The following is a 72,089-nucleotide window of genomic DNA, read 5'->3' on the forward strand; positions in this document are numbered from 1 at the left end:
ATACACAGAAATGAACACGCATAAGTAATTTAAAAATTTTCAAAAACGGTTTTAATGCTTTCCAAAATCTAACCCTAAGAACACATACAATACTACAACATATGTTGATGAAACATAAACTAAAGAATATCATGACTCACTACTTTCACTCATCTATGCTGAAAACAATTGAAATTTGTTATATCTTAATTTATACCTCCTAAGACATATGTTAATTACATAATTCCCATTTTTCACTTATCAAAATATTTTTTACAAAATTTTTAAATTATGTTTAAGACTAACTGTCCAGACGACTTTCAGTTAAGTCGTCTGGACGACTTATTTTCAAGTCGTCTAAACAGACGACTTGCGAGGGGTAGAAACGTAAAAAAAATTCCGTTTTTTTGTTTGGTCACAAGGGGATAGTTGTAATTTCAATAGCCTTTTAGGTTACTTTTGCCTTTGACCCAAGTTGGGGTATTGTTTTGGGTTTGACTCCAAGTTTTGAGTCACACTTGGCAATTCTCCCGTTTTTTTAATGTACAGCACACGATTTTAGTTGCTCTTCATTTCGCCTATGCCTTTTCATATAGTTATTATAACCAAGTAATAGATGCTTATTAGTTAAAATTTAAAAATGCATATTGGTTGATTTTAACATTAAATATAGTTTTGAATTTTACGATAATTTAACCATAATTTATCAAAATTAAATAAAAAAAATAAGAGAAAAACTGAATTTTAACTGATACTCTCTCCGTTTTTTTTGTATGATGTTTTAAAAAATATTTTTGTTTCAATTTGTACGATGTTTTGAGACTTTCTATGAAAAACTGTTAAAGTAATTGATTAAATATTAAAAAAATAATGTATAGTCTTTGTCTTATTCGTTAAGAATAGCAATGATTAATAGTTATTTTGACCACTTTTTGTTGTAATTGAGTGTCCTTTACATAAGTATATTTTTGAAATTCGACTGTTTACTACATTACTTCCTGAAAGTGTGCCAATGGTAAGGATTGAACTCTAACTCAGAAAATTGGCAACCAAAGTCAAGCATACATATGAAAACTTTCATGCGTAAATAGCCGGGTTTCTTAATTTGTGTGTTTATACTAAAACATCATATAAAAAGAAACAGATGAAATACTATTTTAACCCAGTTTATATTGTTTTTCTGCTATTAAAAAGATTTTTTTTTTAATAATTTCAAAATTATAGTCACCAAAAATAATACAAAATTACAATTTTATAATAATTTACATATATATAAACTCAAATACAATCTTTTAAAAAGATCTCAAGTTAATTAAAATATATGGAAAGAAACCCGACCAAAATTTAAATAAACAAGGTAAGAGAATAACTGAATTTTAACTAGTACTATTTTTAACTTAATTACCAGTTTATATGGTTTTTTTCCTATTGAAAAGATTTTTTTTTTTTAATATTTTCAAAATTGTAGTCACCAAAAATAATACAAAATTACAATTTCTCTAATAATTTACATCATAAAAATATATAAACTCAAATACAATTTTTTTATCTTAATTTAATTAAAAAATATGGAAAGAAATCCGTGCTTAGCCCGGGAAAAAGTCTCTAGTACTATTAAAAGTGAAGGAGTTCTAAGAAATCTACTTAAAAAAGGTTCTTGCATATTTTCATTAGATTACTAATATTTTAGTCTTACTTTAAATTTATACTAACAATATGTTACCATATATTTCTCTAACAATAATTTACTCAATACTTCTTATTTATTAGGCCTACGTTTTCTGTACATATTAATATCGGATCTTAGCCACATGCACATTTTTTTTTTCCATTTATATGAACTAGAGTTTGTTAACCGGAACTCAATTAAAATTAGATTGTCTGAAGCCCATATATCATAATTTGTAAACGGAAGTCCAATTTAAACCTTAACATTTAAATACATAATATGTTGAATTCATATGTTTTATACGATAACTTTTTGATTCGATTAGATAACTCTTTTGTTAATATTAAATAATAACACTATCAATTAAACGACATACATATCATTTTCGCTTATAATTTCAAAAAAAAACACTTTTACAAAATAAAACATCAACAAACCTATAAACATAAAAAAATAATTATACGATTCAAAACCCAAATTTCATAATTATTAAAAATAAATCAAAAACAACTCACGCTTTTTAAGCGCAGATGAAAATCTAGCTACATCATTAAAAACTTGTATTTATGTGTAAAATAGGTTAAACAAGAAGAATGTTTTGTCGATCAGTCCTAGAAGGCTAAGATAGACTAAACTTCACATTATAAAAACGATATTTTGAATTTTCTCGTATTTTAACTTTCATATGGACAAATGTAATAGTCTAAATATTATTAATGACTTCTAACAATGTTTCAAAGTAGTATCTGAAAGATAAGCCATCTGAATGTTCCAAATTGAGCCGGCCCTGAATGGTATGTGAAACATTTGCAACAGGGCCGACCCTTAAGGATATGTGAAACATTTGCAACAACAGACCCTCGAAAATTTTGAAAAAAATTATATAGATATGAGCCCCCAAAAAAATAATTTTTAAGCCCTAAACTGGTAAAATTTTACATAAGACATTGTCACAGGTTCCCAAAATTTCAAGACCAGCCCTGGTCCCAAACATTCTCTTCAAACAACAAAATGATAACATAATTATGCAGTTATTTACATTTAATATCATATTTATAAATCACGCACCCATCTTACTTATTAAAACAGAAGTCATAATTTTTTTCATGTGTGATATTTCATTTTGGATTATTTCTTAGAAAAATCATCACATTTAATTATCCTATCATTTAGTTTATAATAAAATATAATTACAAATATATCTTACTAATATCGTAATAAAATCAACATATATTATCTTTAAGGAGAATCTCAAATTTTTTTACTGTTAATATATGATAAATTCAAAATTTGTATTCAAGACCAATAAATTAAATATAATTAAATATACCAACTGATCTATAAAAAAAAATATTATCTATTAAAACAGAAGTCATGATTTTTTCATGTGTGATATTTCATTTTTGACCATTTCTTAGAAAAATCATTACATTTAATTATCCTATCATTTAGTTTTATAATAAATATAATCATAAATATATCTTATTAATATCTTAATAAAATCGACAATATACGTACTATCTTACGGAGAATCTCAAATTTGTTTACTGTTAATATATGCTAAATTAAAAATATGTATTCAAGACCAATAAATTAAATATAATTAAATATACCAACTGATTTATAAAAAAAATTAACCTATCAATCTAATAATTATTTACAGCATATACAATTATTTTGTAGGCCATTAACTATTTTGTAGGTCACGGCATTAACAAAAAAATTCATATGTTATGCAATCATAATATATGATTATATATACATATGATCGTGTATATTATTTTTAATGTTATGTAATGCAACCACAACATATGATTAATGTTATTCTTTTGATGATGTCAAAAAGTATCACGACATGTGATTGTTCTTTAATATTATTAACAATTTTTATCAAATTAATACCATTCTAAAAAATATAATAAAATTTGTTTATAATCATATAACTAAATTTAAATATATTTAATAATATATATGTAATACCATTTTCTATAATTTTGTTCAAACGTTAAATCTAAATTGAAAAATAATTTGACATATAAAATAAATTGTAATCTATATAATAGAGAAAAATATAGCATATTTTTGTATGTGAAACAAATGTATTTACCAATAAGTCTTGTCAAAACAAGTTTTTGGCAATCAAAACGGACATGAACAAAGCGTATGATAGGGTGGAGTGGATCTTTCTTGAGGCTCTTCTCCACAGAATGGAGTTTGATCCTCATTGGATAAAATTGATGTTGGAGTGCATATCTTCGGTTCAATATAGGGTACTCCTCAATGGTCAACCACGGGGACTCATAATTACACATCGGGATTTACGTCAAGGGGATCATTTATCTTCTTATTTATTTATTATGTGCACGGAAGCATTGATTATAAATATTAAAAAGGCGGAGCAAGTGAAACAATTAACGGGTATGAAGGTAGCAAGGGCTTGTCCAGCAATCTCTCATCTGCTATTTGCAGATGATAGTCTTTTATTTTGTAAGAAACAAAAAGAAGAATGTCAAACAATTTTCAGGATCTTGAAGGAATATGAGGCTGTATCAGGTCAATAAATTAATTTTCAAAAATCCTCAATTTAATTTGGACATAAGATCGAGGAATTCAGTCAACTTGAATTGAGGGATATTCTGAGAATCCAAAATTTAGGAGGAATGAGATCTTATTTGGGGTTGCCAGAAAGCCTTGGAGGATCCAAGATACATGTGTTTAGTTTTGTACAAGATCGTTTGAACAATAGGGTTAATGGGTGGACCTTTAAGTTTTTTACTACAGGAGGAAAGGAGCTGATCATTAAATCGGTGGTTACAACTTTACAATATCATGTGATGTCTTGTTATCGGCTACCAAAGGCAATAGCAAAGAAGTTGACCAGTGCAGTAGCACAGTATTGGTGGAGTCCAGAAGGAAACACAAAAGGCATGCACTGGAAATCATGAGACAAATTATGAGTACATAAAGATGATGGAGGACTGGGTTTAAGGATCTTACTGATTTTAACACAGAAATGCTTGGAAAGCAGCTGTGGCGTCTGATAGAGAAGCCAAATACTCTATTTTCTAGAGTTTTCAAAGGACGGTACTACATGAATGCCTCAACCCTGGAACCGATCCGCTCATATTCCCCGTCATATGGCTGGAGGAGTATTGTATCTGCTAGATCTCTGGTTAGCAAGTGACTAATTAAAAGGGTGGTAACATGTTCATTTATCTCTGTGTGGGATGACCCTTGGCTCTTAACCACTCGCCCGAGACCAGCAAACAAAAACCTTCATACCACTTACCCGAACTTCATAGTGGATTCTCTCACTAATTTAGAATCCCGAACATGGAATTTGCAAGCAATTCGGGTTTTGGTGGATCTTCATGATGTTAAAATTATCGAAAGTATTTCACTGAGTAGAAATTAGTTGGCGGATAGGGAAGGATGACATTTCACTAACAACGAGAATTATAAGGTAAAATCAGGGTACCAAGTAGAACAAGTCTACCCTGATAAGGAAAAACTACCATAATTTTATGGGCCCATAGTGGATATACTGAAAGTGTTCTGCTGGAAGGTGCGGTGCCTTCCGGATATTAAGCATTTCTTATGGCAACTTGTATCAGGGTGTGTAGCTGTAATGAAAAATCTGAAAGCAAGAGTGGTACAAGGGGATATTTGTTGTGCAAGGTGCAAAGCTCCAGAGGAATAAATAAACCATGTGTTCTTTGAATGTCCTCCAGCATGTCAAGTGTGGGCACTTTCAAAGATACCATCGAATCCTTATATTTTTCCCATTAGTTCTTTTTCGCAAATATGGACCATCTTTTTTGGAGAGTTACCTCAAAGATGGATGACCACCAATTTGCATGGATATTATGGTATATTTGGAAAGGACGGAATAACAAAGTTTTTAGTAATTTGGATGTTGATCCCAGAGAACGCTCAAATTAGCAGAACTAGAATCAACATTTTGGGCTGAGACACATGTAATGAACATCCCGCGGGGTTGTACATCAAGTACATGATAGGTCCATACCAGCAATCCCAGGAAGATGGTGTTTCACATACGGTTCCTGGAAAGATAAGGAACTTTATTCAGGACAAGGTTGATACAACACTTTAGAGGGTTTTGATGGACTGCTAGGAGCAAGGAATGTGAGGGCAAGTCTTTCACCTCTCTACTCGGAAGTGGAAGCGATAATTTGAGCAATGAAATGTACGAGAAAATTAAGGCAGTTTAAGGTCACATTTGCGATGGATTGTTCTCAATTGCTAAAGATGGTTTCGGAAGCAGAAGAATGGTCATCGTTTGACATTTACGTGGAAGATATTAAGATTTTGAAAAGAAGCTTCCTCAACTCAGAAATCGTTCATGTACCTCAGACAGAGAATTTAAGAGCGGATAGCCTAACACACAGTGTTAGGAAACAACCGTCTTTCGTCATTCACATGGATACAGAGTTACCGGTCTGGTTTACAGAGTCAATATGAGTCAGTATATGTTGATGTCAAAAAAATGTATTTACAAATATAGATGTACTAATATATATAATCAACTAAATGACACTATTTCCATTTTTCTTACTTTGAAATTTAGTTTTGTTCACACAAATTAAAGAAAAATAATAATTTTCTATTTTATCTAACCAAAAATATCATTAACTATTCACTTATCATAATTCAACCAATAAAAATGCTAACTGGAGAATATAAAAAGTTATATAAAAATGAATAAATTTGCATTAAAAATTGAAAATATCATCTAATTTGAAGTGAAAAAAATTCTCTAAAATGTTCTATATTAAAACCAAAGTGAATATGTTCTAAAAAAAAGTGAATATGTTCTACAAACAAAAACACTAGAAAATTTTCTACTTTGTATAAAATTATCAAATTACAAATTACTTATCCAACATATCAATTTGATTGTTTCACCATGCAAAACTGAAATACGCAACCGACATAGCTTACAATTTACTCAATTCAATTTGAAAATACGTTGGTGAAAATCTAGTTAATCAATTAAATACCATATAGCAGTCTGTCCTAAATAAAATTCTGATGTTGCAATACATTCTGCCAAAAAGAGAAAAAAAATTGTGGATACATTAATATATCATGAATTTTTTTTATTTGTGGCAAATACTATATATCAAGAATCTTATTGTATTTATATGCGTGTATCATAACTGAAAGTTTCTGAGTATAATTCACATTTTCAATACATGTACCTCCAGCAATTATCAATTTAGGACGCGTGGAAAAATGCTTATCGTATATATGATATAGGTATCTAAGTATTTTCTGTAATTAGTAGTATATTATTAATTGTGATTCAGAAAAATGACTTAGTGGTGAAAATCTTGCACGTAAGCCGCTTGCACTATTGAATTAGTGATTTAGTGATTTAGTGGATTGTAGAATGTGCCATGGAGGTCCGTATGGACATATATATTTAAAGGAAATCTATTATATCATATCCATACTGGATTAAGATAAAGCTATAAAGTAGGAATTGAGAATAATACCGGAAAAAAGAGATCAAGAATAAAACATAAAGAATATAGGAACAAAACCAGTAGTTACAAAACTACAGATTAGATAAAATGGTCTTAGTTATAGAAAATTGATTGTACATTCTATCAAAAGCCCTCGACGATATAAACAAAAGCCATATAAAACTTTGACTGTCTCCGTCACTCTCCGCGACATATAAAAATGAAATTTATTCAAATTTTCTACAGTTTTTATCCAGTGATCCAATCGATGCCGACACCCAAATAGCACGTCATTAATTCTTTATCCAAAGTTTTCGTTAAAAGAGAAATCAATGTCATAAATTAATGAAAATCTGTTTCGTGCATTACATAAAGATATATTTTGGTGTGCAAACAGAATATAGCTCAAATTATACAGGCTAACCAAGTGGTCTTGGCTTAATGGCAAAAAATTTCCAGCTGGAGCTTCCGTCCTGGATTCGATTCCCTTTGACCATCCATAGACGTCTTAAATGACGAAAAAACCCAGATTTCTATGGGTCTCTCGGTGAATAGTCATTAGACCTATAATTTTATAAAGCTTATTAGATCAAGGGATCACACCAAGATTATAAAAAATAATATATATATATATATATATATATATATGCTGGCTATAATTTTATAAAGCTTATTAGATCAAGGGTTCGGAAATTTTCTATGTATATATTGATTTATATTAGATTAAAATTTACAGACACACATACAAAAACAAAATTAACTATGGGAATCGATAATCTGCATAAGTATGATTTGTATATTTAATTTAGATTACATTTTACGTTAAATCATTTTAAAATTATGCTTTGTAAACTGAAATTAAATATTTCTTTCAAAATTTGCTAATCGTCTTAATGAAATGTTTTACAATTATGTTAACTTACAATTTTGAAAAGTCAAATTTTATATAATGTATTATCCCCCTCTTGTTCTAGCAAAAATATGGTTTCCTCTTAGAACAATACTTATATCAAATTTCCTTTTGAGGCCGAAGTTTGATTGTTTATGGCCTATCATGGATACATGAAGGGCGTGTGGTACTGAAATAGGCTCGCTGCTTTCGCGTTAAAGTTGTAATTACTTTAGACGTGTGTTTTTGGAAAGTTACTTACACTAATACATAGAGGAAAAGAACATTTATTTCAGACATACTGAACTTCTTATGTAGTATTTCTTTTTCTTTCTCACAAACTATTTAACACTGTGTAGTTTATCATGAATTAAATATAAATTCAAAATTTATATACTTTTTTTTTTGAAACTTTATAAAAGATGTTTAAATATATGTTGACCACAGTCACTAGAGGCGTTTGATTCTCATCGACTCTTGTTTGTTTACTGTACGTTAATAGCATGCGTAGCTCTCGGCATTCAGATATTCGGTTCGGTTCCAGATATATCAGATAAATTATTTTTATATCCAATAGGTACTTATGAGATTTCGTTTTGGTTTCGGGTACACGTTTAAAATATGAATCAAATATATATACACAAAATATATTACAGTAATTCAACTATATTATCGCTAGTGCCAAAGTTTCCTGGAGCGTATCGGATTGTAGGTTACAGGCCTATCGCATGTCTCAAAACCATTTACAAGGTGATCTCTAGACTGTTGGTAGCTCGCCTCAAACCTATTTTACCCGATCTAATTCTACCAAAACAGACTGCTTTTGTTAAGAATAGGCTACTAATTGAAAATACTGTGCTAGCGAGTGAGTTGGTGAATGAGTATCATAAAGACAAGGGGAAGAAGAAGGTTACCCTAAAAGTGGACATTGCAAAAGTTTTCGATACGCTCTCATGGGACTTCCTTCTCGCTTGCTTGGATGGCTTAGATCTCCCTCCCCTCTTTGTTGGCTGGCTAAGGGCTTGTGTATGTACAACAAACTACACTTTAGGATACAATGGGACTGTCAATGGGTATTTCAAGGGAAGAAGAGGACTAAGGTAGGGGGACTCATTATCTCCTTACCTCTTTGTAATTGCTATGAACTGTCTCTCCTTAATGCTCAACAAAATGGCAACGGATGGGTATATGAAGTATCATCATAACTGTAGAAAGATCAAACTTACCCATCTCTCATTCGCTGATGATCTCCTCATTTTCATTGAAGGCTCCATTGAATCTGTCCAAGCGGTACTACAAACCCTCCATGAATTCGAGCTCAGATCCGGCCTAGCAGTTAGTTATCAAAAAACAAGTTTCTTTGCATCAGGCCTATCGGAAGCAGAAATGTCAGCTATTCAAGTCTCAACTGGAATGAAATGTGGTACTCTACCTATGAAGTATCTTGGTGTGCCGCTTTGTGCTAAGAAGTTTACTCTCGCCAATTGCGAGCCCATGATCCAGCAAGTAAAAGCGTGCTTCTCCTCTTGGTCGGCCAAAGCCTTGTCCTTTGCTGGGAGATTGCTCTTGATCAAAACTGTGATATCTGGAATCACAACCTTCTGGTGTTCCTCTTTCATCCTTCCAAAAGCATGTATTAACAAAATAAATTCCCTTTGTGGGTTATTCTTATGGAAGGGAAAAATTGAGGGGCATTACTCCGCAAGAGTAGCTTGGGACGGAGTCACGTTAACTAACGAGCAGGGTGGGTTGGGAGTTAAAAACTTACTTGTTTGGAACCTAGTTTGCTCCCTGAAGTTGGTGTGGCTGCTCTTCTTTCGCCCTTCTTCGGTATGGGTTTCCTATTTCAAAGAGATCATTTTAAAAGGAAATATTAGCAACTTCTGGACAATCAAAACCAGTTCATCATATTCATGGTTGGTGAATAAGCTTATCAAGACTAGAAACCTCTGTTATCCTCTGATCAAACGTCGGCTAGGTAACGGTTTCTCAACGAGCTTCTGGTTTGACAACTGGTCCCCGTATGGTTGCCTTAACGTGTACCTCAGTGGTGATGTCTCGCGATTGGAAATTCGGAAAACTGCTACTCTGGCCTCTCTATACTCTGATGGAAATTGGTCACTGTCTCCTGCCAGAACAGAAGAGCTTTTGGAAGTTCAGATTCATCTCACAACTGTCACCCTATCTTAAGCAAGATTCATATGAGTGGGTAATTAATGGAAAATCAAGGGACAAGTTCTCCACTAGATCGGTCTACGCTTACCTCAAGGGTGATGTAGCTACTGTGGCCTGGTCTTCACTGGTTTGGAACTCCTATGGGATTCCACGCCAAAATTTCCTCACTTGGTTAGTCATTCAAAATCGATGCCCAACAAAGGACAGACTTCTCAGTTAGGGACTTCAAGTCGATCCTCTCTGCCCATTGTGCAACGTGGGTCAGGAATCTCATAACCATCTCTTCTTTGACTGCTCGTTCAGTTTCCAAATCTGGTCCGTGATGGCTGCTCGTTGTGGCTTCCAAGCGAGACCTAACTGGGATGAAACGGTAATTGGTCTACAAAACTTCAGAGGGAACAAGAACTTGCGTAGACTGTTGCTCCTGGCATGGCAGTCGTCGATCTATTCTATTTGGAAAGAGAGTAGGAACATGCGAATCCATCAACAGGTGTTCCGATCAACTGATGCTATCATCACACTCTTGGACAGGCTGATTAGAAACCAAATTCAGAGCTTTAGGGAATCAAGGCCTCGCCAAGCTTCTCTTTTGATGCAACTATGGTTCTCAACAGAATGATCTCCTCCCTCTCTCGGTGTCTCTCCGACTTCGGTCGTTGCAAGGAAGACAAAAAATCTTCCTACTACGCAGGGCTTGGTTACTGGGCTATGATGGGCCTCCTTAGTTTTTTAATATGTGTTTTCCTCTCTTAATCTTACTGGGCCAAACTCGAACAAAACTAAAGTCTAGGGACTTGTATGATTTTATTTCTTTTTTGTTTTAATATGAAAGCCTTTTACAAATATATATATATATATTACAGTAGAATCTTTATAAATTAATAATGTTGGAACTTTGAAATTTTATTAATTTATAGAGATATTAATTTATAAAAAATTTGTTATTTAGATTTCTTATTTTTAAGATATGTTTATTCTAAGATAAGAAAAAGTGTATAGACATTAATTGTTATTTTTTTGAAATTTGATATTTATATTAGTTTTATTATACTATTTGGTGTATATAATATATATTACATAGAACTTAAATGTGGTTTTAGATATAAGATTATTGAATCTCATCGAAAATATATTAAGTGTTAAGAAAATATAAAGGTAATTCCATTGTTAATATAAAATAAACCATATAATAATAGGTTCTTACTTATATAAAATGTGAATACATATAAATTATTATTTATAATTTTAAGGGGACTCTATATTTATATAGAATTTTCTATAAAAATATTATCTTATTATTTTATCGACTTGTATCAAATTTTGAACTGGACCAAGTTAGGACCGGTGAAATTTATTGATTTATAAAGATTATTAATTTATCGAGTACTAATATATAAAAGTTCTATTATAGTTAACATGTTAATCTAAATGGTATATTGGTTACGCACTTGCATATTCGTCTAAAGTTCTAGTTTTTCAATATTTACTATATTTTAATATAGAAACTAGATCTCGATCCGCGCAACAGCGCGGATTTTTGTTTTCATTTATTTTTATATAAATATTTTGTTTTTAATTCTAAATTGGTATATATTATAATATATATGTGTCTATCAATTTTTAAAACATAATAAGTTTACTGTATATTTTTTCATTGAATAGAATGTTTCAAACTTTCACACGTATTTGTATCTTCTTCTCAGAGCCGGCTCTAACCCATGGCAACATGGGCAATTGCCATGGGTCCAAAAAATTTTTTATGTTATTTTACTAATTAAAAAGGTCTATTTTTGTTTGTTAAATATCAATTAGTTGGTGAAATTATAATAAAAAAGCATATGATTAACTAAATATAATTTAAATACAATAAGAACAAAAAATTAACTTACACCATTTTCAATTTTTCAATTAACAAAATCTAATTTATACACAAAAACTCATTTTCAATTTTTTTTCTTTGAATACCAAATTTTTTTATTTAGTTCATGGAAATGAAATAAATAAAAGTTGAGAAAAAACTTATAAAAGGTCTTTATTTTATATTTCACCTTAGGTCATTAAATTTTTTAAGACGGCACTGCTTCTTCTATATATATATATATATATATTTTTTTTTTTGAATTATTATTTCATTATTAAAATCGTAACTATATATAAGATTAGTAAAATATTGTTTTATTGTCATATTTAAAGATATTGTAACATTTCACAAATTTAGAAAGTTTTAAAAAATTAAACTTTTCGCTTCATAGATTTATATTATCGAATAAATAATTAAATATTTAGTGTTTGTATAGTTTTTAAAATAAACTATATAGTTTAAAATTTGTTTTCATTGGTTTAAAGTAGTAAAGATTAATCATTGTTAGATAATATGATTTTTGTTATTAAAAAAAAATCTTTATAATTTTAAAAGTTAACATCGACAAATATTTAAATATTTAGCATATAGAGGTATAGTATTACAACATTAAATTATATTTATTTAATTTATACTATCTATAAATCCAGTGGATCATCTATTGTTTAAATCCAATTATTGATAGACTAATAAAAATTTCTGGTAGGCCCAAATTTAAATGGTAAGATTAGATATTAAATGTAACATGAGTTTCTAGGAATAGGTCCATTAGGTCAATTTTTAAAAAAATCACACATGAATCAAGGTTGTGACTTCTGTTTTAATATATAAGATTTTTCAATTAACAAAATCTAATTTATACACAAAAACTCATTTTCAATTTTTTTTCTTTGAATACCACAATTTTTTATTTAGTTCATGGAAATGAAATAAATAAAAGTTGAGAAAAAACTTATAAAAGGTCTTTATTTTATATTTCACCTTAGGTCATTAAATTTTTTAAGACGGCACTGCTTCTTCTATATATATATATATATATATATATATATATATTGAATTATTATTTCATTATTAAAATCGTAACTATATATAAGATTAGTAAAATGTTTTTTTATTGTCATATTTAAAGATATTGTAACATTTCACAAATTTAGAAAGTTTTAAAAAATTAAACTTTTCGCTTTATAGATTTATATTATCGAGTAAATAATTAAATATTTAGTTTTTGTATAGTTTTTAAAATAAACTATATAGTTTAAAATTTGTTTTCATTGGTTTAAAGTAGTAAAGATTAATCATTGTTAGATAATATGATTTTTGTTATTAAAAAAAATCTTTATAATTTTAAAAGTTAACATCGACAAATATTTAAATATTTAGCATATAGAGGTATAGTATTACAACATTAAATTATATTTATTTAATTTATACTATCTATAAAACCAGTGGATTATCTATTGTTTAAATCCAATTATTGATAGACTAATAAAAATTTCTGGTAGGCTCAAATTTAAATGGTAAGATTAGATATTAAATGTAACATGAGTTTCTAGGAATAGGTCCATTAGGTCAATTTTTAAAAAAATCACACATGAATCAAGGTTGTGACTTCTATTTTAATATATAAGATACCAAATATATATGTATAATATAAGAGAGTATATAAAAGATAATGTGGTCAGGTGGTAACAATGTTCTCACATTTTCTATCCAACCCGGATTCGAGTGGGGTTGATGACAATTTATCTTATATCAAAAAGTTAAATCATGTTTTTTGGATATTCAGGTATCCGTTTGATTCTCGGTTCGGTTATTCGGATATATAAATATAGGAACCATTCGGGTATTTAAAGGTTTTGGTCCGGTTTCGGATACGGGTAATTCGGTTCCAGTTCGATTTTTTGGTTCCGGCTTTTTTTCCCAGCGCTACAGTATGCGTTATGGCATCGCATGTGGAAGTTATGGCATGGGCTCGTGAAGCCCACGTGACTGCATTCTTTGTTCAAATTTTTTTTTTTTTTGATAAAAAAAATATTACAAAACTTATTTTCTTTGTTCAAATATGACATGTTAAATTGTTAATGTGTTTCTTTCTTTTTTTTGAGAAAGATTTTTTTTTTTTTATCAAAGAAAGATAATGTGTGTTCTTTCTTACTTTCTAGGAAAATGAAGTATAATAAGGATCTGGACCCATACCAAACAACGGGGGATATAATCCCCTATTAGTGAAGCTACCATCCGTTGTAGCATTATATAAACAACCGACAAGGTTGCTAATTGTTATAGATATTGGTGATCTAAATCTTATCGAGATCAACTCATAAATCTCAAAATCTAATAATTTATTTCTTGAGTAAGAGCATATTGCATATATATGGTCGATGGTAAATACGACAAGTTCTGGCTGGGTCGTATGCAACTAAGAACACCATTGATTGCAAATTACAAATCTCTGAACACATGAATATCAACTAAAATTCTCAAAATCATTTGTATGTGTCGATTTTATTATTTTTACTTGGTGTATACCATATTTTATACAAGCCGACGACCAAAACATTGCTCCTCACATGTAAGGATTTCTCTGTCGCCACGGGCGGGTTTTCCGCGTTTCATACAAATAAGGGAACAAGATCGATATTATGTGTTGAACAAAAAAAGAAACAAAAGATGTGCTGTTAGATATATCTCTTATATATTAAAGAGAAACACTGTAATAAATACGTTTACACTAAACTGAACATATGTCACGTGTTGAACCATTGTAATAAATGCGTTCACATTAAACTGGACACATGTCACGTATAGAAGCATTGTAATAAATACGTTTACACTAAAATAGACATATGTCACATATATAGAACTTCTCAGCCAAACTCTACATAAATATGTTCACATTATGTACTTTACGTTTTTTTAAAATAAAACTCACATGAATAGTTCTTCTTTACGTTATTTTTACTGTCTACGAATAGAGCTGAACAAATTATTCATAAATTTTGATTCGATTCGTTATCCATTTTGATTCGAACCGAAAAATCCGGATATCAGTTATGCTACGAAGCAAATCCCCTATATATTAATCCTGGAGCATTACAACATATTTTCGTAGCCACGTGTCATCACGAGAATGATTCTTAGAATTGTTAGAATGATAAGTTGGTCCATATAAACATATACTATGCTTTTCATTAAACTAACTATCAAATTAATTAATAGTGTACAAAATAATATTTTTTCTTTCCTTAAATAAAAACTACAGAATTACCTAATATGGTTAACATATATATGACAATTAATGATTATGAATAATACATTTCTGATAAAAAAATCTAACCTCTCTATTTTTTGTTTAATTTTATACTATTAAATTAAATTAAACAATCACATTAAGCATATAATAAAAAAATAGTTTTTTTCTTATATGTTATATTTAAAAATTTTTAAAACGACTATAAATTACAAAAAATGGTAAAAATCCCGCATTGAAAATTTTGTGATCAATGATTTAACTTTTTTTTCAAGAAAGATATAAATGATAATATTGCATAGGGGTGGGCGTTCAGATTTGTATCGGATATTTCAATATAAATTTATAGAACCTGTTCGATATTTTATGTTCGGGTTCAGATATTTTGGGCCGGGTTCGGATATTTAAATTTCGAAGAAAAAGTAAATAAATTATTATTTTTGTTTAAGTTTTTTTATTTAAAATAGATTTTAACTTAACTGGTTTTCTAATTTTTAAAAGATTAAACTATTAAAATAGAAAGACACTAATTTAGTTGTTGTTTTGAAATTTTAGATGCAACTTTTGACAATGCAACAAACAAGAGCTTCATATGTATTTTAAGTGAGTAGCAAATAATTTTGTCCATAATTATATGTATATTATCTAATTTTGAAAAATAAGCATCATTAATATATATAAATATTTTGAATAAAATGAGAGAAATGAACTAGAAATATAGAGTTAAGTATACTTATGTTTGGTTATCTTCGGATATCCATTCGGATTCGGGTATTACCCGTTCGGATTCAAATATTACCCGAACTAGTGAAATAAGTAATTTGTTTTGTTGTTCTAATTAGATGATTTATACACCGAGTTGGTGAATATATACTAGACAGACATTTATATTTCGAGTCTGCACTTATATTCTATAACAGTTTGATATATTAGATTTGAACACTAACCTGTTAATATAGTTTGCCAGTGATTTTTTTTCAAAATTTTGATTCTTAGATATATATATGGAGTGAAGCTAATTTTTATAGATGTCCATTTTTTTTAATTGATACTTATGTAATTCATTGAATTCATAAAAGAAGTTAAAAAAAGAAACTTAATTTATATCAATGAAACAAAGACGAGAACGAAAGTAGAATTCTATAGAGGTAGAAAATGAAATCACTTATGGAGAGTCAATAGTAAGCAATTCGTCATTATACAATCGATGTTGCCTATTTGGTTTTGGTGAATTGTGTTAGCCGCAAAACTTAATTTCATTTTTTTGCATATAAAGAAGTCTTAAAAATAATTAAAATAAGATGTAATATGTTAACTCTTTAACAACTATGATATATTTAAGAGACCAACATTTGTATTCATCATTTTATAATCGATAAAGATTGTAGTGTTGCAAAATGTTAAAACCATTTAATAAACAAACATTATTATAACAACTCACCCCGCGCATGCGCGCGGATTATCATCTAGTCAAATACTAAACTGCAATATTCTTTAAAAAACAAATCACAAATATCAATATTTATAGGAACGGATATCCAATTTAATCTGTTATATGCATATATATATATACATATATTTAAAGAATAATATATAAGTTATGTATTATAGTTTATATAAATTTTACAATATTTTTGTTTTAAAATAATTTCATTTTAAGAATTTTATTTTTCATGTATTATTTTGAAAAAATGTAATTTAATATTAATTAACAGTATTTTTATATATTTATCAACCATCTTTATATACTTTTACATACACATACATGTGCACATTGACGTGACCACCTTATAACTAAGTATTTACCACAACTGAAATATCTAATTTTTTTGGAAGTTAAAATATTCTTTTTCTTAATGCTTCTTTCACTATCGACCAAAATGTAGTAAAATGATTTGTCTTAATAATTTTCTTTTCTTTTTTTAACTATTATCCGTTTAGAAACTATAATATGAAATCATTGGTTCGACATCACGACTATCTAAGATTCATAACATGAAAACAAACAAAGAATAGTAATTTTTGATTATCACAGGAAAAACAAAAACAAAAACATCAAATATTTTAACTGAACAAACCAAATAAATATTGATTTAAAATGATAGTTATATTTTAGATAAAAACAAAAAACAACCTAAAACCGAACATATATCCAGATAATAACTTTTCTATAGTTTCAATTATTTCGTTCGTATACTACCAACAAAGCACATGGCATTTTCAAATTATTATCTTGAGAATATTAGTTATATATATATACTAGGGGTATTCCGACGCTACGCGCCGGGTTCATATGCTTTGTTGTCTAATAAGTTGTTAAAAGATTTGTTGTCTAATAAGTTGTTAAAGGATTTGTTGATCCATTGAACCAATAATACCTTCCTATCTAGTGGTTGGTCCGCGCTTTGTGCGAAAAAATTATTTATTTTATAATACTTTGATTAATATATGTTTTATTTATATGATATCCCTTGTTTAAGTTGTATAACTATATACTTTTATTTTTATAGCAGTTGTGGATTTAGGTTTAAATTTTTTTTGGAAATCATGACATAATTTTAAAAAATAATTATCCGTTTATTTAGATAGAATATTCCAAAATCTCTTGTTTATATCATAAAAGTATATCTCTTGTTCCATTTTGTTTTTCTAACTATAATTTTTTAAAATCTTGTTTTGATTAACTATTAAATTTTCATTATGATTTTGTATCAATATCTTATTAATTTCACTTAACTTGAATTTCATGATTTAAAATAAAAATCGATCAGACTAACTGTTTTTTATTTTATTTTTGTTTGTCCTGGTTTTAATGGAACTTGTAAAAAGTACATTGCGAATGAATTATTATATTATCTTCTTTTATGAAATTAAACTTTATATTCTTGAAATTTATGTTTTGGATTATATTATCTATTTGTAGTTATTATTTTTTTTGGTTTATATGCTGTTTTTGTTTCCCTAACTATTTTTATTGTGGTTTTCTATAAATTTTAATTTTCTCTAATTTTAGGCTTGGTAACCAATAAAAGATTAAATTTTTACTACGCATAAACACTGACATAACTTATCTTACCAATCTGAAGTGGTTAAGCCCACTAAAATAATTACAGCTAGTGCGAAGGTTTACACAGCTCAAAACCTTAAATATACATAACCTAAATGAGGTGTACCCAAAAAATTCAGGGGATTACTTTGTTAGGTTTAGTGCTGTAGATGACGTCCATAATTTAAAAATAATTTAAATTAAATAATGCTCATAACAAACTCAACTATTTAAATGGCATTGTACCAAATAAAAGATAAAGTACATAAAAACATTTTGGTGCCAAGTAAAAGTATGTGGATTACAGCATTATTGAAGGAAAACATAAAACTTTGAAACAAACAATGGGACTGAACTTTGCAAATTCCAAGTCTCCATAGTTGGAGTGATCAGTATTTGCGAGCTTACATTGAACTGGGGGCCTTTTCATCATTAACTGGAGTCTCGGTGGAGGTCATGACTGAATCAGTATGTGCAGGCTCTGGGTCGGTGCTGGCTGGACATCCTTCAATAATTGGAACATCATCTGGCCCGTTTGTGTGATCCGAACAAATGCTTTTCACCACTGGATTTGGGACCATAGAAAGTTTAACAGCTACAGCCATATCATCACTTGGGTGGTGCTATATAAGAAACTCCACCATATTTGGAAGATATACCAGAGGAATCACTCTCTACTCTATAGAGCCTGCATTTGTATGTTTAATGTGGGAACTAACGCCGTAATAATCGTGAAATAGTAACTAATTATAGGAAGAAATAACTGACTTTTTTAAGAAACACTGAGTGGTTTGGCTTCCATGATAAAAGTAGAAGTGTGTCCTTAATGTGGTTTTGAGGAATAAATGATCTGCACAATAATTTGGAATTTATGTTGGTTGCAGTCATGACCTTTGTCTCCACATCCAAGAGGACTAACTTGTCATGCAACCTTATCAAACACATTGACACACAGTGGTTGACCTGCAGAGGTTGATGAGGTTTATCAGTAAGAAACATCTATCAAGTTAAATAAAACTTTAAAAACTTAAAACTTAATGGTGCTTGTGTAGGGGACGGCTACGAAACTGTCCAGCTGGATAGTGATCATAACACGCTGTATCGACTCGTTTTCGTCATTGTAGATGGTGTTTATACTCCTATCCTGACCATAATATCTGAAACGTACATAATTTTAACATACATCCGAAACCGAGGTAGTATAATGGAAGTGGATAATTGAAAAATGAAGATTAACCACATACCGGACAAATCTATGTTGGTGTCAGTGAGAGCCCTTAGCTGCTCATAATTGCAAAACCTGATTATTTCCGCAGGGTCGACAACCTCGACAAAGCTGGAATGCTCGGTAAATCGAATAGAGACAGGAGAGGCGCACAGTTTGAAGTGGTTATTGCTTCTAGCAATATAGAAAATACTAAGCTCGTAGACAGCGCCTTCACTGAGTAGATTTTTAAAAGTGTAGAGCCGAGGTGCGGTGATAGTACTTTGTATTAGCGTCGACTGCAAATGAAAACAATGGGGATTTTAGGCAGACCGAGCAGACCGAATCATAGGACTGGGCAAGAATACTCGCTACTTTTCTTATACCCGCTACTTGACCCGTACTCGCCTCGTTTTTTCGAGTACTCGTCGTTGCCAAGTCAAGTATCAAGTCGATGAGTTTTGCTACTTGCAAGTACAAGGCAAGTAACAAGTATCACAAAAAAAAGTTACGACTCGACTTGATATTACTCGTTACTTGTTTTACGACTAAAAAAATGATAACTAAACTATAAAAACTAAAGCCCTAAACAAATATTTCTTTGTTGTAAGAAGTAAACAATACTTTCTTATCGAATTCCATCTTTTTTTATATTAGGTGAAAATATTTTATTTAAAATAACTCTCGTGTTTTTTACCAAGTCGAGTAAATAAAACAAACTTTCAAAAATTTCTCTCGTAAAATATTATCTATCAAGTAAGTTTTAGAAATTTGAAAATATATCCAAGTAATTAATAAATACTTGTAAGTAGCAAGTAATCGAACAAGGCAAGTAACTTGCAATTAACATATTTTTGGATAAGTACTCGAAATAACAAGTACTCGTTTCTGATAAGTCAAGTATAAGTCGAAAAATTCGTTACTCGTTCAAGGCAAACCAAATATTAAGTATACATAAAAAAAAGCAAATACCCATCTTATGCCCACCCCTACCGTATCATGTGTTTGTCAAATCAAGTTTTTTCATAAAATAAATTCAGATTATCAGTACTTTCTTAAGCAATACCATGTCCACCCTCCCCCATAAGCTCGCCTCCTTTCTTCAAAGTACCGACTCCCCAGAATCGAAGAAGACGTGTCACCACCACGTCCTTAAAACGACCGGTCTCCAAGTTGGAAAGGTACAATTGGGAAATCTCCATTATTGTTAGCTTCAGTTTGGTGAGAAAACGAACCTCCTTCAAAAAGAGAATTGGAATAGAGACTTAAACTGAGAATGATATTGAAGTGGAGATGAGAGTAACGAAACCATAAATTTGGATCTTAGGAGTTACAAAAAAAAGGTTTTTAAGAGAACGGTAGTAGAAGAAGGTGAAAGGGTCTTTTTTTTTAGCAATACGGTGAAAAGATATTTAGATTCGGTTTGGGCCAAGAAAAGTATAATAACCCAGATCCATAAGCAATTATATTTCGAATAGGGTAAAAAATTGAAGCTGCCACGTGGCAACAAAGCCCCACTCTCCAGAATGACGTGGACAGTCTAAAAAGACAAATACTTCAACTTTATAGTTATAGATATTATGTCTACGTGTACCTATTTAAGATAATAATCTACGACCGGTATATGATAAACCAGTAACAATAGATTGAATATGTCTATGATAATTATAAAATGATAATTGATAGTTTCTCAGTTGACGACATTTTTTGGATTTTAAATTGCTACTATTGAGAAGTTGACAAAAACGAAATACTACTACTGCTAAAGTATACATTCTTTCAAAATGATTGGACTATTATAGATTTCTCCAATCGAAAGAAATAAAATGACTAATGTATGCAGATTTCTAACAATCGTTGCATCATATGACATGGCTCATAATGTAATACACCTACAATCTTGCCCACATTATAGCATAAGCATGTGCGTTTATAATTGAACCTGAAATATGAATCCGTATTCGACTCAAAACCCAAAATATGATAAGAATTGTATTAGAGAAATATCCGAATGAAGCCTAAGAACTGTGTTTTGAATATTGAGCACTACCTGAACGAAATCCGATTTTCTTTTTGTCGACATTTTCAACAGATGAAAACCCATTTGTTTTCTCTTTTTTCTTCTAACAAGAAACACATGTTTGATGAAGAGATGAGAAATTACGGTGCTGAATATTGCAACTGAAATCAATCTTTTACTTAGCTCGGAGTAATGTAAATATATAAATTATTTTGGAGAGAGATAACTTTTGTACCAGATTTTTTGTTCATTCAAAAACTCTCAAATATTTTTGGATATTTGGATAGTATGTTCATTGCAAATCCAAATTTGAATATTTTCGTAAATCTGTAAACATCAAACATTTTCAACATCCATTAACTTTCAGTGAAAGCTGCGTGTGTATCCATGGTTAATATTTTTGTATACTACAAAAGAATTGTCAAACTTTATGAGATGTACAGATTTACGGATAAAATTAACTCTTACATTTGTATGGAACACATGCAGTTTTCATTGACATTACATGATGATATATTTTTATATCTATGTATATAGTAGCTATTGCAAATCAAAATTTGGACAGAGTGCACTTAACTAGTAACACTCTACCCAAACAAAAAAAATTGCAACAATACAAATATGAATAATTAAATAAAACATAGTTATATGAAAACACAAATATAGTGATATAAATATTTTGGAAAATGTTGGTACGTTTTCCAAAATATTAAAAAAAAATGGATTATTTATATAAATGTGAAGATTTGTTGTGTCTAAAACTTGGGACGAAGAATTAATTTCATCGTTCATCAGGTACACGGTCGGTCCATGAAACCCGGAAAACCCAGTTAGAGACAGTCCTCTTCCTCAAACGCTTGATCCTTTCATGACTGCTTTTTGAAATCAGTCTGTTACTATCTGTTGACTCTACGTATTCTTTGAGCCTTTTCATCGCCAAATCGAGTGTCTCTTCACTCATATTGGCGAAACAAACCCTAAACCAACCCGGTTCAGTACAATGGCACGATGAACCGGGTGAAATATTTAGTTTCACTTCGTACACAATCTTCTTCCATAGCTCAAGCTCTGCTTCGAAAGTGTTTGTGTCCAAGAGATGCCTCATGTCGACCCAACAAAACAAACCAGCGTTGCTTTTAAGGCAAGTAACTCCTGCGGCTTCAAGACCGGACACGAGTTGCTTTTGACGAATCTTGAGTCTTTTCTTGTTTTCGTTGAGGTATGTACCTGTGAACTTCTTGTCTGAAAGCAATGCAGAGAGAAGGTATTGTGTTTGGGAAGAAACGAGGCCGAAACTCGACATTTTCGTCGCAGCCGAAACAACCATTTCGTCGTTGGAGTATATTGCTCCAACGCGAAAACCGGGTAAACCGAGATCTTTGGAAAGACTGTAAACGACATGAACTCTTTTGGAGACTTCGCTGTCCTCGAGTTTCTTGTCTTTTAAGACATCCATGACGCTAACGAATTGTTCAAACCCAAACACGGTACCTGAATAGATCTCGTCGCTTATGAGATGAATGTTTTTGGAGGTGATGAAGTCAACGAGAAGGTTAAGTTCTCTTCTGGTCAACATTGTGCCAAGTGGGTTAGATGGGTTGGTAACAAGAATCCCTTTGACGTTAAGATCAAGCTTTTGAGCTTGTTGATAAGCTTGTTGAAGAGCTGACTCTGTTATTTGGAATCCATTAGAGCTGGAGCAGTGAATCGGTACAATCTCTGCACCGGTTCTCCATTTCAAATCTCTGTCGAATCTGTACACATAAGGGAAACAAATGTCAACTCAGGTTTTTTGGGAGACAAGAAAATAAAATATCAAATATGAAAAATTATGGTGTAGAAATTACCCTGGATAGTAAGGAGTGGGTAAAAGGAAAGCATCTCCAGGTTCTGCTAGACAAAACATGAGAGTTTCGTTGGCAGATGTTGAACCAGCAGCTAGAACAATCTTTCGTGGGTCAAATGTTACTCTATTCCCTCTTATTTCCTCCATAAACTCTGCCAAAGCCTATATGGACAGGTAGACCCCATTAGTTTTACTTGCGTCTTCAACTATATTGTGTAATATGAAGGAGAAAGTTTTTAATTGCTTACTTTCTTGAATTCTGGTAGGCCATGATAATCTTGGAAGAGAGCAAGCTCTTTGAAAATAGATTGGCCGTCCTTCTTGAGTCCGGCTGCGTCTGGATTCTTAGCTAACCATGTCTCTATGAGATCAAAACATAGCTGCATATAAAGAACATCATATTAAGTACCAGAAACGATAGACTAAATTTTTGCCATTGGTCGAAAAACCAAACTTATATATTTACCTGATTTTCAGCAAGACCCATTTGAACAATCCCATTAGGGTTCTTGATTTCGTCGTATGGGTTCTTCTCGTATTCTTCCCATCCCAAGAAGTAAGATGAGTCTTGTCCATGAGCATTGCTTGTCACTTTTGTCGACAGCTGTTTCATTTTTAAATTACAAAAATAATTTTTGGGTTGAACGAAAGATGAACAATGAAGATATATAAGAAATCGGTTGTTAAAGAGAAATGATGTATTAGGGTTTAGTTAGTTGGTGAAGAGTGAGATGTGGAATGTAGATGCTTGAGGTATGTGGGAGGTATATATATTGTTTTCTCTTTGAAAAATTGTCTCGCCATGTGAGAGACAACTTCCGTTTTTACTTGACTAATCTAATAATTTATCAGCTATCATTTATTGTCTTTATGAACTTAAATATTCAAGATTTGGTCCTAAAGAATATTCAAATTTTCTTCACTTTGTTGTTTTAGCTATATGAATTATTATATAAACTGACATTTTGCTTATGTTATACAAGTCTGAACATATCTTTTTGAATCTAAACAGATCTTTAAGTGTCTTTCTGTATAACGTTCAAATTGCAAAAGACATCAAATATTCCATTTTTAGATTTATAGAATGGCCTATTAAAAAAGGAAGAAGTAGACTAAAATGTCATAAAATTAGGAGTAGAAAATAATACACCGGCTAATAAAAACGCTAAAAATGACACCGGATAAAAATGGTAAAAGTTAGACTAAAATTTTGTAAGTTTTACATTTGGTCCAATAAACGCGTTTTCCGTCACCGCCCATACCGGACACCGGATTAGCGACCAAATATATTTGTAGATCGAATGTCATGACGATGTGTTGGGGGTACACCTCGTTTTTGGCGAGTTGTCTGGAATGTGTGTATTTTATACTCTGAGTAGTTTTTTGGCAGAAATGTTAATGATAGTTACGGTTAAAAAACGTTTTGAACTGATTTTTTCAGACCTTCGAAAATGTATTAATAAAAAACTAGGATAGGGCTTAATATGTAAAATATGATTATGGCACAATCAATATAATAATGTTAATTAAGTTTTTCAGAACTCACTAATATGCAAATGTCATTATCCATGTTCGTATCTAAATTTTTTATTTGTTTATAAAATCCATATCTAAATTAGTTGCTGGAAACAGATTACTATAGCAAGACCGAGTTGGATATTTTTTAAATTTGCTACCTTAAATAATTGATAAGCCGAAGAAAACGTAAACCATATTTACCGACAGAAAAGGAATTTGCTCAACGCATATCACATATAATGTATGATGACAGACTATAATAATCAAGCTAAATATATATAACATAACAAGAAAATAAGGTGAAAGATTTTGAAAGTTGAAATCAATATCTATAGCCGCTGGATGTCCAGATTTTCAGGGGTCGTAGTTCGTTCCTAAGTTTGATTAGTCAAATAACTAAATGATGTTTGTGACAAAAAAAAAAAAAAAAAAAAAAATAATAATAACTAAATGATGCGAATATTCATTATTACTATTCCTGCCAGACATATAGAAATTGAAACAATTTAAAGAACAAAAAAGTTGTTAATATTATGAGATTTCATCCATATCTGCAACGAAAACTCTTCTTTTACTTACAAAAAGATATGTATAGTTGGAGTTAATCATCGAATTTTATTTAGTGTAGGAATTTTATTTTATTTACTTAGTTGGAGAGTTATAAAAACACATACATTGGTTTCATATGATGAACATTCATATGTGCTGCATCTCTTTGAGATTTGGAATGTCCACATTGTTGGAACTCGTTTTTGACAAAATGGTTTTGGACCATTTATTGATAAGTTTTGGAACGAAGACGTTCGTCAGAATAACCGAATGTTTGACACTATGAAATAGTGTAATCATATGTCAAAAAACGAAATTCGTTGGAATGAGAAATGAAAGTCTAATGTGGATTATTTATAAAATATATCACATTAGAAATATGAGTTTTACTTCCTATTTTATTTAAAGTGGAGAAAATACATTAAAGTTTAAGACTTTGATTGTATAAGAAAAGATATTTGGACCATACATAAATTTCATGTTTTATAATTTAGTAAATGGGTCAACAGAATAAAAGAATTTATCTTTTATATTGAAATGGTCAACATGAGTCATGGAATGAATGCAAAGTTAATTTTGTATTTGTAACATCTCCATGAATGCACGTCCATGTTGTAATGAGAAAATAATTCTCAATTTCCACATTGAATACCATACGTTTTGGTCGGAGGCAAACGTAGGGTTTGGTCAGTGGACTATATAATAGTCACTGCTCTTTTCATTCGAAAACACACACACATCCAAGACAAACAAAACCACTTTCTCCTATTTTTTTTTTATCCGAGAGTATAACATAGAAATAGGTTCGACAGGCTTTGGTTCTCAAGTGCTGTGAGACTGAAGATTTGTGAGACTGAAGATATAGGCAGTTGTATCATGGGATTCTTAAACGTATCAAACCAGCACACTACGGGCGTTTAAAGGATTAAGGAAAGAGATCTAATCTCGACTCTGCTTCAACCTAGTTCTTTTCCAACTAAGGTATTATATTGTTGTATTTTTTTATTCATGTTATTTGCAATTTTTTTTTTTTTGCTTTACATATCAAATTTGCCTTTTTAGTAAATTTGGTGCCTACACACATGTTAATTTTAAAAAATATATAAATCTGAAAAAATTTAACAATATTTATAGATAACGTATGGGAACAGCCGTAAAAGCATTATGGAACATGATATCAATTTGTAAATACAAATTATTTGAAATTTATAGCAAAAAGACGTTATAATTATTAACACAAACAAATTCATATAATTTGATTATCCATATGAAAATGTAAGAAAGAAAATCATTATAAGAAAATTGGCATTGTTTTGGTTTGATTCATGCACTTTGTTTGGGGGCGCTTCTAATCTTTTCTTAGGTGAATTTGGACCCTTGCATCTTCGAATTGTAAGGATGCTAAAACAATTGAGGCAGTAAGTTGCAAGACCGTGTTGGTATCACTCTCGGGCCAAAGTTAACAAAATAAGTCTTGATATGATGTTAAAAAATGGATTTGTATATCATATGATCTGATTGGTTCTGAGAAAAACGCACTTATTGCTAGAAAATAAACTAACAACTATCACATTGATTGATCTAGAATGCATTCAAATTAATAATAGGGATAGCCAAATCATTTGTTACCCAAATACTGTGTAAATTGTTTGGACCAACTTCAAACTCAAATTTTCCGTGGTTGTAACTTTGTTTTAAAAAAATTTGAACTCCGAAAGAGTGTGGCAGCACATTCATAGATTTTATCTATTACTTGGCCACAGCCATGCGGGTATGATGTTAAATTTTATGTGCTTCTAGCTCGTAATTAAATAAAAATAAATATAATGATCCATGTTTATTATACAGTACTAGAATTCCATTATAGCTTTTTGGTTTATAACTTTAACAGTAAAAGATTAGAATGGTGTATGCAAGTTCTGATCCATCAGAGCCTCTTCTTATTCATTGTCTTTACGTGTGATGTACACTTGAAGAAAATCTGCGGTAGATAGTTTATCCGTTGAATAGCAATGCCACCAGAAAAGTTACCAATGCATCTTTTGTATTCCTTGTTACTATAAAGATAAAATTTTAATTTTAATTTTTATTGAATAGATGATGCTACTAGGATTTTTTTTTTTAATTTAGCATCAGAAGAATATTTTAAAATATAATAATTTAGTACATATATAAATATAATAAAATATAACATATCATTCTTTTGAGTTTTCAAAATTTATGGTTTAATACTATATGCTACTTAGCATTCTAAATGCTCTTTAAGTATTACTAGATTCTGACCCATCCTTTCAAGGCCGGGTATATTTTTTATTTAAAATATATTTTGAAAAATTTAATTTTTATATTTGTATTTTTATTGTAATCATATTTGTGTTTAATATTAATTTAATTTAATATAATATTTTGTAACTATATTAATAAACATATATTGAATTATATATTTTGATGAAATACACTTATGTCATATGTATTTCAGAAATTATTTTTTACATTTATTCCTAAAGGTTGCGACAAATTATATTTTTTTAATACTTAACATAATTAGTCAAGACTATCTGTATCCAAAAAACTTGTTTCAGAATCGACCCGAAAATCAAAATCTCATACTCTATTAGACATGGCTTATATTCGAGCGGTTCTTAGGAGGTGTTATTAGTTTATATATTTTGATTGATTTAAAAATCCATGTAGTATTTATAAATCCAAGTAAAATATGCAGATTTTTAAATTTTCCGGATTAGTATTTACAAATCCGGAGGTTTTCCTTCGGATTTGAGTCTTTGTATTTTAACAAAAAAACCTTAAAAAATCCATTCAAATCCATTATAAAATCAAATTTAATAGTAAATTCGTACGATTGAATAACACTTGATTTGATATAGAATTTATAAATCATTAAACCAATAACACATGATTTCAATACAAATTTGAAATCATAGAACCAATAACACTAGATTTAATTCGGATTTTCAAATCCATTAAAATACAACAACCAATAACCCTCACTTAAAGTGTTATATCCGAAAACCAATATCAAACTCAACCCGCACCAAAAACCGAACAATTTTTTGAAACATATTTTAAAATATAAATTTAATATATTCTGCTATATATATATAATGGAATTTAATATTTCAAGTTGTAATTCTTGATCTTTAGTGAGGACTTAGATATTCTTTTCATTTGACTCTGAACTACATGATGAACTATTTAGTTCATCAACCAAATAGGTTAATATGGTCTTCAGTGACTTTAAGTAAAATCACATTTAATAAATATTTTTTAATCGAATAAACTATTTAAAACCCGTTAACCTAAATGAGTTTGTATGAATATTTATTTCTATTAAAAGCCCACTTTGCTTTGTTAAACCTTATTTTAACATCAAGTGCTTTGTTAATTGATAAATATAATGTCTATGTAAAATATTCAAATTTGAATAAATTAATATATAGTTGAATAAATTCTAATTTTTTAAGCTGAGATGTAAGTTATGTTGTTGTAGTGTGCTAATGATTTTTGAAAAAATATATCAAAGTTTATTATAATTAAATATTATTATGTAATAGTCGGTGAAAATAATATATATTTTCTTTCATAATATTAGGGGTGAAAATAAAAAGTGAAATTACTATAAGTGTTTTATTTTGTATTTATTAACAAATATAAAGTGTGTATAATATAATAATTAAATTTTATACTTAGAGTGCAGTGGGTACCGCCGGTTACAAAAAATATAATTGATATTTTGACTATTAATAGGAAAAGAAAAAATAAAATGGGTCCTGCCAGTTACAAATAAAATGCAATTCGTCTGCTTCCTGTAGAAAAATTATGGAACTTATAATTAATTTTAGATTCAGTTATATAAAATTAATTAGTTGGACATAACATTTTATCAACCGGTTAGGTTGTTGTTTTAATAGAATAGATGTTTTTTTATTATTCATAAACAATTATTAAAAGATTTTTAAAAAAATTCGAAGACTCATTGGGGGTGATTGGTTGGACTGTAACCATAGAAAATTTACTTTAGAATTTTTTCTGTAGGAGTTTTTTATTTAGATTTAAGGAATGTATCTTTAAAATTTTCTACGGCTAAAAATGTAGCTTTAGAAAATAAGATTTTTACAACCATTTTTTGTGTTGTAGCTTTAAAAACCAAGATAAAACTTGATTGGTAGCATTTAAGGCTATAGATGAAAATTAAAGTTAAAGTCACTTCCTACTACGGCCCAACCAATCACCTCATTTGTTCAATGGTTTTATATAGAGTTTTTGGTAGAGAATTTACATTTAAAATATATAAAAATTGCAAATAATTATATATATTTTATTTACCAGTATAAAATTTGATATTATATACAAAAATTAAAAAAAAAAAAGTTTATCGTTAAATATTTTTTAACCTTAAAATATATTCAACATTGAAAATATAAAAGTTCTCTAGGATACTCCTTTTTAATTTATCTTCACAAAAATAGTTTTCGATGAAAAATGACCAAAATAAATTTTATTAAATGGTAAAAATGTAATCTAAACTTAGGGTTTTGGGAATAAGGTTTCAAATTTTTAAAAATAAAATAAAAATAAAAAATTTTAAAATAAAAGACAATTCTCTCAAATAACATTTTTAAGTCTTTGTCACAAAAATAGATATCGAGGAAAAAAATAACCAAAATACAAAATACATTAAAAATAAACAAAATAACCAAAAAAATAATTAAAAATTATTCATTATTTTCAATAACAAAATACAAAATTTATATAATAAATATAAATATATTTATATTACTGAGAAATAAAAAATGATACATCATATACTATTTTTATGATAATGTGTTATACATAAATTATTTATTACTTTACCAATCAATTTGTTAAATACATTAATAAAAATATACAGTTTCTACTGCGTATCTCAACTGCTTTATATTAAGGCCATGTTCGTTTACGTGTCGCGCGACCTGCGACCTGCGACCTTCGACATGCGACTTGCGACTGATCGCAGGTCGCAGGTTGTTGTTCGTTTTGCTTTCGCGCAACATGCGACCTGCGATTGGTCGCATGCCGCAAGTCGCAGGTTGTTATTCGTTTTGAAATCGCGCGACTGATCGTACGACCAGTCGCGGGTTCCCAATCAAGTCGCCGGAAAAAACAGCGACTAAAAATTAAGGAAATTTTGATCGCGCGACTGGTCGCAGGTCGCAGATCGCAGGTCGCGCGACATGTAAACGAACATAGTTTTAGCCGCAGGTCGTAGGTTTAGTCGCAGGCCGCAAGTTGCAGGTCGCGCGACACGTAAACGAATGTAATCTTAGTCGCAAGTCGCAGGTCGCGAGTTCGCGAGACGTAAATGAACATGGCTAACTCTACCAATCAAATACCTAAGTAAGTCCAGAAAACATATAAGTGGGCTTTAAATAAAGATCAAGCCCAAATCAATTCCGAAAATAAGAGACGAAACTAAACTTGACTTGTGTAGCTGACTTCTTCAGACAAAACACAGAACCTGCAAATGCAAGGAACAGAGACATACAATATCTGGGATTCAGTTTGTAATCACTAGATGAACCAGACACTATGGACGTTCAAATCTTTTCGAGACCTTCTTCTGAAATGCGTTGCGGAGAGAGATCTCTTCACAGGGAAAACCCTACACGCGCGTTACGTGAAATCCCTCGTAGCTTCTTCCACTTACCTCTCAAACCACTTCGTAAACCTCTACTCCAAATGTGGACGCCTCACCTCCGCACGTGCAGCTTTCGACTGCACGGAACAACCCAATGTCTTCTCTTACAACGTAATCGTCAAAGCTTACGCGAAAGACTCGAAAATCCACATTGCACGACAGTTGTTCGACGAAATTCCTCAACCAGATACAGTCTCTTACAACACCCTAATCTCTGGGTACGCTGATGCTAGAGAAACTCTCCCGGCTATGATCTTGTTCAAGAGGATGAGAGAGCTGGGTTTTGAGGTTGATGGTTTTACCTTATCAGGGTTGATAGCAGCTTGTTGTGACCGCGTTGAGTTGATAATGCAGCTTCATTGTTTCGCTGTGTCGGGAGGGTTTGATTCTTACTCTTCTGTGAACAATGCTTTCGTCTCGTATTACAGTAAAGGAGGGCTTTTGAGAGAGGCGGTGTCGGTGTTTTATGGGATGGGTGAGTTAAGAGATGAAGTTTCATGGAACTCGATGATTGTGGCTTACGGGCAGCACAAGGAAGGAGCAAAGGCCTTAGCTTTGTATAGAGACATGATCTTGAAAGGGTTCAAGATCGATATGTACACATTAGCAAGTGTTTTAAATGCTCTCACGAGCTTGAATGATCTGATCGGTGGACGTCAGTTCCATGGTAAGCTAATCAAGGCTGGATTTCACCAAAACTCACACGTGGGGAGCGGTTTGATCGATTTCTACTCGAAATGTGGAGGTCGTAACGGTATGTCTGATGCAGAGAAGGTGTTCCAAGAGATTCTATCGCCGGATTTAGTTATCTGGAACACGATGATCTCAGGGTATTCAATGAACGAGGAACTCGCTGAAGAAGCTGTGAGGAGTTTCAGACAGATGCAACGTATAGGACATAGACCTGACGACTGCAGTTTTGTCTGTGTCACAAGCGCTTGCTCGAATCTCTGCTCCACTTCTCAAGGTAAACAGATACATGGCTTGGCGGTCAAGTCACACATTCCTTCGAATCGAATCTCTGTGAACAACTCGTTGATCTCCATGTATTACGAGAACGGGAACCTTCAAGACGCGAGGCGAGTGTTTGATCGTATGCCTGAGCTTAATGCTGTAACGTACAACTGTATGATCAAAGGCTATGCACAGCACGGGCGTGTAACAGAGGCTTTGCTCTTGTACCAACGGATGCTGGACTCGGGTATTGCGCCTAACAATATAACCTTTGTAGCCGTTCTTTCTACTTGCGTACACTCTGGTAAAGTCGCTGAGGGTCAGAGCTACTTCAACACCATGAAGGAGAGGTTTAAGATCGAGCCAGAGGCTGAGCACTATTCTTGCATGATTGATCTTTTGGGAAGAGCAGGGAAGCTAGAAGAGGCCGAGAGAGTCATAGACTCGATGCCGTTTAAGGCAGGCCCTGTTGCTTGGGCCGCGTTGCTCAACGCTTGTAGAAAACACAAAAACATAGCGCTTGCCGAGAGAGCAGCTAATGAGCTTATGGCGATGAAACCTAACGCCGACACGCCGTATGTGATGCTAGCAAACATGTATACGGATGCAGGAAGATGGGAAGAGATGGCGGCGGTGAGGAAATTAATGAGGTCGAGAAGGATAAGGAAGAAGCCAGGATGTAGTTGGATAGAAGTGAAGAAGAAGGAGCATGTATTCGTGGCGGAAGATTGGTCTCACCCAATGATACGTGAAGTGTGTGAGTACCTAGAGGAGATGATGAAGAAGATGAAGAAGCTTGGGTATGTGATGGATAAGAAATGGGCAATGGTGAAGGTGGATGAGGCGGGAGAAGGAGAAGAAGAGATGAGGTTAGGACATCACAGCGAGAAGCTAGCCGTGGCGTTCGGGTTGATGTCGACGGGACATGGAGAGGAGATAGTTGTGAAGAAGAATCTGAGGATATGTGGGGATTGTCACAATGCGATCAAGTTTATGTCGGAGGTTGCGGGTAGAGAGATCATTGTGAGGGATAACCTTAGGTTCCATTGCTTTAAAGATGGCAAGTGTTCATGTGGGGATTATTGGTAATAATGATTGATTTAAACTCAATAAAATATAAAAAAAACTGTGTTGATGGATACAACATGACAAAAAAAAAAACTGACTTGTTACAAAATACAAGGAGAATATCGCTTACGCTATTTTTTGTTGTTCTTGTTTCGCGAGGGGCTCTACGTGTGAATATGCTTTAGTGTGGAACAGTAGGGGGATTGGTGGTGGCTTGTTAATGTAGTGGCTTAAGGTGGAAGACTTGGCAGGCTGGTTTGTATGATCCTTTGGATACAGCCTGTTCAAACTTCTTGCTTGGTGCTTCGTTTTCTTCTAAGGATGTCTGGACGAAGAAACGGTTCCACCACGATGCGCTACGCATTTTAGCCTGTAGTAGGAAAAATAGTGCCGGTATAAAGTTTGTATACTTGTTGAATGCAACTTTCAAAGTCAATGTGTTTGAACTATGCTAATAGTACTTATAAACAGACGAGGAAGGAGAACAGGGTAAAAGTAAACTTACGGGACGACCGAATTTAGATAGTTCGGCAACTTTAGCTCTCTGCTGACCGGGGAGACCTAGAAACAGTGCAAGTTCAAAAGAGTTAGAAACCAAAACTCAGAATGAAAACATTAGTTATTCTCAATCAAGTTTTAAGGCTAGAATACCTGCAAATAGAACTACACCATCTGAAGCAACCCTTGCGAGTTCAGGAACGGTCTTGTTAAGGTACTTGGGAGAGAGATAATCCAGAGCATCTGAGACGATAACAAGAGAGAAGGATTTTGGGCGGTAAGGCAGAGGGAACTTGATATCAGCGACACGTACAAGGCCTTTGCTGACAAGACTCTTGCAGTGAGAATCAGCATCCTCGATGTCATAGGGTTCGACACCCCATGCTTCAGTCTCATCTTCTTTCAAGAGAGTGGAAACCACAGAGCACGTCTCAGGGCCTACGTGCAAGACCTTGCGCATCCCATCTCCATAAGCCTTCTTCAGAACAGAAACGGCTCTTTGGACTTCTGCTGTGCAAGAATAGTCACCTGAGAATTTTATAACAAAACAGAGTGCACAGGTTTAGAAAGCTGATAAGATCGCTAAGGCATTTAGAACATCTCGAAGCAAATGTAATAAAAATGAGAACAAGGGTTACCTGTAACCTTGCTGACTTCTTTGATACTTTTAAAGATTCCTGTATTTAAATAAAAAATGAGAAAAATCAAGCTGTACGAAATGCAAAAAAAAAAAAAAGACTTATCTATACACTAAGATGATCATACACATACCTGGACCACTGTAAGCATAACCTATGAGTAGGCAAGCCCCCTTGAAATCGACAAATGATGAACAAGAATTGATATTTAGATTTAGGAAAATGTATACAATTCCATTTAAGAACTTGAATGAAGCATTAAGAGAAAAGTATACCACAAGAACAAGGCAAATAGATAGTAGCGGAGAAGATCTAGACTTGGAGTGCAAAGCTCCGGCAAAAGGGAAGCTTCCACCATCCCCTACACGCCGTGTTGAACCTACTTGCCTTCTCGCCATTACTAGCTAGCAAGCTCAAGCTATTCAATCTACAAAAGCACACAGAAAATCTATAAATAAAAGTCTCAATCTCCAACATTGAATAGCATAAGCAACCCACACACAGAAATCGAATAGTCAATCTAAGCTAATTCGAGATCCGATACAAGTTTCAACCCAGGAACAGATCCATCAAACAACACATAACCTTGGAATCCATCAGATTCCACCACAAAATTAGCTGCGTTCATTCTCCATTTTTAGAAACAACGAATTTGAATAGAAACAAATCAAATTACCGATAGATCCATCAAACAACTCGCACGAAACAAAGGAATTAACGCGAGACGAACGCAAACCAATAGGATTAAAAGAGAAGAAGAATGAGTAATGAATCTACCTCTTGGATCAATATGTTGGAGGACGAACAATGGTGTTTGGGATCTAAGATCTCAGATCCGAGAAAATGCGTCTTTAACACCTCACTGCAATTTACCAAAGGAGAAGAAGAAGAAGCTTCGCAAGTGTGTGTTATTGTCACTGCTATCCACTTATATATACTCGCGTCTTCAAAGCGCGTACGGCTTTGACGCGCTGTCTTGAATACGACGTCGTCGTGACGGCCATTTAACAAAGCTTTTAACCCTGCCACCTCTTGCTGTTTTCTAATGCATAAACGACACACGCTTCTGCATTTAAGGAGAAATTCTACAGTTTTATTTATTTGTAAAATTGTTTTTTTTTTAATATTTATATTTAAAAAAAAAATATTTCAAAATTTTATTTATTTTCTAAAATTATTATTTTGTCATATTATTTTGTGGTTTTGTGTATTGAAATTTTTTGTTCCAATATTTTTACCCTAATATATTAATAGTGCAAATATATAAAATATTATTTTGTTTATATTATTTTTATTTAAAATAAATTTGTGGTAAATTTTATTACCACAAATACCACATTCATATTACCATTTTCATGTTTACAACCTTACACTGATTATTTTTACCATCACTTTTAATGAAGGGTAAAACACATTTATACCCTTTAACTAATCTAGACTTATTGTTTAGAGTTGAGGGGTGGGATAGAGTTTTTGGAAAGTGAAATTTAGGATTATAAAAAATATATAAATAAATATTAAAAAATATAAAAAAAATTTAAAAATAGTTTCAAATATAATACTTAAAAAATATAAAAAGAAATTTTGAAAAAAAAAATTCGAAAAAGAAATTCAAAAAAAAAATTATAAAAAAGTTCGTTTGAAAAAGTATAATTCGAAAACATAAAAAAAAATTTGTTTTATTTTTTATTTATTTAAATAATAATTTATTATATATATAGATAACAAGGGTATAAGAGTCTTTTGCCACTTAATGAAGAAGGTATTTTTGAAAATGTTTTTTTAGTGGTGGTAAAGATGAAAAGTGGTACCATGAAAATGGTAAACATACAATTTTCCCAACATAAAATTTCCCCTAAATTTTTTAGGGGAAATTTTATGTTTACCACTGGTACCACTTTTTATCTTTACCACCACTAAAGTGACATTTTCAAAAATATTTTCTTCATTAAGTGGCAAAAGACTCTTATACCTTTGTTATATATATATATATATATATATATATAATAAATCAATATTTAAATAAATAAAATAAAATAAAAATAATTGAAAAAATAATTTTTTTTATGTTTTCGAAATATACTTTTTCAAATTCGAACTTTTTTATAATTTTTTTTATATATTTTCTTTTTCAAAATTTCTTTTTGAAAATCGAAAATTATGTTTGAAACTATTTTTTTTAATTTTTTAATACTTTTTAAGTATTTATTTATATATTTATTAGAATCCTAAATTTCATATTCCAAAAATCCATACCCCACCCCTCAACTCTAAACCCTGAGTCTAAATTAGTTAACTTTAAGTCTAGATTAATTAACCCTATGGGTTTATAAGTGTCTTTTACCCTTCATTAAAAGTGAGGGTAAAAGTGGTTAGTGCAAACATGAAAAGTAGTACTATGAATGTAGTATTTGTGGTAATTTCCCAAATTTTTATTATTTTAAAATATTTTAGTATTGTTTTGTGAAATTATATATAATTTATATCTATATTTTGAAATATGGCTATATATAAAATTTTAAAATATCTAATCCCTCTCTTTTCGAAAATAAGATTTTCTAGAGTTTTCATGTTTATTAAGAATATAATAAATATTTACAATTTAATTTACAATTTATTTTTCAATACATTTTTCAATAACAATCCACCAATAAAATTTAATCAATTCAAATATTCATAATTAATGTTTCTCAAAAGTACCTTAAAAATATAAAAAATCTATTTTTGTGAAATAAGAATAAACTCTAGAAAATCTTACTTTCAGAAACGGAGTAAGTATTATTTTATTGTTTTATGGAAATCTATACTATTAAAGCAATATCTCTGATAGAATTTTTTTCCTTAGTTTTTAGAGTTATTTACAAGAGAATGTCACTCCTAAATTTATACACATCTTAACTAATTAATATCAACCAATTAATTTAGAAAATATTTCAAAACTTAAAAACCAATTAAATTAATTAAATTCTTTCTCTCTTTTATTATTGTCTTTTTAAAACGTACCACTATATTTATTATCCTAAAAATTATTTACAGCAATTTTTAAAAAATATTATTCACTATAACTTTTTATATAATATTGTTTTTCAATTTAAAGTTTTTGATAACATTAAACTAAACATTATATATTTTTATTAAAAATAATAAAAATTATTATGTTAGAAATGTTTGAAAATGAAAATTTAGTATGTATAACTGATATTATAAATATGCCAGAAATACCAGAATATGTAAAAACAATACCTCAATAAAAAATCTATTAATTTTTATAAAATCCTTTAAATAAACACATCAAGAAAATTTTGGGTAATTTGTGAGAGCAAAATTATATTTGAAGAAAGATATTGTCAAAAATATTTTTATCATTGAAAACTATATACATGTTTAAGATATTAAAAATCATTTTAAATTAATAGAAGACGAATCTAAATAAACAAATTATACTCTTTTGATTCTTATATATGTATATTTATATAAAACTTTATATATATTTAGAAAATTTATGATATACACAAATTATATATGTTAACATATACTATATACATGTTATATATGAATTCCCGAGTTTTTTTGTTAAACCACAGATCTGGGCCACATATAAAAACACTGCTTGAAACTCAAAACAACTTTTTTTTTCTTGATAAAAAGTTATAAATTCATGCATATTTTATCAAAATTATCAGCAGAAAATATCTGCGCTTAAAAAAACAGGTCAAAATCTAGTATAATATGATATTTCAAGTTGGCCTAATTTAGGACTAAATTTGTTTTATTATAAAAATATTAACTAGTATTTTTTTATTGTATTATAAAGTTGCTATTATATAGTTTCCATTGTATTGTAGAAACCAGGCAAAACACAGAACAATTTGAGACGCAGGGCAAAACTATTGTCCAGCGGCAAACTCTTCGTCATCTTTAAAAGATGGTCTCCATTTACGGCTCTGAAAATCGTTCCTTTCGACTATTGTCTCAGACTTACGCTTCTCATCTTCACCACTCAATTTTTCATCAATGAGATACATCAACTCCTTCAGACCGACTCCTGTCAATGCAGAAACTCTGACATCAGGTCCACTCTTCTGTGCAGCATCTACTTTAGCCTCTTCCGGAACTTTCCATATCTCAGAGTCGCTGACATTTTCATCTTCAGACAGTAGCCATTCATCAGAGTCATCTTCTTGGTTTTGGATTTGGTCTTCATCGACAGTTGCTTCAGAAGATGCTTCCGAAGTTTCTTCAGCTATTGAATCTTCGCTTAACTCAGCTTCTACTTCTTCTTCTTCTCCCTTAGCATCATCTAGATAATGCATGTCTTCCTCTTCTTCTTCTTCTTCTTCTTCATAATCAATCTAACAAAAAAATCCGCGTGTGAACAATGGCGGTTGCTTCCTTACTTAAGAAGTTAAGATGGATGGTTTATTGAAAAAAAAGCTCTTACTTTATTCCAGACTTCAATCATATTCTTAAGCTTCTCTTCTGGTACTCCAATTTGATTAAGGACATGAAAGACTGTTGAACGATGCTCCTCGATATTTGGAGCTGTTGAATCAACTACATGCTGCAAGGAACAAATGTTCATTAAGACCAAGATTTCTACCGTTCTCCACTTTTAAATGTAATTCAAGACCACATTTATTAATCAAGTACTTACCAGAAGTAAATCAGCTTCTACAACTTCTTCCAGAGTCGACTGAAATGCTTCCACCAACTACGAAAAAAAGGCACGACCAAGAAAAGAGAAGTTAAAGTACTCTAAACTGAAAGATGGAATTTATGTATGTATCTATCTATTACCTGTATAGGCAGATCCGATATGAATCCAACAGTGTCACTAAAAAGCACTTTCCTTCTGAACAATATCAACTCATACGTTTCAGTAGTAGTTCAAGTATTACCGTAAAGACACAACATCCTTGACGCATATCAACCAACTTACCCAGAAGGAAGGATGGCATTCTTGAGTGTCGGATCTAAAGTTGCAAACAAGCTGCAGAAGCCAGACCAAACATTCAAAAGCTAAGAGTTCAGTTTCAAAAGATAGTTTAAAGGCATTTGTATTATACCGCTCATTGCAGTAGAGAGCAGTCCTTGTTAAAGCACTTGTCAATGTCGATTTTCCCTAACAAGCAAGAAAAAAAAAGATTAGGAAGTACGTTAAAAACAGTTAGGTCGTGGCTGAGATTCCTTAATATTAAAGCACTTACAGCATTTGTGTAACCAACGACAGCAATGGTGGCTAAATTTTTACCCTCTAGACCACTTTGTCTCTTACGTGCAGCACGTTGCAATAGCCGTGTTCGTTGGGCTTCTTTGATTTGGGATAACAAGCGAAGCCTCCGGTCTGCTATTCTGGTAGATCAAGATTATGTGAGGACCATAAATGTAAGAACAGAGAGCCATCAACATTATAAATGTAATATGAGTTCGGTTAACCTTCGGCGTTGGAGCTGAAGCTCAGTTTCTCCTGCACCACCGACGAAACCAGTTCCCTTACTTGCCGCTCTCCTGCAGAGTGATTTCATAAAAAACAATCTCATCAACGTACCAACAATCAAAAAAAAAAAAGCAGAGGGAATACACAAAATAGCAAGTTAAAAAAACTCACCCTCGTGCACTAACAACTTCAGCTTCCCCAAACTGCCCAAAAGTCTGACGTCCATCAGTGCCACGAACTCGAACCAGCCTGCTCTTTTTGTACATCAGAGCTGCTAACTCAGCCTGTGAATGGACGAAAAAAATAGTTGTTAATCAAACTATCCTAGTATGTAAAAAGAAGGATCTTTATTGTCACAAGTACCTGGAGTTTTGCTTCCTTGGTATGCGCATGAGCGTTGAATATTTCTATAATAAGGCCTACACGATCTAGTACTGGTTTTCCCCATATTCTCTGAAGAATCAAAGACAAAGAAACAACAATTAGCTTGAACTGAAGGAAAACAAACAAAGAAAAACTTGAGGTCTTGTGGGGTGGGGTTACCTCCAAGTTCCGTTGCTGAATTGCTGACAAAATGGCGTTAATGAAAACGGCATCAACTTCTTCCTGAGCAAGCATCAAGAGATTGTAACAACATGATCCAACTTTTCATTACATAAAGCAATAAAACAGAGACTGATAACAATTGAGATATTTAGCTGATTGCCTTGGAATCTTCAGCATTAAGATGGCATTGGATGTTGTCTACAGTCCCACGCCCGAAATAAGTATCTAACAATTGAAAACCAAATTACTCATCAGTCTCACAGGAAAATCATCGAACACTTGGAAGGCATTATTCTTGAATGACACATCTAGAAAGCTTCAAAAAGAAAAATTGAAACGGACCTACGCGAGGTTTAGACGACCTGGCAATAGGGTTTTGGACAACAACGTGAGAAGGCAGTTCCTTGTCGAAGAAATCAGATTCGAAGTAGCCATATCGCTGTTCTTCAAGCGAGTTCGCGAGGCAGAGTGCTTCGTTAAGCTTTGCCTGAAGAAACTTAGGCGGAGTTAGACGAGGCTGGACAAGGAATAGCTTGGGTGTGCTCGACGGATCTTTCGGGTACAGCAGAACGGACTCTTTTAGACCCGGTGCTTCTTCTTCGGTAGCCTTAGGCGCATGCCGCTTCGATGAAAATGGAGAAGAGAGGACACGAATGGTAGAAGGAGACGACGTTACTTGCGCGTTGGACCTAAGACGGTCCCGAGCTAGAGACAGTGTCCTCAACATCAAGAAAGAGCCGATCCAAACGACGATACTCTTGTGTTAACTGGAGAAGGTACGTTATTAGAGAGAATAAGCAAAAGGTGATTTTTGAAGCTTTTGAAATTTCTCTAGCTTAACCGATATCAAAAACAGACCTTACTGTGTTTTATCTTAATTCAGAAGTATCAAATCTGATCGTCGCCGGAACAGAACCGTGCTTCTCTTCTCGTCTGCCGGTTATTTGGTTTGTCTTCATATTTTCCCCTTTTTTGTTTATCCATATAAAACCAAAGATTTCGGTTTACTCGTTACACACATGACATATGACATAACTGCAAGTGGTTCGGTCAAAACTTACCGGACCGGGCTATATATACACTTATTTCGGTTTGGCTATGAATTAGTCATCTCCGTTTGGTTGCCCAGCTTGCGGATCCGGTTAGAATGGGTTTGGTATTTGGTTAATTTGTTAACTAAAAATTTATTAAACTAACGGAAGTTTTGTTTTCAGTTTAATCTTCGTTAAAATTTTAGGATCTTTTATTGAATTTATTGAACTTCATTATTTTGGTTTAAAATTTGGCAAGTTCAATTTGAATTTTTCTTAAAATGGGTATTATCCTTCAGACTATGGAAAACCAAATTAACTGATTTCCAAACCAAACTAAACCATTTTTAATCTACCAAACATAATAAACGAACATGAACCAAAAACCGAAATTTGGTTTGGTTCGGTCGAATCCCAGCCCTACCTCTTCACCAGTCAAGCCTTAGATCATCTCGAGAAACTAAAAACGGTGTTGACTCAGGTTTATGGAGAAAGAGACCTGCAACTTTATATCTTAGCAAAGAGACCAAAACAAGCACAAAATCGAAGTAATGTAATGAAACAAAGCAAATAAACATGAACTGCGTTTGAAACTTGAAGTAATAATGTCAAAATGCTTTAGCTCTACTTCGTTCACCTCCCCACTTATGCTTATGACGATCACCTGTTCCTTTCTTCTTCCCTTCTTTACTCCCTTTAGGTTTAGCTTTCTCTATCAAATCCTCCTCACCTCTCCTCTTATACATCTTAAAACTCATCTCTCTCTCACTTGCCATCTTCATCACCTTCTCTGTTATCTCTGCCGCGATCGTCCTATTGTACAGTTTATTCAACCCTTTCATGAGCTTCACATAAGTATCAGGCTGCGGCATCAAGTCCATCTCCATCATATCCAGACAATACGAACACGCCTCCTTCACGTGACCTCTCGCCAACAAAGCATGGATCCATATTGTCCACGCCGCTACATTCAGCTCACAAGAAGAGCTTTTGTTCGATATGCAACTCCAAACATCTTTCGCTATTTCCACCCTATCATCTCTAACAAGAGTGTTCAGCAGTGTCTTCAACGTTCCATACTGAGGCGCAGAGAATATCCCTCGGCTTACCATTTCTTTGAAGTGATCGCATGCTTCAACAAGATAACCTTGGCTTGTAAACCCGTTGATCATAATAACAAACGTATCAGCTCCAGGGCTTAAACCATTAGTAGCTTCCATTTCATTCCATAACCTAACCGCTTCTTTCACTTCTCCTAACTTACACGCCAATCTGATCACTACATTGTAGATAAGAAGATCAGGATGACAACCTCTCTCCTTCATCTTCTCAATCAACTCCAAACACTCCTCAAACTGTTCCTTCTTCTCATGAGCCACCATTATCTGCATATACGTTACCTGCGACGGCACAACTCCTTTCTTTCCCATATCATCTAAAACACTATAACCCTTATCAATCATCCCCCACTTACAAAACCCACTAATCAACGCAGTGTAAGTCACTATATCAGCCTCGCATCCATACCTCTCCATCTCAACAAAAACCCGCATCGCCTCATCCATCCTCTTCTCCATCTTACACAACGCCTGGATCAAAACCGTATAACAATTCGCGTTAGGCTCAAACCCTCTCCTCCTCATATCCTTCATAAGATCATACGCATCCGCCATTTTACCAGCGTGAGCATAGCCACTAAGCAAGTTAGTGAAAACAACAATGTCAGGCTCAAGCCCTGCTTCCTTCATCTGAACCAAAACATTCTTAGCTTCAATCAACTTCCCTTCCCTACACCAACCGTACAACAACGAAGTGAAACACCTTAGATTCGGAGGAAACCTCTCTCTCATATCTTCACACAGCTTCGAGGCATCCTTGACACTACCGTTCTTGCACAAGGCATCTAACAAGCTTCCGAAAACGAACTCATCAGGCTCAATCCCGTACTTGGGCATTTCGTCGAGCACCTCGACTGCTTTCTTCGCCATGTTAGCTGAAGCAAACCTCCGCATCAGTACAACGAAGAGCTCCGCCTCGATCAAGTGAGGATTCTCGTTCTTCATCTCTTCGAGCAAAGCCCAGACAGCTCCAAATTGACGCATTTTACTGAGAATCTTCACCATCGATTTGCACACTTGGTAGCTGTGGCGATAATCAGGTTGCTTCGATGCCCAGATAAAGAATCTGTAACCTAGATTCCCAGCATCGCCGCAACGATTCAGCACTTGGACGATTAGCCCGGGTTGAAGATCGATACTTGATTCGTTGAGAGCAAGCTCCAACTTCGGAACCCTAGAATGGTAGTTTCGTAATATTCTATAGATTTTCTCGACGTCTCCAGCGAGTTCATCCTCGTGCTTACCTTCGTATTGGTTATTCTTTAGAGAAACCAATCCAGAGTCATGTCTGAGAACTCTGGAAATGTGAAACCTTTTGGTGATGAGATCGATTCGCGAATGTGCTTGAGAAGATGGTAAGAGAAGACGGCGTCTGCTGAGGCAAAGATCGAGTATGGTTGAGAATCTACGCATCTCTCTGTTTCTCACTCTAAACTGTGTCGTTCGGTCTTATCCACTTTCTTCCTTCTCTTTAGGCATGGGCCGCACCCGAACCCGATCCGAAAAACCCGAACCAAAATCCGAACCAAAGTAGCAAAATATCCGAACGGATATTGAGTTGGGAAAGTTTGGATATCCGAATCCAAACGGGTAATATCCGAATTCGAATGGATATCCGAAGATAACCGAACATATGTATAATTAATCTTATATTTTTAGTTTACTTCTCTCATTGTATTCAAAATATTTATATTAATGTTATACATAGCTTAATATCAGATAAAATACATATAATTATGGATTGTTACTCACTTAAAAAACTTTTCAAGCTTCTTGTTTTGTGCATTAACAAAAATTGTATTCAAAATTTCAAAACAATAATCAAATTAGTGTCTTTTCTTTTAGTTTTAAATTTATATTTAAATCTATTAATCATTTAATTTATTAGCTATGTTTGGAAGTAGAAACTCTTTTAGCTTGTTTCGGTTTGTTTGCTTAATCTATGAACTTTGTTGATGTTTTCACTATGTTTTTGGACAGATTAGTGTTGTTTTGTTCTCATTTCATGTGTTTTAAGACTATTTCTATCCCTGTTCGAAACTACGTTAGACGCTAGTCGGGCGGTAACCCCGGGCCTATCGAGTTACTAAAAAATCGGGGATTAATCGGAGTATACGCGGGGCCTAGTTTAATTATTATTTTATTTTATTATAATATTTAAAATAAATATAAAATATAAATATATTAGAATTTAATAGTTTTTGTATGTTATTATTGAAATTAATTATTGATTTTAAAAATTTAATTGTTAGCAATACAATTAAAACACAAATTAATCTAGATTTTGAATTTTTATTATACGTATACATGTATATATATTAACATATGCGCAAAAGTACAAAGCATTCAATGTCTCCTAGTGGCCAAAGCATGTCAGTTTCTTCGAATAACCCGCGGGTTCGACGTCTCCTTCTTACGTTTCAATTATTTCGCATTATTACTATCAAAATGGACAAAAGTCCCACATCGCTTAGATGCAACAAGAGAGGCCAAATATCACTATATATAGAATACAAACATGTAGGAGAAAGGTAAAGTAGTTGGGCTGCCTGATCTTTGGAAGCCCGATAAATACTTTCATAAGTAAAACTTTTGGCCTGTTTAATCCTCAACTGGGCCGATTAATCGGTTAATGGACCGATTAATCGGTTAATGGGCCGATTAATCGTTTAAATGGGCCGCATAATTGGTCTCCGATTTTGTTGGCCGATTGTGGTAAAGTCGCTGCGGCTGATGTCCGAATTGCGCCTAAGCGGCCGCCTAGGCGGCTAGGCGGCCGCGTTTTTGAACAGGGATTTCTATTATTAGGAATGATTTGAAGACATAACAAAACATTCATTTCAATTTTTTTTATGTCTCGAGTTCGGATATATACGAAATTACCCGAACCCGAAGTGAAAATATCCGAACCCGATCCGAAGTTAGAAAATACCCGAACGGGTTTTATACTCCTATACCAAAATACCCGAATATCCAAAATACCCGATCCGAACCCGAAAGTCCACCTCTACTTCTCTTCTTATAAGGCTTTCTCCTTTTCTTAATGAGTTCACACTAAAAAAACAATTCTTGGACAAAGAAGCTTATCGATGACTGAACCGGGTATGCCTTTGAGTTGTTTGATAAAATGATTGAGAGAGAGATGATGTAGCGGTTTTGAACGTTATGATTCAAATCTCAAAGATCTCTAGAAACACAAGAATTATAAAGAATAATTTTTCTTTATTAGCTTTAGAAACTACTCAAAACTAAAGCTCTCAATGTTTCTCTTAGATCCCTTATGGAACACCTCTCCGTAAGATCTCTATTTATATGAAAGACAATTATCTTTAACATGTGGGATATGGAAAACACAAACCTAACCTAAATAGAAACTTCATTTTCCTATTTATAGGTTTCCTTATTGTGTTTATCTTAACATATTAAACATCTAATAATATGTTAAGTTTCCACAAGCTTGGAATTATCCAACATTCAGCCCCTTAATTCCAACTTGAATTAGGGAGATCAATTTTTTGAACTCCGATTAAGCTCCTCACTTGCTTGAACATAATCCTTGCTAATGGCTTGGTAAGGATGTCGGCCTTTTGCTCAACACCCAGCACATGCTCCACTTCGATCTGCCCGTTCTCCACACACTCACGAATGAAGTGATACTTCTTGAGTACGTGCTTACTCCTTCCATGGAAAACTGAATTCTTTGTTAGACAAATAGCTGATTTGTTGTCAATCCTAAGCTTAACCTTCTCACCTTCTTTGCTTAGTATCTCACTCAACAACTCCTTGATCCATATAGCTTGCTTCGCTGCTTTTGTTGCTGCCATGAACTCTGCTTTGCATGATGACAATGCAACCGTCTGCTGCTTCTGCGATGTCTAAGTGATCAGTGATGAACCGTAGTAGAATGCAGGTCCTGACGTGCTCCTCCCGTCATCGAGATCAACGTTGTGACTGTTGTCACTATAACCAACGACACTCCTTGACCCATCTCTCTTGAAGAACAGACCGAAGTTTGATGTTCCTTTCACATACCTCAATATGTGTTTGATGGCTTGTCCGTGAGAGTCTTTCGGATTGTGCATGTATCTGCTAAGAAGACCTACTGCGTAACACAGGTCAGGTCTTGTGTGAAGCAGATACCTCAAACATCCTATGATTCTTCTGAACTCTGTAGCATCTATCTCTCGTTCATCTTCAGCTTTTGAGATCTTCAAATTCGCCTACATTGGAATTTGAGTTGTGCTAAACGCTTCCATCTTTGTGTCACGCAAGATTCCTTGAGCATACCTCTCTTGTTTTATTCTGATTCTGTCTGCTCCTTGAATCACCTCTATGCCAAGGTAGTACATTAGGTTACCTTGATCTGACATCTCGAACTTCTTAGACATCTCCTCCTTGAATTTCCTAATCACCTTAAGCGAAGTTCCTGTCACAAATAGATCATCAACGTAGATGGCTATGATCAAGACGTCTATTCCTTCAGTCTTGCGGTACACTGATGGTTCCTTCGTGCACTTCTCAAATCTCATCTCCTTGAGAACCTGATCGAGTTTCACATTCCATGCCATGGGTGTCTGGCGTAACCCATACAAAGCCTTGTGTAACACATAAACTCGATCCTCTTGTCCTTTCTTTTCGAAACCTTCGGGTTGAGTTACATACACTAACTCCTTTAGATCTCCATTCAAGAAAGCGGTCTTCACGTCCATGTGATGTATCTCCCAACTGTTTGTTGTTGCGGGTGCTATTAAGAGCCGAATAGTTTCAAGTCGTGCCACTGGTGCAAACACTTCATCGAAGTTTATTCCTTCTCTTTGTACATAGCCTTTTGTCACAAGTCTCGCCTTATACTTGCTCACTGTACCATCCACCTTTCTCTTTATCTTGTAGATCCACTTTAACCCTATAGGTTTCACTCCAGTCGGTCTATCCACAAGCTCCCATGTCTTGTTTCTTGTGATAGACTCCAACTCGGACACCATCGCTTCAACCCATTCTCGTACGTGTTCAGCTTCAAAATAGTTCTCTGGCTCGTCATCCACTGTGAGCAACAGCATTACACTTTCTTGATATGCAAGTAACACATAATCATCGAGATGTCTTGGTTTTGTTATGGTTCGGCCTTGTCTAGTCACCAACGGTTGTCCTCCACCGTCTTGGTTTGCATTGTGATCTGCATCTTCTTCTTCTTCATCATCTTGGTTTATAGCTTCATGTCCATGATCATCACCTTGATCATTACCTTCTTCTATATCACCCTCATGTGGAAGCTTAAGCATGCTCGGTTCACAATCAGCTTGGTTTGTTGTAGACGACCAGTCCCAAGCTTTCTCCTCATCAAAAATCACATCTCTACTCACCATCACCTTCCATGTGTCTGGATCATAGAGTCTATAGGCTTTGGAACCCGGCTCAGTTCCAAGATTGACCATACTCTTTGATCTCTCATCCAACTTTTTCAGATATGGCCCAATAATTTTCGCATGAGCTACACAACCGAATATCCTCAAGTTCTTGATATTTGGTTTCTTTGACGTGAGGCACTCGGATGGCGTCTGATTCTCCAGGGCTTTTGTAGGAACTCTATTGATGAGGTAAGTTGAATGTCGTACAGCTTCACCCCACAAGTAGTTCGGCATCTTCATTGCCTTCAGCATACTTCTTGTCATTCCCATCAAGGTTCGGTTTCTCCTCTCCACAACACCGTTTTGTTGAGGTGTGTAAGGCGCGGTTAGGTGCCTTTTAACTTCATTCTCTTCACAGAATAGATTGAACTCAGCTGAGGTAAACTCTCCTCCTCTATCGGTGCGAAAGGTTTTGATGGTTGACCCGGTCTGCTTCTCTACACTCTCTTTAAACCTTTTGAATCGATCGAATACCTCAAACTTCTCCTTCAATAGCATAACCCACATATACCTAGAGAAGTCATCAAACAAGACAAAGACATACTTATTATTTGCTAGCGTTGGTAGTGTGATTGGTCCACACAAATCTCAATGCAATAACTCTAATGGCTTTATCGCACGAAACAAGGCTTTGGTCGGGAATGACTGTCTGATCTTCTTCCCTGCGAGACATGCGTCACACACGCTTTCTTCGTGTGTTACACACGACATTCCTATGACCATCTGCTTCCTTACCATGTTGTTAATCACTCCATAGCTTATATGTCCTAGCCGAGCATGCCACCTCCATGTAACATTTATGTCCCTGACATGTAAACACTCCGGGTAGCTTATCTCCATAGGGGTCTTGTAGAGACGGTTTGGAGATATTGTCACACGAACTAGCAACCTTCCATGCGAATCTGTGAGTGTTAAGTAGACATCTTTCATGTTAACATCACATCCGTTCTCTGTTGCTTGCCCAAGACTCAATATATTGTGCTTCAGGTCGAGTATGTAGTATGTCTTTGAGTGCATTCTTCTCTCCAGTCTTGTACACAAAGGTAACCACACCCCTTCCTACAATTTCAACACACGATCCATCACCAAACTTCACCTACCCTTTGGTGTTGAGATTCAAACTCGAAAAGAACTCCTTGTTCCCGTCGTGTGATTACTCGCTCCATTATCCAAATACCAGACACTTGCATTGCCTTTGTCGATATAAATATTCTTCGGAATCACCTTATCCTCGTTCAAAAACACCACCTCATGTACATAGAGTGCATCAGCCTCTTCTGTCTCGTTTAGGTTGGTTTCTTGATTCTTCTTTGTCTTCTCGGGATAGACAGTTGCGTAGTGACCAAGCTTGTCACATCTCCAACATATCAGCTTTGAACGATTCTTCTTTGAGTTGTTATCTTCAGTGTGTGACGCAAAATTTTGGTTGTGTGACATACCTTGACCTCTGCCTCTACCGTTCCGTCCTCTTCCTCTACCACAGGAATTCTCATAGCCCCTCTGACTATGCTCTTCATTGTTCGAAAACATCAGCTTCCCTTGGTCTTCTTTCTGAGTTTCTTCTCCTACACGCTCCTCGTACGCCTTAAGCCTTCCAACTATGTCTTCAAACCCCGTCGGGTTGAGATCTAGGACTTGCTCAAGTGATGCTACGATCTGGATATACTTGTGTCTCGGAAGACCCTTCAAGAACTTCTTGACCATCTTGGATTCTTCTATGTTCTCTCCCAACGAGGTTGCTTTGGATGATAGGCCCGATATCTTCCCCGCGAAGTCATCGACTGTATCGTTATCATCCATCTTCAACCTATTAAACTTTGTCATCAACATCTGAAGTCTCGTCTCCCTTACACGATCAGCTCCTAGGTGTCGCGACTTGATGGCATTCCAGATCTCTTTTGATGTGGTTTGTTCTCCCACCTGGAGAATCAATGTCTCTGGAACAGATTGAAACAAAAGAGCTATCGCAACATCGTTCTTCTTTTGATCATCTGAACCGGGTTCGATCGTGTCCCACACTTCATGAACACGTAGTAGAACCTTCATCCTCATCGACCAAACTGTGTAGTTTGTCGAAGTCAACATCTGACATTGGATGGATGTAGATCCAAAGTCCTTTGTGTGTGGAGCCCTAGTCACGTCCGCCATCTTGCTTACGCGATCTCTTGTTCACAAGCACCAGGATCTTAAGCTATAACTTAAACTTAGATCGAGTCTCCTACCTGAGGCTCTGATACCAATTCAAATCTCAAAGATCTCTAGAAACAAAAGAATTATAAAGAACACTTTTTCTTTATTAGCTTTAGAAACTACTCAAAACTAAAGCTCTCAATGTTTCTCTTAGATCCCTTATGGAACACCTCTCCATAAGATCTCTATTTATATGAAAGACAATTCCTTTTAACATGTGAGATATGGAAAACACAAACCTAACCTAAATAGAAATTTTATTTTCCTATTTCTAGGTTTCTTTATTGTGTTTATCTTAACATATTAAACATCTAATAATATGTTAAGTTTCCACGAGTTTGAAATTATCCAACAATGATCACTGGTTATCCAACAATGATCACTGGTTGCAAAGAAAGTGGTTATCAACTTATCATGGAACGAGTATCTAGTTGTTTCAAGAAATGCACAAATGTAGTGTTCGACATGACAGGTTTGGATTCGCTACTGTTTTGAGTATGTGTTACCAACTTACCTTGGTTCTTTGGATTTTGGTAAGCAAGTGCCCTCGGTTGTCATGAAAGCTGGATGTTTGGTTGCATTATCTATTGTGAATGCTCTCATTACAATGTATTTCAATATAATAATTAGTACTTGTTTACAAGTTAAAGTTAACCTAATTTAAAATATATATAATTGTTCTTTAGAAATGGATGAAAGCATCTTTTTATAGAACTTTAATAGCTAAGAATGTTGCCAGAGAAAATTACGAGACGGTTAAAATATTATATTTTCTAAAAAAATAATATTTATTATCTAAACAAAAAGATGCTTGATTCTTTATTACGAAGAGTTCTATTTTAGTTGCTGTTTTTTATTAAATTGAAATCTATAAAGAATCATCTATATTTTTACTACATTTGTCAAAAATTTAAATATTTTATATTTTCATTATATATTTTAAACGTGATTAAACATTCATTAATAAGGGCATCATTTTTTATACGTTTTAAGACGGACTGGGCATTGATACTTGTTACTCGGTCAATACTTGCTATTTGACTCGTACTCGATTTGAAAAGTCGAGTATTTAGCGTTGTCAAGTCGAGTAATAAGTATGCAATTTTTATTGCTTGCAAGTACAAGTCAAATTAACACATCATTTTTTTTTTTTAATACACGATCCATTACTTGTTTGATTACTTGTTATTGGTTCTAAAAATATTGTATTACCCGTTAAATACTTGTTTTACTACTAATATTTAATAAAAATCAAAAAGTATATTAGTTTTTAGGTATTTGATTTAATATGTACTTATTTCAAATGAGTCATATACACGCACTAAATCAAATGACTTGAACGGATTAAATAGAATAACAAGTATATGAAAAATAAAAGTATTTGTTTCACGTTTAACTGTACTTATAAGTTTGGATACATTTGTTTTAAAATTTTATACCTAAATAAACAAGTTTCAAGTATTACCAAGTAACTGGCAAGTATTTAAAATATAGATAAGTACTTGACTAGCTAAGTACTTGATGGAATCAGTACAAGTCAAAAAACTCTTGTACTTGCACAAGGCAAGTTTTAGGCGCCATCTGAGTCCACACCGGCACTGTGCCGGACTATAAAACAAAATCTCTTGAATTATAAAGCAACGAGGTTGCAGCTGGATGAGCTTTTGATCGAATCCGGTTTATTCTTGTAAAAGGTTATGTGGTAACCGGTCGACCCGGTTTATTAATTTGTATGATTTTGTATTTGAATAAATATAGTAGGCGGTTAATATAGTATATTAAATATATACCATGTTTGAAAAAAGAAACATAATCATGAGACTCTTCTGGTGTTATGCAGAGTGTGGGGATGATGATCATCGGATCCACTTGTCTCTCACCAGTCACCAGCCACCGCGGTATCCCTGATTTCTTTTAGATTGTTTTTTGTTTTTATTTTATTTTCTAAACTCTGATTTCTTTTTTTGAAGCCTTACAAATGTTTCTTACAAATATTTCTCAATATTATTATTACACACTAATGAAACATAATATCCCCTATGCATTTTTATAGAACAGTAGATTATTCTCAATTGTTTTTCTTTTCTCTTCAAACAACTGAATTTGCTAAATTAGTTTCTGCTTTATATTCTATTTACAGAATCTGTTGTATTAAATTAGAAGTGAAATACAATGAGCTAACAATATGAAAAAGCATTAGTAATTTGTTTTTTTAATCCCAAAATCCGAATAGACCAAAAACTCGCACAAACCAAGAACCTTGAATCTTTCCTTTTCTCGTCTCAAAAACAGCCGTAATTCAGTTTAAAATTTAAAATTTTAATAATCAGGCATCGATTGACTAATCTTGCCTTCTTCCTCAGCCATCTTCCTCTCAGTGATCCTCAACCAAATACAAACACCTGTGAAACTAATCATCAAGCTCGCCACTCCACTTCCAAGCCCTATCCCCACGATCGCCATCACCGACAGCCCCTTGCTCTTCATCATCTCCTGCAACGGATAACCATACAACCCTCTGTTCCCCACGAACGAGCTCGCGTTAAACCTGGGAAAAGTCCCCGTCCTGTTCGACAAGTATGTCGGAATCTGACCGGAGAGTTTGTTGTTCGACACATCAAACGCCGATAGCCTCGCCAAGAGTCCTAGCTGCTGAGGGATTGGACCGGAGAGCTGGTTATCGTGGAGGTCGATGACGTTTAGGTAGGCGCATAGAGCGAGCTGCGGAGGGATTTCGCCGGAGAGACGGTTAGACGAGAGGTTGAGTACGGCGAGGTTGACGAGAAACTGAATATCCGGCGGGATTTCGCCGGAGATTTGGTTCGAGGATAAGTCCAAGGACTGGAGGTTGGTGCAGTTGGAGAGAAACGGAGAGATAGAGCCGCGAAGGGAGAGGCTAGTGAGAGAGAGTTTATAGATTCTGCCATTGTTACAAGTAGCACCAGGGAGATACGAGGTGAAGCCGGAGCAAGGGTTGGAGAAGACGGAGCTCGTCCAGTTCCGGAGATTACTCGCTGGATCTTCTAAGTTTTGTCGGAGATTCTTTAAACACGCCTCGTCGTTTGGATCAGCCGAAGTCAAACGCCGTGTCGTTACGAAAGCTATAAGAAGGAGTAGTAACCGGTATCTAAACCGGTGATTCCTCGCCATCGATTAATCTCTCTCTATGTCTACCTCCGTCGCCTTCAGAGAGATTTCACGGAGACTGACTAATAAGAAGAAAGTGCAACCAAAAAGGAAACGGTTACAGCGCGTGGTAGCAACTGTGTGCTTAAGATAAGAGGTTGAATATTTGTTGTGGGATTAAATTGAATTAATTTTATGTTGAGTCTCAGGTGTCTGATGTTAATTACAACTTTTTTTTTGTTAATTACAACTTTAATTATTCTTTAAATGTGTATACCAAACGCTCATGCTTAAATATTAATCATGCCATCCATCTTCTTTACATAGTGTGAAGATCCGACCAACATAGACAATTATTCATTCATGAGTTTTAGAATGGTTCTGGGTCTTCTTTAGAGCATCTCTAAAAACTCTTTATTTTAGAGTTCGTAAAACTCTATATTTAAAGTCTCAATGTATTCCACTCCAAAATTAAAACTTCAAACCTAACTTCAAAATTATTTATATTTTACATTATAGTTTTTATATTGTCATAATTAATATAAATCCATAAAACTTCTATAAATAACTAGCACATATAAAATATTACAGCAAAATATAAAATTATAAATAAAAATACATAATTAAATAGTAAACTACAAGCAAAATACCATATTATTCCTTAAAATGATTTCCGTAATGCTTTATTTTCGGTTACACAAAATTTTATTGGACAATATTTAGAGATTTTGGAGGTTCCAGAGAAAATTTATTGGACTATTAGTGTTGTTGTAATATTAAAATTTGTGTAATAATTTTGTTTTCGTGTATTTTTTTAAATTTTTTTATTAAGTTTCTTTTGTAATATTCTTGTTGTCTAATTCAAGTTTTAAAATATTATAAATCTTATTTTAAAATTTTTATTTAATTTAATGTGTAGAATTTGAATTTATAAAAATAAATCTGAAATATTTATGACATATAAATTTTTTAAGGATTAAAACAATAAATGATAAAATACTTAAAAATCATAAATGTGATGTGTAATTAATTATACGGACTAAATTGCAAATAAAATATGAAACTTCAAATTTAAAGTTTCCTTCGATTTTAGGAAATTTATTTGTTAAAAAGCTTGATTGGTAAATTAAATGGTTTCTACAAAAAAAAAACAAAAACTAGAAATTAAACTTAATTGTAGAAAAAATGGTTTTTGAACAAAAAAAAAAAACTAAAACTAAAAAACCACAAATAATCATCACCCGAAAGGAATATCATGACAACCATTCACTTAGTTTTTCTATTAAATATTTTGTGTTATAGTTTTTAGTCCACTGATTTCAAAACATGTGTACAGACTAGAGTTAAGGTATTGCTAATTGAAAATGGCCCTACTAAAACATGCTACTGATGTCTTTCTCTAGTTTTTAATTGCTTCCCGTACTGATGTTTATTTTCCTATCTTGACTTTGTTACTTCATAAGTCGGTTGACTTATTTCTTAATGGAATTTTTCCAGGACAAAAAAAAAAGACTAGAGTTAAGGTATTGCTAACAGGGGCGGATCTACGGCCATGGTAGGTGGGGCACGTGCCCCATACTATGTTAGAAATTTTTTAATTGGTTGATGTGTTATGGATTTACTTGTTAAGCTTCCTATAGATCGTGCTCCATGTAATCTGTTTTTACGGTAATGCATGGTTTTGATGTTCTCTGCACCTTCCTTTTTTCATTTTAACTTTTTCGTTTTCTTTTTATTTTCCATGTCTATTTATTGCTCAAAATATCTAATTTCCTTTTCTACTCCTTTGTAAAGTAGTTGTGTGTTTAATTTTCTTTATGACCGATTGTAAGCCGTATTTTATTCGTCTGTATTTTTTGTATCCAATTATTGTTTAGATTTTTCTATAAAGGCCACAAGAAATAGAAATCCTTGAATGATCATAAAAATCAAAATAATAATTAAAACATTGGAATCCTTGGAATGACCCTCATACTTTAACAATATTACCGGTAGATTAACAAATAATTTTTGAAAATAAAAATCAATAATACTTAAGTTTGAAAGCTTTTTTTTTGTGCGCTAACAAAACGATATTGTTCCATAATCACATTCTAAAATATATTACATCCGTTTTATAATAGATGATATTTAATTAAGAAAGTTTTTGGTGATTCAAATATATGATGATTTCATATTTTAATATAATTTTTAACTTTGTAAAAAACTTTGTCACCAATAATATTTTCTAGTTTATTTTGTAATTGATTAAATAATTTTTAATTTATATTTTAATATACTTTTTAGGTTAAAATCAAAAATTTAATAATTGTGCATTAACCTAAACTTCATATATTTTGAAACAAAAGAAGTATTAGTAAGCTATTAGTTTGGATTTTTCATTATGATAAAAAAAAATATTTGTGCCACGTACCAATATTTTTTCCGGATCCGCCCGTGATTGCTAATTGAAAATGGCCCTGCTAAAGCACTTTCACCTATTGTTGCGTCAGGTGATCCTTTTAGTGGTTCACACTATTTCATTTTTATTAACAAGTTTAACGTTTCCAATGATATTTAATAGTAGGTTGAAATTATGTTTAAAAAAAAATCATTTGTTATATAGCCTATATCCAGTGGTTGACATTAACACAAGTATTTGAAGATGTATATGAACCACTTAACATCGTTTTTCATCTTGGCCTATTTTTAGCCCATTTAAAGCTTTTATCAAGCTCGGTTAAAATTTATAGGTCATATGAGATTTGGGCCTAGCTCTTGATCACACATCTACGATCGTTTTTTCTTCTTCTCTAATTAGGTCTGGTGGAAATTGAGTGGAATTAAATCGGAAAATTGCCACGAATACGGCATTCATAATACTTTTTTTTTCATATTTACATAATTACATTAGCCATTTTTACTTTCACTTTTAGTAAATGGTAAAATATATTTATATTTCTATTAACTAATCTAAACTTAGAGTTTAAAGTTGAGGGGTGAGTATAATTTTTGGAATGTGAAATTTAGAATTCTAATAAATATATAAATACATACTTTAAAAATATTTTTTAAAAAATTAAAACAATTTCAAACATAATTTTTTTTTTCAAAAAGAATTTTGAAAAAAAAAATCGAATTAAAAAAAAAACAAATTCAGAAAAGTTCGAATTTGAAAAAGTATAATTCGAAATATAAAATAAATTAATTTTTTATTTAAATAATTATTTATTATATATACAGAAAACAATGGTATAATAATCTTTTGTCATTTAATGAATAAGATATTTTTAAAAATATCTCTTTATTGATGATAAAGATGAATAATGGTACCATGAAAGTGGTAAACACGAAATTCTTCCAATTAAATCTCTCTGCAGTAATATACAGTCCGTCATGTTAATCGCAAGGGTCAATAAGATTTTCAATTTCAAATATTTGTAGATGTTTTACATTTCATTGGTACATGCATTGCTCGCTTTGACAGTGGCGTACTTCTAATTATATTTTACAAATTGTGTATTTACTCATGATATGATAGTTGGCTTGATAGATAAAACTCTTAAATGACTTATTATGAATCTAAGAGATCGCATATATAATTTTTTGTTGAGATTGATCTGTTCTCCCAAAAAGAGTTAGTTTAATATTGTGTCAGCCTCAACTTAGGGAAATATATGATTTTGATGTGAATAGGAAATCCCTATCCATGCATGCATGTCTGTATTTTTTTTTTGTAAAAATATAAAGATATTATTATCATTTTCAAGATTTTTGACAGAAATACGATGACAACAAAAAGTAGAGCAAGGAAAAATAAAATCTAAACAATAATTTGATCTAGACAAAGCATGAATGTACACAACCAACTGAACCGCTAGTGAAAGGCCTCAACCAATCCCCACTTACCGTTTGCCACAAAAAGTTCAGCCACAATAAAAGAATCTATTAATTTTGACCTCTTCGATGATCCGCTCTTTAAAACTTGACCCGGCCAAAACAGCTCGAAGAAGACTTCCTTAGCATCTGCCTACACAAAGACATCCAAGCAAGAAGCCTAGCACCCCCCACAACAACAAAATCAAGCATTATTATTCGGACGGACGGCCACCAAACAACTACACGCCAAAAACCTATTCAAAACGCGCTGAAGGCAGCAGCAACCTCCACACCACATCCTCACAGCTAGCCAGAATAGCCCAACCACTAGAAGGCAGAACGTTAACAACTGACTCTAATGCTGGGAAGATGAGCTTAAACCAATGAAACCCAGACCTCCATTCGAAACATTATTTCAATAAGCATAAAGCTAATTAACAAACATGTCCTCCACTCCTCTTCCTTAACTGTTTTTGCTATATTGTTCATGCTTTTGTCATGTTTCAACCAGACCTCCATTCGAAACCTAATAAGACCGTGAAATCATATATGGTATTTTTTTTTGAAACTATCATATATGGTATTATTGGTATATAAATTTTGCAAATCTACTAAGCTCTCTATTTTTCCAAAATTTAAAATTTTGTTATCGTTTCTCATCAAATTATCTATTTTAAAATGAAATACAATCATGTTTTCTCTTAAAAGTTGGTGTTTGTCTTTTTTTTTTTTTTACGTCAAACGGCCATTCTATTACTCAAACTTGAGGTGGTCTGGGTAACCAGACCGAAATAGAACAACCAATAAAACGTAACTCCTTATGGAAGGATAGCAGTCTTAGCTAAAAAGTCTGAAAACTGATTGCGCGCTCGTGGAACATGAATGATGTTGAAATCCGGAAAGCATATTAGCAGCGTCTCTATCCTTTCCAATTCTGTCGCAAAGCTTGGCCAGATATGAGGTTCCTTTATCATTGCTATAAGCTCCTTACAGTCTGTCTCAAAGCTCTAGCAAGTTGAGTGTTGAAGCATGTTCTCCATTGCCCACTGCAGAACTTCTACTTCTGAATGCAAAGCTGATTCGCGTCGAGTGTAATTTCTTGTCCCCATCAATTGAACGTTTCCTCCATTGTCCATCCAGACCCATCCACGTTCACTAAATTTGGTGTTTGTCAATCGCCTCAAGATTCATCATCATATTTACTATAATATGAATTAGAGATAGACATCATGACGTCAAATATCGATAGTAAAATGGTGGTACCACCATTTCTACCTAATTTGCCACCACCATATCCGTTATCAAAACGACTGGTTAGATCTTCCTCGTTTGTGAAATCTTAAATAATGAATAGTAAAAAAACAAGAAATATAAGTTTCAAAAGAAAGCAAGAAATACAATAAGAGATCAATATCATCCTTTTTTTTTTAATTGGGATGAAAAAGCGTTCAGCCGATTTATCAAAAAAAAGAAGAAGCATAATTCAGCGGATGTAACAATAATTGACGATGACAAGGTTGTGTCTAACTGTCTACAAGAAAGAATAACCTTAAGAGCATGTGTTTCTTAGTGGTTATTTAATAATTTAATTGTACTTAAGTTGGGTTAAGAACCATAGTTAAGAAACTCTCATTTGGAGCGCTCCAATTGGAGTTTCTTAATTAGGGGTTCTTAAGAAAAAAAAATTTAAAATTTTCGTTTAAAGATAAAATTTATTTATTAATTCAAACATATTAAAAGATAACATTTAAAACATAGAGAAAGAAGAAGAAAAGGGAGTTGTGATGATCCGATTTGTGTACATTGCGTACTGAGCACAGGGAGTTGTGATGATCCGATTTTCCCACCATGTGAAAAACTCTCGTAAGGAAAGGGTTGAGGAATGAAATTTTCTTCTTGATTGTTGAGAAGGTCAACAAAATTAGAAGAATCCATATGTAAATACGGAAAAGCAGAGAGAAAGAAGAAGAAAAGAGATAGCAGACAGAATGAGATTTCGTTGGAAGATGAAAAGAAAGAGAACAAGATCTGGTTTTATAGATGAAAAGAGCAGAAGATGTTGTTAGATAGGGAAGAGTAATTGTATTTACTCTTTGATTTGAGTAGAGTTGAGCTGAGTAGACATGTAACTACATATTTATTACCTAACCACATCCTAATGACACACTGCACCAAGCATTCATCACAAGCATTCACTAACTCTAACAACTAAAACAAGCATTCACTAACTCTAAAAATCATTCATCACTCGCATTCAATAACCTACCAACTATCCACAACGAAAGCAAGAAAAATTAATCGAGTTTTGCAGACTAACCTCATCGACAGTGTGAAGTGGTGTTTGCTTCTCGATGAACTCCTTCGGGTTGTGACTTCAGTAGGAGGACCTTCAGTCGCGAGCTCAAATCACATGGATAATTAACAAAACAATGAACTAAATTAGATCTCTTTTCAACACAATCACTTAGCTTTTCAACACAATCACTTAACAAAACAATGAACTAAATTAGATCTCAAATCACATGGCTAATTAACACAATCACTTAGCTTAAATTCAGAGCTAAATTACAGAGGCAAAGTCTAAATTTTTATACTAAGACAAAAAAATGATCGTCTTTACCTTGAAGAAGTGATCACCAAACCGAAGGCATCGATACCGACGGAAGAGACGCCGTCGATTGTGGTGGGTTAGCATCATTCTTCACTCGGAGAAGACGAGAATCGAAGGTGGAGAGGCGGTGAGGACTGAGAGACTCGTCGATTGTGGTGGGTTTCGGTCCTTCTTCTAACGGGTTTGACAAGAGATGACGGAGGAGACGCAAACAGGACCAAGACACTCGTCTAACGGAGGAGACAAGAGAAGACGGAGGAGTCTCCATTAGGACCGACGGAGGAGACGCAAGTCGTGGATTTCGATCCTTCTTCGGACGATCGCGACGAGAGAAGATGCCGTGAGGAACGAGAGAGTCTTCGTCTGTGGTGGGTTTCGATTCACTCGTGACGGAGAAGACGAGAGAACACGACGGTGAGGATCGAGACGGACCGATGAAGTCGCGTCTGTCGTCGGTTTGGATCGTTCTCCTCTGACGGAGAACACAAGAAAACGAAACGGTGAGAAAACGAAAGAAAGAAATAAAAGAAGAAGAAAAAAAAAATAGAAAAATTGTGGGCCGGACACGTGGTCTAAAAACTATCCTAATAATCGGTCACAAAAACTATCCATTAGGATCGACTTTTCCCCTTTAATTTTGTTTTCATTTAATTAAATCACCAAATTATGTTAAGGATCCCATTAAGGATCACCGTTAAACATAGTGTAACTCTCTAGTTTCTTAAAGCTCATTGTGTTAGGGACATTTTTTTCAATTATTATATATATTCAATACTAAGATGTTTATTTCACTTCTATTCTATTTTTATATGTTTCTTATATGTGACTATATCATGCGTAATAAAGCATCTTATCATGAACTTAAAAAAAATCGAATTGATGAATTTTCTAGTTTTTGATTTTCCATCTGTCATAAAATTACAAGATCATGAAAAAGGTACCAAAGTTGTCGTAAGTAAAATATCTAAAGATCAAAATCAGATTTTTCACACTTTTAATCTTTCTTTTCTTCCTCCAAAGAGAAAAGATCAAAAGAGACGGCCAATAAAATTACAAAGTTAAAGAAAAACTCAAATAAACTTTTTTGTTGATAGATTCTTCGGCACTCAACACAGTGCCGTCCCAAAATTTGATGTGGGCTAAAGCACAATAAAAATTATGTGGTCTTTTATATAAATACTAATGAAAAATAGTAATGCAAACAACACAAAAATGCTTAAAATCATTGAATATGGCTGAATCTGTAATAAAAATGTGATCCTAAAATTTGTTATATATCTTGTGGCCTAAAGCATGTGGTTTACTTGCGGTAAGACGGGCCTGACTCAACAGTTGCAGTTAAACTGTTGTTGTATGTATTATGTTTCTGTTGATTATGGATGATCGTTTGAACTACATTTGTACTTGTTCTAAAAACCATTTAATCTTTGCGTATTGATTTTTTTGTTTCATGCACGTTGCTAAATTATACATATGTAGCAACATGATAAGGCCTTTTTCTCCCCTAAATTCAATGCATACGAAAACCTTAACTATCCCCTATATATTATTTGTTAAACATTACAACTTTTTTTTTATCTACATGTCATCACTAGGATGATTCTTAGAATTATTAGAGAAATAGGTTGGTCCATCTAATTATATAATAAGCTTTTTATTAAACTAACCATAAATTCATTATTAATGTCATTTATTATTTCCTTAAATAAAGACTACGGAATTGCCTAATGTGGATAAAGTATATATGACAATTAATAATTTTGAATAATAAAGATCTGATAAAAAAAATGTATCTTCTATCAAATTGTTTAATTTAAAACTATTAAAATAATTTAAAAAAAACACAATAACCATATTATAAAAATTTAGATTTTTCTGTATATTTTATATTTTGAATTTTAAAAAATGACTATAAATTACTAAAACTGTTAAAAGTCTCACATTCAAAATTTGCGATCCATGGTTTAAAATTTTTATTATGACAAAATACAAATGATTACAAAATCATATAAATAAAAGTCTAATTTAATTAATCATTAAGATTTAAAATATATATGTATATATATCATTCTAAATTAAACTATAAACCATATTGAATAAATAAATATTTTAGTTTCAAATTTACTTTGAATAATTTTTTTTGATAAAAGTTTTGAACTAACATTGATAATTTTTTTTTAAATTATCAATTACTAAAATTATTAATCCCACAATGAAAATTTTGTTATCAGTAATTTAAAGTTTTTGCTATTAAAAATACACATGATAAAAAAAACATATGAGTAGAAAGCATCATTAAAAAAAATAGACATTAATATTAAAAATATACTATGTATGTTAATATCATTTAAATTTAATTACATATCCTATCAAATTTTTTTAAAAAAATGTTTGGATTAATAAAATTGATTTATACGTTCGCACCAATTTAATTATATATGTAATAGTTACTGACTTTTAATTATTCAATATATATTTATTATTTCATAATATGTAAGAACATATAATACATAAAATAATTTATATATATAATGTTTATTCCGCGCAAGGCGCGAATGATAATCTAGTATATATTACAACCACTGGACTACATGACTTAATTCAAGACAGAAACAAATGTTACCGAAAACATTTCAAAAATTTGTTTATGGCTTAAAAAGTTAGCTAATGTTTATAATCAAGCCGACTTCAAGGTCTAATCGTGGACGCCCAACATTTGGGGTGCAAAAAGTAGGGAAAAAGTTGCGAGTGGCTCTACACGTGTCCTAATTTACACCGTAATCTTTATTATCTAATCTAAATAATGGCCTTAACTTTAATTGATTTTAGAGTCATATTCCCATGCATTTAATTTTTAACAAATCGAGACAGTATAACTTTAGTTTTGTATTATTGATTTTAATCTTTTAATTTAATAACACTGAAACTATAACTATCATGTCTCCATATATCGTGAAAGGTTAGATAGAGCCTAAAACTTCCGCTCCTGAATATATATATATACATATATGCGTGCCTTGTGTATTTATTAAGAATATAAGTATAATTTAGCTAATTAGGGTTTGATTAAGTGCATGATTAATGGATCAATTTGGCCCACACCATCCTTATCATCCACCTACTTATTATTCGTCCCGTAATACGCGTATATATCTAATCTCGTGCCCTGTAAATAACATGTAGTGAAAATTTGTCATGTCATCTTAATTATTACAATAATAACGCCTATTTATTGTCCTTTTATTGGCATAATTAGATGGACCGCAATACATCATAGAAATCATTTTCGAGCCGTATTATGTTAGTATAGATATTGCTATTAGGATTACCAAGCTGATTATGAAAAGCATTAAACCTATGCATTAATAAAGACCAAAACAGTAATCCATATATGTCAGTAAAGGTGATTAGGACTAGACGACTAAGAATTTGAATTACAGAAACTATTATATAATTGGGACAAAAGTTATTTTCTTCTATATTTTTGACCACAAATTTTATATATAGGACCCAAAGACCCATCTATTTTGTCCACGCACGCGTCGTTTAATCCTTTTCCGGGAATTGTTCTATTTTCTTAATCACTAGAAAGCTAGCTGTGGAATCTCATGTAAGCCAACTCAATGTTTCTTGTGTGACGTTGTTTTGGATTTCATGCTTGAAAATATGGCTAATTATGTTAACATAGTTCTTTTTAGGGTTTCGACTAGTCTTTAGAGACTCAAAATCAACTTGTTGGTGATCAAGATTTGACGACACCTTAATGCGGTATACTGTAATTGATTATCAGTCTTATATAAATGTTTAAAATTATTGTCATTTAAATCATTTGTGCTATTTTTGAAAATATGAAAATGATATTCAAACAAAGTGTTTTTATAACTCAAGTCATTCGGGATGTAAAAAAAACAAGTAATTTTAAAAGATGGAAACAAGAACCGGTTGTTTAATCCCCGTCCAACAAGAATTGAACCTAATGAGCCGAACTTCCATGAACCACTAGATCAACCCCGCATTGGTAATATTTGGAATGAAAAAAAAATCGTTGAATGTAAGTTACAAAAAAAAAAGAACCAGTTGAATGAAAAAGGTTCGCGCGGGCGACACATTCTGCCAGTAACCTTTTTCTTTATCAAAAAGTTTAAACACGACAAGATTAAATAATTATGTGATGGAATGGAAAACATATTAAAGAAAACGAAATTTAATTTGTTAACGTTACAAGAGAGATCATACATGCATTTCTTATAAAAACTTTTTTACAAAGGTGTTCTCATTTTACTAAACTCGAAAACAATTTCAGAAATCACAAACTGGATCATGTTGGACCGTAACACGAGTATTGTTATCGTAAGGCCATGTGACATAGTCTGAGCTCCGGTCGATCTGATGCAACATCAAAACTTGTCTGATGTTCAACACCATACTATGGAGCAAACGTTGTTCAAGACGCAGACGATTATTCTCCGTCTCTGTTCGTTGAAAATGTTGTAAAACGTACCGGATCTGGTTTTCTAATTCCCGGTTCTCAATCTTGAGCTGGTTTAGCTGGATATTCATCTCCTCCAAGTGCTTTTGTTTCTTCACCCTTGACCGCCTAGCCGATTCCCGGTTCGATAACTTCCGTTTCTTTCTCCGCTCATCTGTATAACTATCTGTTGGAACAACGTCTGGACCAGACCGGTTTACCGAATCAGGGCTTAGGTACTCATGAACCGAGTGAGGTATTATATTCATTGATGAGTCGAAGACCGAGAAGAGGTGTGAATTGTCCCATGGAGTGAACCCGGTTTCGAAAGCTGGGACATGGGTTGTTTGACCCGGTTCACATGATAAAACCGGATGAATTGTAGACATCATGGCTTAACCAAAGAAAAAAGACAATTAAAAAAAAATCTTCCAAATATATAAAGAGTGAGATTAGAAGGAGAAAAGGGAAGAATTGCAGTGTTGGAAGCCCATATTTATGGACGGGTAATGGGACTCCCATGAGGTTATTCTGGTCAGATATTAGTAAAAATCGATGGGGCTTTTTCTTAATTTTCCCTCTTTTTTTCATTTTTTTCATAGAAATTAGAAAGACCAAAAGAGAAAAAGTGCGTCGCATCAGGAGGAAGACACGTGTCGATTGTATGATTATATCTTGCTCAAAAGTAAATTAGAATGCCAGGCTTCATTTTCTCAATTGAAATTATTTTTTAAAATATTTTTTATAAGTTGACCAAAAAATTATTATTTTTATAAGTTATAAGTAACATAATAGATGTCTAATTAACGTATTTAATTGAAGGAAAATTAAGCTCAATAACACAAAAAAACATAATTCACTATCTAACTAAAATTTCACACTCTTTCCTCTTTTCTCTTCGTATCTCTTTTTTCATCTCTCTCTAAAACACTAATTTCTTATTTTTTGGTTATTCCATAAATAAACCTTTAATTGAATGACCATTACTTAAACATTTTATTTTACAATCGTAGAAGATTTCGGAAACTTTCTAGACTTGAAGACTAATCCCATGAGACCTTGTATCTGAGTATGCAATTAATTCATCGATATTACAAAATTAGGTGGCCAAAATGTATCGAACCTATGGTAGAAGTTCCAGTTGGAATCTTTTTACCGCTAGCCCAAAACTTCTTGGTTTTATCAAATCTTTTTTACTAAATATATTTTATCAAATCTCAGTTGCGGCAAATACAAAATGTATGGGTTGAGAAAATATGTAATTATCAATATTTGTGAAGACTTTGGATTGATAACTTGAAACATCAAAGTAAATATAATGGTGTTAGACGAATGCGACATGTACAAAGACTCAAGGGTATTTAGTGAGTGTGACTATTTTTTGGTTATTCCACAAATAAACCTTTAATTGAATGACCATTACTTAAACATTTTATTTTACAACCGTGGAAAATATATCTTTTTTACTAAATATATTTTATCAAATCTCAGTTGCGGCAAATACAAAATGTATGGGTTGAGAAAATATGTAATTATCAATATTTGTGAAGACTTTGGATTGATAACTTGAAACATCAAAGTAAATATAATGGTGTTAGACGAATGCGGCATGTACAAAGACTCAAGGGTATTTAGTGAGTGCAGATGGAGATGATGAGATTGAGAGGGATAAGTTGAATAAGAGGAATAATGATAAATATTTAACATTGATCTAGATCGTATATGAACATATGGTTTGATCTGTGAAGATGATCTGAGATGATTTAGAGGAGAGATTTTCGTTTAGTGTGTTTTGAGCATTTATAGCAAGAGAGATTAAAGATGTATAGCTTTCTTTTTGAAACTTCATTAAAGATTTATAGTTCCAAATAGGAAGAAGAGAAGTGTGTATTCAACAGATTCTTTGTTGTGTGATAGTTTTAGCCAAATGTTTTGTACTTTTTAAATATTGATTGGTAAATTAAAAAACTAAAACAAATGAAAAAAACTAAAACAAATGTTTTACTTTCGTAATAGTCCAATTAGTTCTTGTAGTAATATATATTCACTACAAGAAAACATAGGGATTCTGATGGCCGAAATCGTCGGAAATTCGTCGGAATAGACCGATTCCGACGAATTTCCGACGAACTTGTCCGTCGGTATCGTTTTGTCGGAAAAAAAATATTCGTTGGAATTTCGTCAGAACTTCCGACGACTTTCTGACGAATACCGAGAAACGTCATTCTGACGAACTTCCGACGATATTACGATGCGGACACACGAGACCAGAGTTCATCGGAAAAACTATGTACCGACGGAGAACGTTCCTCAGAAAATTCCGACGTAGTGGATTCCTCGGTGTATTCCGACGAACTTTGGGCATCGGTATATTCCGACGGACAATGGTCGTCGGAATATACCGACGGATATTTGTTCGTCGGTATATTCCGACGAAAATTGGTTCGTCGGTACATTCCGACGGATATTTGTCCGTCGGTATATTCCGACGACCATTGTCCGTCGGAATATACCGAATTATATAAATTTAAAAAAACAAATTAATTTTGCATTTTTATATATTTTTTTATATTAATAAATTAAAAAATCAGAAATTTAAAACTAATATTATATAATTTAAATTCATACAAACCGAAATAGAAAAAAAACATTCAGAAAGTTTAAAATTCATACAAACAGAAATAGAAAAAAAAAACATTCCAAAAGTTTTAAAAAGCCGAAAAAAACTAAGATGAACTCGAAGACATCAAGCGATATAGCTTCTGCATTATCTCGGTGTTGAACTTCTTCTGGGATGCCAACTCAGCAAGGATAGTGGCATTCTCCGAACGGATAGTGGCATTCTCCGAAAGGATAGTGGTGTTCTGCTCCTCCAATGCCCCAATCCGTTCATCTTTGTCATGTAGCTCCTCGAGAATCATGGGATCGGCATACGGAGCTTGCGAAGAAGATGCCGGATACGAAGAAGCACGGCGGGCCAACCCAACTAAACGGCCTCCTTTCCTTTTAGGAACCGCCTACAAAAATATTTAAAGTAAGTAAATAGGGACAAGTTAGTAATCGACATTATAAAAAAAATATATTAATAAAAAAAATTACCTTTTCAACCATCTCATTTATTTGCAATAGAGACAAGTTGGTTGAAGCTCCCGTAGAGTCGCCGTCATCAGAGAGAGGCTGAGATTGAGATACTATTTCAGCTTCCACCAAATCAACGACACCTTTGATCACGGGGTCCTGAATTTGACCCGTCGTCTTGTTAGTGTGAGCCACCTTAATGAGTTGGAGACGATCAACGGGATTACCGTCATTTGCTTCGATCTAAAAAAGCCGCCATTATTAGCCAAGGAATATATAAAATATTTATTTAAAAAATATAAAGATAAATAATAATAAAAAAATTACAAGTTCATCCTCTTTAGTAGACATAAAGCAAGCGCCGAGGTTGTGCACATACATACCTTTCCCGCCACGATCGCTCTTCCGGTTCTTGGAGTTCCTAGAAGACGTCTCTGCAGTTTCTTCCTTCTCCCAATGAGCTATCAACTGCTCCCACACCGTCCCGTTGATGAACCGTGGCCTCTTGTTCTTCTACCAAACTGTCTTCCACGCGTTTATCAGCTTTGTATAAGAGTCCATGGCCTTTTCGTTGAATTTCTTACGGACTGTTTCCGTAAGATCGGAGTGCCAGTTGAACTCTTGCTACAAAACAAACACAATTTAATAAGTAAATATATTAAAAAAATGTAAAAACTTTTAAAAAATAAAGAGTTACTATACCGCAAACTGACGAAACCACAACTCTCGTTCGTCGGAAGGGATCACACTCCACTTTGGATATCCAAAACGGAGCATGGAGTACATCATCTGGTTGATGCTCCGGCTAATGCCATTTTTCGACTTGGTGAACCTTTAAAAAAAATACAAGTTAGGAAGTTAATTAAAGGAAAAAAAACATAACGGTATAAATAAAAAAAATACTAACCAAGTGCTATGGCCTCGTCGTGGGTTGGGTTGGAGAACCGGGAGATGCTCTCGACCTGGTTATTGAACCAATAGATGAACCGGCATGACCCCCGGATCCTGTTGAGCAGCAGCGTGAGGGGCAGCGGGAGCTGGAGCGGAAATATATGCGGGAACCGAGTCATGAGACGATCCCGATGCACGGGAACTGCTCACCGAACTACGTCGAAGACGGGCTGCGGGGCGGGGTTCATCCTCGGCCCTAAAAAAAAAATTAATACATCAAACATATTTTCAAATCATTTCTATTTTTAATGTTTTTATTTATATATTTACAAAAGGTTTTATAAACGTTTAAAAAAAAACTATTAAACCTTTTATTATACATAGTTTATTACTAGAAACTTATAAAAAATAATTAAAAAAATTAAATTTTTTTATTATACATGATTTATATATATATATATATGTATACACAATTATAAAAAATTTATAAATGAAGAAAAATGTTGTTAAATATTTATAAATTTTTTTAAAAAAAAGTTTTATTATACATAGTTTATTAGTGGAAACTTATAAAAAATTATAAAAAAATTTAAAATTTTTATTATACATGATTTATATATATATATGTATACAAAATTATAAAAAATTTATAAATATAGAAAAATGTTGTTAAATATTTTTAAAAAATTTTAAAAACGTTTTATTATATATATTTCATTACTGGAAACTTGAAAAACGTTTTTAAAAATAAAAAAAAACTGTTTAAAAAATCAAAAAATGTTTTTAAAAATCAAAAAAACGTTTTTAAAAATAAAAAAATGTTCCAAAAAAACTAAAACAACAATCCAAACAACAATCCTAACTTATATATCCTAAAATATCCATTCAATACTAAAATTTTCAATCAAACAACCTAAAATCCGAGATCTAACTTCCAAAACCTTAAACAATTGATATAAAAGAAGGTTTGGGATGATTCTTACATGATTTGGGGCTTGGGGAAGAGATATGAGGGTGAGAAGAGGATTCGCCGGTGAAGAGAGGTGGAGAAGGGCCGGAATCGCCGGAGAGATGGAGAAATCGCCGGAGAGAGTTCGTTTTGAGAGAGAGGCGGAGATAACGAAGAAGGAAGAAGGAGGGTTATTATATCTGAAGATTCCGACGGACACGGGTTCGTCGGTATTCCGTCGGTATAATTAAAATATACCAAATGCCGATTCGCGAAAATTTTCAACCGGTTTGGTTCTCCCGGGCAAATTTAATTTCCGACGGAATGTGTCCGTCAGTATATTCCGACGGAATATGTCCGTCAGTATATTCCGACGGAATTCCGACGACATAGTTAGGATGTTGATTTCAAGTTTCTAAAAGCAAAATCCAAATCTTTGATAATATATATAGTATTTGCATAAAGATTTAACAATAAAAATGTTTTATAACACGATTTTACACATCAACTTTTTTTGTAGTGTAAGCTTATATATATATATGAATATGATTGTGTAAGTATATAATGTTAAAATGAGATGTTATGAAAACAATGATATGCATACATAAATATTTTAGTGAGTTGTTATATTTGAACGGTTGCGATCTAATACTATACTAAACACTTATTATGTGTTATTTTCATAGTTTTGGCATCTAAATTTATAGATTTTTATGATTGAAATTGTTTAGAAACACATGTCGTCGGTAATTCGTCGGAATATACCGACGACATTCTGACGAACTTGTATATTCCGACGAATTACCGACGACCTTTCCAAATTTCAATGAAACCCAATGTCGTCGCTATGTCGTCGGTATATTGCGAGGGATTTCCGACGGACCAATAAAAAAAAAAAAAACTAATCAGAATCTTCTGAATCTTCATCAAACTCCCCAAACTCGGCTTCTGGCTCTGAATGTACGAGAGCATCATGTCCAAACACAGTCAAATTCTCAACGAGTTGAACATTTTCCAAATCTTCAACTGCCTGGGCGTTGCTGGTAGACTCTGGTTGCAATGGTTCATCATCATCAGAAGTTCCATCCACTCGTCCTCTTGGGTTGATTTGCGTTACAGTAACCCATGGATCGTCTCTGTACGTCACCCAAGGGTAACTGATGTAGCACACCTATACATATCAATTATACAAGTATTAGTAAAATATATAACATTAATTAATTATATTGGTAAAAAATTATGAATAGATTGACATACCTGATCAGCTTGCGAACCAAGAATGAAGGGATCATAATATTGAAGTTTCCGCCGCGAATGAACTGATGTAACACCAAACACATCAATCTTCACTCCTCTATATGGGGTGGTGTCATACCAATCACAATAGAATACTACACAACGCAATCCAACCATTCCAGAAAATTAGATTTCCAATATTTCTTTTATGTTGCCATAGTAGACATCGTCACCAGAAGAAGATGAAACACCAGCATCATATGTTGTCTTAGAATGACCTTTCCTTGTGAATGCATATCCTCGCGTACAAAATTTAGGATATGATTTGACCACATAGTTTGGTCCCTGCACAAATTCGCGTATCCAATCATCGAACACAAGACCTCTGGCCAAACCATCATTCACCTATAAATTAAAAACATATATGAGTGAAAAGTTAATTAGTTTATATATATTAAATTTAAACTAATCATTTGCATAGGGTAATATGATATATGACTCACATAACTACGAAGCCACGCATCAAATCCGTTATCTCTAAGTTGTCGAAGCTCATCTTCTGTTGCATGCCTGTGAGTCATACGCAACTCCGCCATATATACACTATATACAAAAATATTATCAATATGAAATAAATTTATTGAATATTAATCTAACAATAAATGAATAAATATTTTTACCTCTCATATTGTAGAACATCTTCACAGTTGGTGAGCAAATATGTTTGCAAATGAGCGTGCTCAGTGTCCGTAAGTCTCCGCTTCGTGAATTTTCCACTAAGTCGTCCTATTTCCTTGAACATGCTTGGGACAGTAACATGATATGTTGCTCTCCCCCCTCTATCATCATGCCGAGCAGGTCTTCGGTGTTTTGTATGCACTTCTGGTGGAAAATAATTTTCAGCAAAGATTGCAGTTTCTTCATTGATCACCTGTGCCACTATAGATCCTTCCACCCTGCTTTGATTTTTGACCATCTTCTTCAGATGATGCATATAACGCTCAAAAATATACATCCATCTGTACTGCACAGGACCACCAAGTTCCAATTCTCTTGCGAGATGAATAGCAAGATGTTCCATTACATCAAAGAATGATGGAGGAAATATCTTCTCAAGGTTGCACATGCTGACTGGTGCGTTTGTCTTCAAATTATTAATACCCTCTTCAGTCACTACTCTGCTGCATAAGTCGCGGAAGAAAACACTAATCCCTACATAGATAAAAGACATAATTTTCGTAAGTATTAAGTTTTTATAAGCATAATTGTTAAATATAAAAATAAATTAAATTGTAAAAATATAATATACCTGCAATTGCTTCATGAACATTACGTGGCAATAATGCTGAAAAAGCAAACAGAAGGAGGCGCTGCATAATTACATGACAATCATGACTCTTCAAGCCAGTAAACTTTCCTTCGCTTCTATCAACGCAGTTCCCCAAATTTGATGCATATCCGTCAGAAAATTTCACTTTATCTGTAATCCAGTCAAAGAACTCTTCTTTTCTAGCACCATCCAGCCGATAAATGGGAAAAGGGGCCGTACCGTTCTCATCAACGTGAAGTTCAGAACGATCACAAATATCGACTAAATCCAACCTTGACTTCAAATTATCCTTCGTTTTACCTTGGATGTTAAGGACTGTGTTCATCAGATTATCGAAGAAGTTCTTCTCAATATGCATGACATCTAAATTATGCCGCAATAGATGACTCTCCCAATATGGCAGATCCCAGAAAATACTCTTTTTGTGCTAGTTATGTAGCTCTCCAACCGCATTGACTAGAATGTTT

At 33.0% G+C, this 72,089-nt stretch overlaps 6 protein-coding genes across 6 annotated transcripts; 1 reads left to right on the forward strand and 5 right to left on the reverse strand.

Moving 5' to 3' along the window:
* Window positions 1–18,538: 18,538 nt before the first annotated feature.
* On the reverse strand, window positions 18,539–25,352 carry LOC106449687 (1-aminocyclopropane-1-carboxylate synthase 9). The gene is made up of 7 exons (XM_013891414.3): window positions 23,895–25,352; window positions 23,677–23,808; window positions 23,430–23,590; window positions 20,629–23,336; window positions 19,603–19,861; window positions 19,127–19,515; window positions 18,539–19,046 (listed from the first exon to the last, which is right to left on the reverse strand). Exons 1-4 carry the CDS (start codon window positions 24,039–24,041, stop codon window positions 22,364–22,366), a joined length of 1,413 nt encoding a protein of 470 aa, XP_013746868.1. The 5' UTR covers window positions 24,042–25,352; the 3' UTR covers window positions 18,539–19,046; window positions 19,127–19,515; window positions 19,603–19,861; window positions 20,629–22,363.
* Window positions 25,353–30,375: 5,023 nt separating this feature from the next.
* LOC106446253 (pentatricopeptide repeat-containing protein At3g49710) lies at window positions 30,376–33,497 on the forward strand. Its single transcript, XM_013887952.3, has one exon. It carries the CDS (start codon window positions 31,068–31,070, stop codon window positions 33,231–33,233), a length of 2,166 nt encoding a protein of 721 aa, XP_013743406.1. The 5' UTR covers window positions 30,376–31,067; the 3' UTR covers window positions 33,234–33,497.
* On the reverse strand, window positions 33,240–35,382 carry LOC106446254 (probable pectin methylesterase CGR2). The gene is made up of 7 exons (XM_013887953.3): window positions 35,126–35,382; window positions 34,624–34,775; window positions 34,482–34,521; window positions 34,349–34,387; window positions 33,864–34,238; window positions 33,718–33,773; window positions 33,240–33,582 (listed from the first exon to the last, which is right to left on the reverse strand). The coding sequence occupies exons 2-7, from the start codon at window positions 34,744–34,746 to the stop codon at window positions 33,430–33,432; spliced, it is 786 nt and encodes a 261-aa protein (XP_013743407.1). The 5' UTR covers window positions 34,747–34,775; window positions 35,126–35,382; the 3' UTR covers window positions 33,240–33,429.
* Window positions 35,383–38,099: 2,717 nt separating this feature from the next.
* On the reverse strand, window positions 38,100–43,924 carry LOC106448376 (pentatricopeptide repeat-containing protein At3g49730). The gene is made up of 14 exons (XM_013890266.3): window positions 41,974–43,924; window positions 40,674–41,094; window positions 40,492–40,556; window positions 40,329–40,391; window positions 40,149–40,238; window positions 39,957–40,069; window positions 39,785–39,856; window positions 39,556–39,700; window positions 39,415–39,470; window positions 39,288–39,338; window positions 39,146–39,200; window positions 39,003–39,059; window positions 38,790–38,909; window positions 38,100–38,700 (listed from the first exon to the last, which is right to left on the reverse strand). The coding sequence occupies exons 1-14, from the start codon at window positions 43,891–43,893 to the stop codon at window positions 38,236–38,238; spliced, it is 3,693 nt and encodes a 1,230-aa protein (XP_013745720.1). The 5' UTR covers window positions 43,894–43,924; the 3' UTR covers window positions 38,100–38,235.
* An 8,284-nt stretch (window positions 43,925–52,208) lies between these two features.
* Window positions 52,209–53,483, reverse strand: LOC106449686 (receptor-like protein 44). Its single transcript, XM_013891413.3, has one exon. It carries the CDS (start codon window positions 53,223–53,225, stop codon window positions 52,395–52,397), a length of 831 nt encoding a protein of 276 aa, XP_013746867.1. The 5' UTR covers window positions 53,226–53,483; the 3' UTR covers window positions 52,209–52,394.
* Window positions 53,484–63,858: 10,375 nt separating this feature from the next.
* On the reverse strand, window positions 63,859–65,249 carry LOC106449685 (basic leucine zipper 4-like). Its single transcript, XM_013891412.3, has one exon. It carries the CDS (start codon window positions 64,528–64,530, stop codon window positions 63,970–63,972), a length of 561 nt encoding a protein of 186 aa, XP_013746866.1. The 5' UTR covers window positions 64,531–65,249; the 3' UTR covers window positions 63,859–63,969.
* Between the last annotated feature and the right edge of the window lie 6,840 nt (window positions 65,250–72,089).

This window comes from Brassica napus, chromosome C8 (genome assembly GCF_020379485.1).
Source record: "Brassica napus cultivar Da-Ae chromosome C8, Da-Ae, whole genome shotgun sequence".
NCBI lineage: Eukaryota > Viridiplantae > Streptophyta > Magnoliopsida > Brassicales > Brassicaceae > Brassica > Brassica napus.

Excerpts from the sequence above, each read along its gene's own strand:
- LOC106449687 (XM_013891414.3), bottom strand. The coding sequence starts at position 24,041 with ATGAAACAGCTGTCGACAAAAGTGACAAGCAATGCTCATGGACAAGAC. Across the intron at positions 23,809-23,894 it reads TGGGTCTTGCTGAAAATCAG|CTATGTTTTGATCTCATAGA; the intron begins GTAAATATATAA and ends CTTTATATGCAG. Across the intron at positions 23,591-23,676 it reads GCCTACCAGAATTCAAGAAA|GCTTTGGCAGAGTTTATGGA; the intron begins GTAAGCAATTAA and ends CTGTCCATATAG.
- LOC106446253 (XM_013887952.3), top strand. The coding sequence starts at position 31,068 with ATGAACCAGACACTATGGACGTTCAAATCTTTTCGAGACCTTCTTCTG.
- LOC106446254 (XM_013887953.3), bottom strand. The coding sequence starts at position 34,746 with ATGGCGAGAAGGCAAGTAGGTTCAACACGGCGTGTAGGGGATGGTGGA. Across the intron at positions 34,522-34,623 it reads CTATTTGCCTTGTTCTTGTG|GGGGCTTGCCTACTCATAGG; the intron begins GTATACTTTTCT and ends GTCGATTTCAAG. Across the intron at positions 33,774-33,863 it reads TGGTGTAGTTCTATTTGCAG|GTCTCCCCGGTCAGCAGAGA; the intron begins GTATTCTAGCCT and ends CACTGTTTCTAG.
- LOC106448376 (XM_013890266.3), bottom strand. The coding sequence starts at position 43,893 with ATGCGTAGATTCTCAACCATACTCGATCTTTGCCTCAGCAGACGCCGT. Across the intron at positions 40,557-40,673 it reads GTCGTCTAAACCTCGCGTAG|ATACTTATTTCGGGCGTGGG; the intron begins GTCCGTTTCAAT and ends TTCAATTGTTAG. Across the intron at positions 39,857-39,956 it reads GAAGTTGTTAGTGCACGAGG|GAGAGCGGCAAGTAAGGGAA; the intron begins GTGAGTTTTTTT and ends ATCACTCTGCAG.
- LOC106449686 (XM_013891413.3), bottom strand. The coding sequence starts at position 53,225 with ATGGCGAGGAATCACCGGTTTAGATACCGGTTACTACTCCTTCTTATA.
- LOC106449685 (XM_013891412.3), bottom strand. The coding sequence starts at position 64,530 with ATGATGTCTACAATTCATCCGGTTTTATCATGTGAACCGGGTCAAACA.